Source organism: Nycticebus coucang, chromosome 18, assembly GCF_027406575.1.
Source record: "Nycticebus coucang isolate mNycCou1 chromosome 18, mNycCou1.pri, whole genome shotgun sequence".
Lineage (NCBI taxonomy): Eukaryota > Metazoa > Chordata > Mammalia > Primates > Lorisidae > Nycticebus > Nycticebus coucang.
In genome coordinates this window covers 9,246,404-9,318,492 of record NC_069797.1, presented here as the reverse complement: position 1 = coordinate 9,318,492, position 72,089 = coordinate 9,246,404, and the positions used below count along the sequence as shown (strand labels likewise).

At 41.2% G+C, this 72,089-nt stretch overlaps 1 protein-coding gene, 1 long non-coding RNA gene and 1 pseudogene across 4 annotated transcripts; 1 reads left to right on the top strand and 2 right to left on the bottom strand.

Moving 5' to 3' along the window:
- Nucleotides 1–33,098: 33,098 nt before the first annotated feature.
- Nucleotides 33,099–49,814, bottom strand: ZNF287 (zinc finger protein 287). The gene is made up of 7 exons (XM_053568594.1): nt 49,580–49,814; nt 49,084–49,178; nt 47,963–48,479; nt 47,188–47,285; nt 44,981–45,107; nt 44,406–44,492; nt 33,099–37,235 (listed from the first exon to the last, which is right to left on the bottom strand). Exons 3-7 carry the CDS (start codon nt 48,363–48,365, stop codon nt 35,665–35,667), a joined length of 2,286 nt encoding a protein of 761 aa, XP_053424569.1. The 5' UTR covers nt 48,366–48,479; nt 49,084–49,178; nt 49,580–49,814; the 3' UTR covers nt 33,099–35,664.
- Nucleotides 49,815–62,424: 12,610 nt separating this feature from the next.
- On the bottom strand, nt 62,425–63,280 carry LOC128569924 (U2 small nuclear ribonucleoprotein B''-like; annotated as a pseudogene). The gene has a single exon (XR_008375484.1). The product of XR_008375484.1 is annotated as a U2 small nuclear ribonucleoprotein B''-like (transcript).
- A 2,516-nt stretch (nt 63,281–65,796) lies between these two features.
- On the top strand, nt 65,797–71,359 carry LOC128569941 (uncharacterized). 2 transcript variants are annotated; one of them, XR_008375488.1, is made up of 4 exons: nt 65,797–66,091; nt 67,126–69,030; nt 69,680–69,758; nt 69,920–71,359. It is a non-coding gene; the product is annotated as an uncharacterized LOC128569941 (long non-coding RNA). The 2 variants fall into 2 exon arrangements; XR_008375487.1 differs by lacking the exon at nt 67,126–69,030.
- Nucleotides 71,360–72,089: the final 730 nt, after the last annotated feature.

Genomic DNA, 72,089 nt, shown 5'->3' with positions numbered 1-72,089 from the left:
CTGTGAACATGGTGTGCAAATAGCTGCTTCACTCCCTGCTTTCAGTTCTTTTGGGTATAGACCCAGAAGTGGAATTGCTGAATCTTATGATAATTTCAATATTTAATTTTTTAAGGAACTGCTATACCATTCCAGACTAACATTTTACATAAGCTATTTCATTTAATGCTCATGACAATTCTGGGAGGGAAAAGAATTACTATTCCTCTCTCAACAAATGAGGAATTTAAGGTAGAAAGAGGTAACTTTCCCATCACAGAGCCAACCAGTAACAGAGTTGTATTCAGCTGGGGGCAGTTAGATTCCAAAACCCGTGCTTTAGAGCCCTGTGCTGAATTGCTTTCTCCACAAGGCGGGTGGACTCCCTCCCTCGGTGAGTAAAGAAACTGCCTTGGCTCAGCAAAAGGGAGCTTCCTAAATATGAGATATCTTACCAAGACTGGTTGTGCCAGCTTCACCCGTCATTCACAGGCTGGGATATTCTGTAGAGAGGTTAGAACCTCCCTACCCAGGGATGAGATAAGGTAATAAGCTCGTCATCAGATCTGCTTATTATAGAATCACTGATTCAACTGTCAGTAACAACCTGGTTGCTTTGCTTTCCTCTTAAGTAATGACTTATTCATGGGCGGACATTTCAATCCAGAACAGAGCTCTCAGATTTTGTAATTCAAATATCTAATGGTTCCAGGTACAAAAGAGAGAGTTGGTTCATTTATAATCTATCTAGTCATTCAGAAATAATCCACCCCTAAAAAGCCTTCCCTTTCAATCTAGTCAAAGATCTGGCAGCTGATGAAACTATCTGGTAAACGGTGGGTTGTAAACTCACACCCACACCCACCACTGTATTGGAAGAAACAAAACTCCTCTTTTATAGTAGCCATGGATGAAATAAAACAAAACAGAACAGAACAAAAGAAAACCAAAAGACAAAACAGAATAAAAAACTGGGGCAAAGAAAAGCAAGAGGACAAGGGTGTTGTGTCTGTGACGGACCTTCTCTGCTCCAAACACACAGCAGATGAAATGTTGAAATTGCAAATAAAAACTACTAGATAAAATCAAAGATAAGATCAATATTCAAAGACTGAGAGGATCAGGGAGAAAAGAGACGAAGACTTGAAGAACATGAATGTAAAGGAGAGAGTGGGCTTGCAGCCTTGGGTCTCCCAATGGTGTCCTCTAGGATGAAGAGAACTAAAGATGCTCACACAGGCTCACTGACGGAGCTGAGTATTGGGGCAGGTCACAAAAGGAGGCTGGGAAAAAATAAACAGCTATTCCTAATCACCACCTGAGAGAGGGCATTTCATAAGCCACAAACTGGGGAGGCAGGAAGACGCAGGCCAACTTCACTGTCAAGCCACCAGTTGGTGAGGCATCTGATTCTGCATAACTCTAAAGCCCTAGGGGCCAGGAGAGTCCTAAAATGTCAGTGCAGGACTGTGGCTGAGCCAGACATCAGGCAGACACTACTGCAAAAGCACAAGATTGGGAGGGGTGAGCCCAGAGTGAGAGAGTTAAAAAGTAAAACCAAAAACCTCCCAACAAAATAAAAAATAGAGTGTGACTTCATTCCAAATTCGCACTTTGGAGCAGACTAACAAAGCTTGGAAAATAAGTATGTGTGGTATGCTCAGAGAGATACAAAAAGGAGTAACTTCTATTTTATTTTATTTTATTATTATTATTTTTAAGACACATTAAAATTTGCTTTAATACTTCTTTGGGGGAAAAATATCACACTTTTAGTGAATGAACAAGAAACATTTTTACGCTATTTTTGTTTATTTATTATTGTTAAATCATAGCTGTGTACATTAGTGCAATCAAAGGGTACAATGTGCTGGTTTCATATATAATCTGAAATATTCTCATCAAACTATTCAACGTAGCCTTCGTGGCATTTTCTTAGTTATTGTATGTAGACATTCGTATTCTGCATTTAGTAAGTTTCACCTGTACCCATTCTAAGATGCACCTACGCTATTATTTTTATCTACCATGCCATGAATTCATAGGGAAGAGGGTCCAGTAGCTCAGGGAGGCACCTTGCCATTGAATGTGACGAAGTGTTGATTGACTTTTGAATTCGTGGGAAATAGGTTCCAGCACCTGTATCACTGTTACATGGGGTCTATTGGTTATCCTGTGTGCTATGCTGTACACCTATTATGCCATGAGCTCATGGGGAATAAATAGGTACCTGCACCTAAAAACATGGGTCCACTAGTACTCCTGTGTGCTATGTTATATGCTTATTATGCCGTGAATTCACAGGGAATGGGTTCCAGGAGCTCAGGCTCCTTTCCATTAGTTCTCACAAAGTGGGCTTCTGTGGGTGGCGCAGGCTAGCGCTTCAGTTGAACCCAGGTAACTTTCTCTTTGACTTCTTTCTTTTTCTGATCATTTTCCTTCCTGTTTCAGGAAGCTATCTCGGCTCTTAGATTGCTTAATATGAACATTAATCCTCTTGTCAAGAATCTTGCCCTTAACTTGTTTGTTTACAACAATGCCAACACCATGCTGGGTAACATTGTAAACTCTTCCAGCATTGCCATGGTAACATTTGAGTGGCATGCCTTTTTGAACAGTACCCATTCCCTTGATGTCTACAATATCACCTTTCTTGTAGATTTGCATATATGTGGCCAAAGGAACAAGTCCATGTTTTCTAAAAGGCCTAGATAACATGTATCGGGTGCCTCTCCTTTCTCCCTTTGTGTTTGTCATTTTGGTGAATTACTAGAAGATGGCGTCTCCAGATGAAAGGCGTAACTCCCATTTTAAAAAAGAGCAAGAAATTATGGGAAAAACAACCAGAAGCAAAACAAACAGGTGATGTGAAGAAGACACGATTATAAATCTTCACATCTTGGAAAGGAAAAATAGCCATCGGAATTTAGAAAAGTACTAGATATGTTGGAATAAACTTAAAGAGAAAATTAGTGACTTGAGAGAGAGATAAAGGGTGGAAAAAAGGACAAGGAAATTTTAAAGTTTCAATTTTGACATCTGGGAATGACTTGGCACCAGGACGGTTGCAGAAAGCCTATTTGGGGCGAAAGAGGTGCTAACAAGGTGGAGAGCAGAGAGGAAACCAGCTGCTGCTTCTGTTTACCCAGAAAGGGCTCACCGCTCTCTGCAATTCAGTTCCTTTGGACTTCTTTGCATCCCCACCTTGCTATCTTTAAAGTGTCCTGTTGAAGTTGATGCCACTTTCCTGCTTGCTGCCGAGGGGGTGCTGGTCTGTTGCAACCTCGCACATCCAACCAGAGCCCTCCCAAGTATAATTATTCGAAAAGATAATGCTGAAAAGTCTTAGAAAGGCAAATCTGAGAGTGGGAGTGGTTGATGAGTGTAGTGAAAAATGATAGTGGTTTGACTCTTTTATTAATGGAGTTGAAGTGAAGCAAGTTATGACAGCTGTTTCTTTAAACTATCAGTAGTTTGAAAGCAGGCATGGAGCAGGAGGCCACATGAGCTCATCTAAAATTCGAGTTTTAAGATTTTGATCTGGGGGGCGGCGCCTGTGGCTCAGTGAGTAGGGCGCTGGCCCCATATGCCGAGGGTGGCGGGTTCAAACCCAGTCCCCGGCCAAACTGCAACAAAAAATAGCCGGGCGTTGTGGCGGGCGCCTGTAGTCCCAGCTGCTTGGGAGTCTGAGGCAAGAGAATCGCGTAAGCCCAAGAGTTAGAGGTTGCTGTGAGCCGTGTGACGCCACGGCACTCTACCGAGGGCGGTACAGTGAGACTCTGTCTCTACAAAAAAAGTAAAAAAAAAAAAAAAAAAAAGATTTTGATCTGGGTAAATAGGATTTTGGTGAAGAAGTTATGGTTTGCTGCATGACCAACTTTGCCGGCTGAGGACTAACAGAGTTAGAAAACATGAGGGGTCAGGGGATGGCCGGGCTCTGAGGTGGGTGGGATATTTGAGCACCCTAAGGTCTGGTGCTGAGGAGGGTGTTTAAAATGAATGTCCAGAGGTGGATTTCCTGGTGCTGGCAGGCTGTGGGGGTCCTGCAGTGGGCAAGCAGAGAAGAGAGGCTGAAAGGCCATTTCAGTGGGGCAGGCAGGGATGAGCCACTGCATTGACCATGAAGCTGGGACAAGGGTGAGGGGTTTGTGAACAAAAGACTTCAGTCAATGAGGGGGAAATGGGGTGATGGGCAGTTTTTCAGGGAACAACCGAAAGTCGAGCATGAAGCTATATCCCAGGGACCACGATGTTCAAAGGAAAGTAAATCAAATCATTTTCATAGTGAACTTGTCCTTGAACCTTCTAATCATGCTGTCTTATCCCCTATGTATTTCTCTAATGAGTGTCAGAGAAATGATGGCTCACAAAAATACCAAAATATTTATTGACGTGCAATGAGTGTAGATATTTGTAATTTTTCATATTTCAGACTGAGATTTGAACTTGTAAGAAAATCCTGAAAATGTTTAAAATGTGATTTTGTGTTTTGAAATAGGTTTATCCTGGAGAGCTAAAATAGAGAGGAGTCATCTGTTGTTTAACTAATTGATCCTCATCTAAGAGATAATCGTATCTCTAAATCTGCAAAAATCTTCTTACCAGGTATTGAGTGGGTAAAGATTTGCCAATTCTAATGCTTGCTTCTGCTTAGTTGTGAAAGAGAATAGGGAATAACATTAATTTTATTATTGATTTGGGAATTTGACTTAGTCTCATTTTTAGGTTTGTGAATTTTTACTCCAGGAGAAAAGCCCAGCCCTGTGAACAGAGCACTCTGCAGTTTCTCTACCGTCCCATCCCTGGCGGGGATGGCTTTCCTGCCCTTAGGCCTGCGGGGACTGCCAGGCAAGGGGGGTGGGGGGAGGCACCATAGCTATGCTGACAGCCAGGTGTAACAATACAGGTTTCAATACAGTGTCCCTCTGTGCCCTCCCCTCACCTGCCTAGACCAAGCTCATGTTATGACCCCTCGTGTTAACGTTAAAGCTCTTTTCTCCTGTTACAAGCTGAAGATGCCCAAGAAAATAAAAAATAAAGTTTTCACTTTTAAACTAAAAATGTTGGCTTTATTTACAAAAAGAAAATTATGTTTTATTAATTTCAGTGTATATGGGGGCGGAGAGACCTTGACTGACTATAAGGAACACAAAAAATGAGATTGTAAGTATTTGGATTTCCTGGCTGGCCTGGGAGTTGCCTCTCACCCACTGGCCCTGCTCTGCCAGTTCTGCCTCTAAGAAAGAGGTTTTCTTTTCTTTCTTTTTTTTGAGACAGAGTCTCACTTTGTCACTCTCAGTAAAGTGCTGTGCCGTCACAGCTCACAGCAACCTCTAACTCCTGGGCTTAGGCAATTCTCTTGCCTCAGCCTCCCGAGTAGCTGGAGCTACAGGTGCCCACCACAACACCCGGCTATTTTTTTGTTGCAGTTGTCACTGCTGTTTTAGCTGGCCTGGGTGTTCAAACCCACCCCCTTGGTATATGGGGCTGGCACCTTACCCACTGAGCCACAGGCACCGCCCTAAGAGGTTTTTGTTACATACTGAACATAGCAGGCTGGCTTATTTTATGATAATCTAATATTCTTAATAAAATGCAAAGTGTTTTAAAAGCATAATAGACACGATTAAATTCCCTAGTAAATCTCTTCCGAATCTCATTGCCTCATCTCCTACAGGTATAACCATTTTTTAAATGTCTCTACCTTTACTACATATACATGTGTATATAAATAATACATGGAATTTCACCTGTTGAGTTCTATATAAAAAGTATCAAATGTCTTTCTGCATTTTGTTTTATGTATACTGTGTTTATCCATATCAATTCCCATAGCTCCCTCTTTACTCATTGTAAAGAGGTCTATGGCAGGTGTTGCTTTGTAACCTTTGCCCATTTTTCTATTGAGTTGGTTGTCTTTTTATTATTTGTTAAAGAAAAATAATTCAGTGACATTTATTAAAGCACAGTAAGGAAACCTTTATTCAGGTCCATGATGATAGGTGTAGGGACCACTGCAGGGGGTCTTACAGTGGGGGAGAGAGACTGGGCTCAACTCCGATTGTAACACCAGCAAGTGGGAATTTATTGGCAAGAGCAAGGGTAGGTCAGTGACTGGAAAATCACTAGAGGGAAACAGCAGGGTGAGAAGGATTCTGGCTAAAGTTTTAGCTGCTAACCCAATCTAACAGGATTCTTGCTAAAGACAGGCCAGGGTATCTAGAACACATGGGGGATAGTGGGACCAGAAGGCGATGAGGAATCTGATTAGCTATCAGGGTGAGGGGTTCTAGCAAAGCTGACTTGGCAGGGCTCTTTCCTAAAACTGGATTTACTAGAAAATGTATAGACAGGCCCAGGACAAGGTTCAAGAGCCTAACTAAAGTTTGGTCAAGCAGAGAATCTTTGTCAAATTACAGGAACTCTTTCTTTGTTTCAACACAATTTCTTCACTCTACCAAAGTGACAGCTTCCAACTCAACTTCCTAGCACTCTGGGAGGTGGAGCACAGGAGTTTAAGAGCAGCCTGAGCAAGAGTGAGACCCTGTTTCTACTAAAAATAGAAAAACTAGCCAGGCACCATGGCAGGCATCTGTAGTCTCAGCTACTCCGGAGGCTGAGGCAGGAGGATTGCTTGAGCCCAGGAATTTGAGGTTGCTGCAAGCTAGGCTGCTGCCCTGGCACTCTACCTAGGGTGACAGAGTAAGACTCTGTCTCAAAGAAAACGAAACAAAGGAAAAAATGAACACCAATTCCCAGATGAATTGAGAGGCATCTTAGGGGATAATATCACTTCAGGAGTCCACCTCATGGAGAAAGAATTTGGTTAAAACTTTTAATATACTTCCTCTTTCTTGTTTTCTATACGTTTTTGTCCCTCCCCACCCCCAGAGATAACGTTTTGCTTTGTTGCCCAGGATGGAGTGCAGCGGTGTCATCGTACCTTTCTGCAGCCTTGAACTTCTGGGCTCAAATAATCCCCTGCTTCAGCCTCACAGGTATCTGGGACCACCAGCACATGCTACTTCACCTGGCTAATTTTTCGAATTTTTTTTGTAGAGATGAGTCTCACTGTGTTGCTCAGGTTGGTCTCAACCTCTGAACTCCAGGCCTCAGTCGATCCTCCTATCTCCGCCTCCCCCTTCTCATTTTTTTTAAATCCAAAAATACTTTTATTTCTAGTAAGTAAACACTAGTTTGAGAAACTTTAAAAGGCACATACATACCTGTCTAACAAAAAAACTTGAGAAGATCTCACTTGGTCATGGTTTTCCTAGATAATTGAAAACCTTGATAGTTTATACCTGGGAATTATTCTGAAATTAAAAATAAATTAAAAATTTAAAAAGAAAAAAAATCTTGATTCAGCAAATACAATAACCACTGGAACAGAAAAGGATTTAATGTCCAGAATGTGCCTTGTGTTTTGCTTTTCATTTTTTAATTTAAAAATATTTGACAAACGAAGATTGAATAAATTCAAAATGTGTGTGATGACTGGTGTACATGAACACTGTGCTATGAATACCAGAATTGAATTGCTTACCCTGCCCTTCACCACCCCTGCTGTGCATCAGATCCAGAAACGTTCATCATACAACTTGGAAGTTTGTTCCCTGTGACCACCATACCCCCCATTCCATTTCCTCTCAATTTTTATTTCTCCCTTTGAACTGGCTTTGTTTATGTTCTCTTTTATCTCTATTTTCTAATAACTTTTTAAAGCCACTTAATCAGTGAAAGTGTCTTTTTGTTGTTTCTGATAGTACATGATTATTGTAGGTTGAATGTTCCCGTCAAAAAAAAAACAGGTACGTTATGTCGGTGTCCTAATCCCTGTTGTCTGCGAATGGGATTGAATGAGATCTTTACAGAAATAGGGTCTTTGTAGATGTACTCTAGTGAAGATGAGGCCTTTGACTGGATGAGGGGACCCCTAATCCAGTGACTGGTGCCCTCAAAATGAGGGGAAGTGAGACGCAGACACCCAGAGCTGAGAGCCCCCTGAAGACAGACACGGAGCTGGCAGCCTCCAGAAGAAACCGACCCTGCTGACACCTCCACTTCAGACTTCCAGCCTGAGTCACCAAGGGTGTATCTGTAATATTCAATATTTTAAATGGAAAAATCAAAAATGAATATGACAAAATGTTAGCCTCTGCTACATTGACGTGACAGATGTGTGGGTGTCTTATTTTTTGCAGGTTTCAAAAATGTTTGAAATATTTTGTAATCAAAACTATTGAAAAATCAGTCAAACAGAACAGGAAAATGGCCCAGTTTCAATCGCCATGATGTTAATTTCTTCTGATGTCATTTATCAGATGACGCCCACCAAGAAACCGGCTGTGACTGTTTTCTTTGTGTGTGTGCTAACATACCCATTGGTGGCAGCCACTGTTAACCCGAATAAAATAACCGTTACTCGCAGGGAGCTGCTGGACAGGCCCTGGCAGGGCTGGATGAGCCCATGTGCTGCCGTCTGGAGTTGTTTATTCACTGGAAAGGCCTTCTGTCGACAGAAAGCTAAGAGGCCAGACGCTCCCAGGACCATGGTGCCGGTCAAGGGCCCAGGGCACTTCCTGCACTTCTAGAGGTTTAGTCTAGAGCAGAGTGCTTTAAAGATAAAACCACCTTAAGACAGAGAGATATACTGTAACCTTTTAACTTACAAGGGGGAATCTGTTTAACATATACTCTGATAATTAATAACATTGCTGATGCTGCTTTTTACTGTGAGAGTATAAAAGTAACAAAGAGACACAAGACAGTGGCGGGCGCCTGTAGTCCCAGCTCCTCGGGGAGCCTGAGGCAAGAGAATCGCCTAAGCCCAGGAGTTGGAGGTTGCTGTGAGCTGTGACAGCACAGCACTCTACTGAGGGCAATAAAGTGAGACTCTGTCTCTATAAAAAAAAAAAAAAAGAGAGAGACACAAGACAGCAGAGCAGTTCTTTGAGGAGACATCCCTGCTGCCCTCCGAATTCCTGGCTTTCTGTAAATAAAGTGAAGTTGTTGATTTCCCATCCACTTCTCCGTTGACGACTCGGGTAACAGGCAGATGGGCTCCTAGGTCTGGCAGCAAGATAACATGAAATTTGCCACTTTGTTTTAAGGGTACCCTGCAGCGGTTTCTGGTACATTCACAGTGTTGTGCAGCCATCGCCACTGCCTCCACCTAGCCCTGCTACACACTGGAGAGTCACTCCCTTCCCGCTGTAGCCCCTGGCAACCACTAATCTGCTTTCTGTCTCTCCGGATTTACTTTATTTCATGTAATGGCATCATATAACATGTGGCCTGTCGTGCCTGTGTGCCTGCCGTCTTCCACTCGGCATCGTTTGAGGTTGGTGCATTTGTAGCAGGTGTCAGCACTGTGATCCTTTTTGTTGCTGAACAGTATTTGATTGTGTGGATACGCCACATTTTGTTTATCCATTTTTCAGTTGATGAGTATTTGGGTTTTCCCACCTTTTGGCTAATCATGAATAGTGTTGCTATAAAAAGTTACATTCACATTTTTGTTTGGATACCTGTTTTCAATTCTTTCAGCTATACACCTGGGAGGGGAATTGCTGGGACATATGAAAACTCTCTTATTAATATCATACTTAACGTATTGATGAACCGCAAAACTGTTTTCCACAGCAGCCTTACCACCTTACATTCTAGCCAGCAAGTCACAGAGTTCCAATTTCTCCACATCCTTGCCAATGAGATGGCTTCTTTTGCATTTATTTTTTAACCGTTACAGCCATCCTTGTGGGTGTGAAATGGTTTCTGGTTGTGCCTTTGATTTGCATTTCTCTAATGACTAATGATGTTGGGTGTCTTTTCATGAATTTGTTGGCCCTTTGTGTGTCACTGCAGAGATTATCTTTTCAAGTGTGATACTATGACTGTTTCTTTTCTTATTTTTTTCTGAGACAGAGTCTCTCTCTGTTGTTTAGGCTGGAGTGTAGTGGGCATTATCCTAGCTCACTGCTCCAACTCTTGGGCTCAAGCAGTCTTCCTGCCTCAGCCTCAGGTGGGCAGAGGGTCAGGCTCACCATGAGATGGGAGGTGGAAGGTCTCTGCTCCTGGGAAGTTTTTTGTTTTGTTTTTATTTTGATTTTTTAAAGTATCTGTAATTGCTGGCATGTTGGACTAGAGATCTGTAGAAACCCCAAATGTATCTCTCTCTCTCTCTCTCTCTCTCTCTCTCTATATATATATATATACATATTATGAGCCCAGGAATTTCAGGTTGCTGTGAGCTAGGCTGAGGCCACGGCACTCTAACCAGGATATAGAGTGAGACTCTGTGTTTATTCATATACTCTGTAGAGAGAGAGAGAGAGAGGTATCTATATATCTCTATCTATCTATCAAGAGATATCTTCCCTACTTTTGCTGAAACATGGATGACAGTGGTTCTGGCATAGCAGCTAGAGGCTGAGAACAATATGAGTGGTTGAGAAAAAGATCACTGGGAACTGTGATGAGCTGGGCCACACTCCAGAGAAAGCACCTTTGAGTGTCTTCCTTCAATCCGGCTATCAAACACTGTACTACTTGGAAAGTTTTCACTGTCATAAAAGAATGATTTCTGATTTTTTTTTTTTTTTTTGAGATAGAGTCTCACTATGTTGCCCTCGGTAGAGTGCTGTGGCGCCACAGCTCACAGCAACCTCAAACTCTTGGGCTCAAGAGATTCTCTTGCCTCAGCCTCCCAAGCAGCTGGGACTACAGGTGCCCACCACAACACCCAGCTATTTTTTGTTGCAGTTGTCATTGCTGATTAGTTGGCCCAGGCTGGGTTCAAACCCACCACCTTTGGTGTATGTGGCTGGCGCTGTAACCGCTGTGCTATGGGTACCAAGCTGATTTCTTATTTCTGATCTGACTCTTTGATTCCTAAGGTACCTCTCCTGTAGCTCCTGGAAGGTGATTCTCTGGATGGTTCTTTTCAACTCTTTAAGTGAGAGGGGAGCAGTAATGGTCCAAGGCCCCAGGACGCCACTTCAAACTTTTTTTTTTTTTTTTTTTGAGACAGAGTCTCACTCTATGTCCTGACTGAGTGCCGTGGCCTCAGCCAAGCTCACAGCAACCTGAAGCCATCCTCCTGCCTCAGCCTCTTGAGTAGCTGGGACTACAGATGCCCCCCAAGATGCCTGCCTGATATTTCTATTTTTAGTAGAGACAGGGTCTTGCTCTTTCTTAGGCTGGTCTTGAACTGACCTCAACTGATACCCTCACCTTAGAATCGTTAGGATTACAGGCCACAGTAGCCTGCCTCAAATGACTGTTTCTTATTCAGTTAATCTTGCTGGCCACCAACATGCTGCCTAGAAGTCTGGAAAAACTTGTATTTTCTCCCTCCCCCCTTGGAGCCATATGGAAAGAGAAAGCAGGCAGCCCCCTTCCTCTCTCACTCTTGGGTCAGAGGGGCTGGCTCTACCACCTGCACTCTCTTCCCGGGAACAGGAACAGCAGCCTGTGGCATTTGCTTTCTCCTGTGTTGGGCTTTACTGGAACTGGTGCCCAATTTTTAAGAGTAAAAATGGCTATTATCTGCAAACCAGTGGGAGAACAGAACCTACTAAAATGTTTTATTTTTTAACAACAAAGTAAAGAGGCAAACTGTGCAGGATTAAGCACGGATAAGACAGAGCCCTGGGTACATGTGTTTGTTATGCTCTTCACTTTCCTTTTCAATAGACTTGAGGTTTATAATTTAAAAAATTAAAATGAAAATATAACTTTAAACAATGATGAGAGGGATAAAAGGCTAGGTTTACTTCCTCAGGTTAGAAGAGTAAAGGCTGGGTAGTTAAATAGGAGGTTGAAACTGTGAGGTGGGAGGAAATTTTGAAGTCCTAATTTTACCAAAAAGAGACTTAAAAGTGAATACTTTTTTTTTTTTTTTTTTGCAGTTTTTGGCCAGAGCTGGGTTTGAACCTGCCACCTCCAGCATATGGGGCCAGCGCCCTACTCCTTTGAGCAACAGGCACTGCCCTAAAAGTGAATACTTTTATACCTTTGATAATAGAGTATTTTGCAGATTTTCTTTCAAAGCTTCTTGTTTTAATAAAAAAAAAATTATTTCCAATGAAGTAAAAATCCAAACAGCTCAGAAGAGTTTAAATGAAAGCAAATTATGCAATCACGAGTATGGTAAAAACACATTCTTCAAACCACGTATTATTGTACTGAATTTTTTTATCTGTGTATTTTACTATTTACTGACAGAGGTATGTTAAGTTATCATATATTGCAGATTTATTTCTCTTTTAAATTCTGATAATTTTTGCTTTGTATATTTTGAGATTATGTCATTAGGTGCATTTTTATTTTTCTGAGATAGAATCTTGCTTTGTTGCCCTTGGTAAAGTGCTATGGTATCACAGCTCACAGCAACCTCAAACTCTTGGGCTCATATGATTCTCTTGCCTCAGCCTCCTGAGTAGTTGGGACTACAGGCACCTGCCACAACACTAGGCTATTTTTAGAGATGAGGGCTTGCTCTGGCTCAGGCTGGTCTCAAACCTGTGAGTTCAGGCAGTACACCTACCTTAGTCTTCCAGAGTGGTAGGATTACAGGTGTGAGCCACTGCGCCTGGCCCCATTGGGTGCATTTTAAATTTAGAATTGTTGTGTTTAGAGTAATGCTTCCTGCCTTGAATTCTCTTTTGTATAATATTAATATAGTGACACCAACTTTCTTTTGATTAGCATTTGCAGGTATATCATTTCTTTCAACTTCTACTCTTTTTCATCATTCTTTCACTTTCTACTCTTTTCTTCCCTTATATTTAAACTGTATTTTTTCTAGACAACATCATTAAAAAAAAAATCTAGTCTGACAGTCTTTGACTTTGACTTGAAGTATTTATTCCATTCATACTTAATGTAATTATAGATATGAGTGCTACATATCTCATTGCTGAATATCACTATTGTCACCTTTGAAGTACTATTCCCCTTAGGAAGCTAGGCACTGATGCCAGCACTTAATCCATTCTTCAAAGCACTTTTTCTGGGACAAGTTAGAGAACTTAATTACCTGATCTCATATGATGACAGCTCTGATGGCCATTCTAAAAAAAGAGTTTCAAATTGCTTTGAGGGTTGGACTAGCCACTGGCACATAGCTTCCCAAGGTGAATACTTCATAGGTGACAACAGTGATATTCAGCAATGAGGTATGTAGGACTTTTTCTGGGATGAGTTCTAGAACTTAATTGTCTGATCTCATATCTACCTTCCTGCTGTTTTCTACTTGTCCCTTGTTGTGCTTTCAAAATCAAAGGAAAGAAGGACATGAGCATGCTCTTAATATTCCAGAGCAATGCGGGTTTATTAAATGAGTAAGATTACATAAGAGAAGAGAAAGGAAATTAAAATCCTAGAGAAGATTGGAGTATTTTTTCCCCTCTCCTTTCTTGCTTCTATTTGGAAACTCTCCAATGTCTATCACTTATCATTAAAAGACTGGTTGAATATACTTCAGAAGATTTAAACAAAGAAGTAATATGCACTGTAAAAAGGAATGAGAAATATCTCTGTGGTCTTTAGGATATATTTTTATGTGGAAAAACCAAGGTGGAGAGATTTGTGTATACTACGTTATGGTTTATCTAAGACAAGTGGAAGGAATAGGAATATATGTATTTCCTTATGTTAAAAATGGAAGAATAGAGGTGGAGCAAGATACTGGAGCAGAAGGATCAGTCAGCTGAGCTCTCCTAGTACAACTAGGGAGAAATAGAGAACCAAGTCAGACCTGGTGCAGGGACCTTACCCAGAGTCATAGCTCAGGGCGTGCAGCAAGGAGGTGGTGACCTGTATGCAGCATGTGATTCAGAGAGGTGGAAATTTGAGGCATTAGGCAAATGATTGTGACCCCCCCACCACAGAGCTCTGGGATGGGAAGAAGCCTTTCCAGAGTTTTTGGGTTTTGAGGGAAGCTGCAAGTTGACTGGAAAGCTTGGAAGAGTGGGCAGACTTGAACAGTTACAGCAACTAGATTTGAGTACTGGTTGGAGTGGACTTGCCATAGGTTTTGTGGCTGGGGAGGCAGCCATACTGCGAAGGTCTTGGCAGCTGTGTGTGTGTGTGTGTGTGTGTGTGTGTGTGTGTGGGGTGGTTGCCATTGTGGGATGGTCTTAGCTGGGGCCTAAAGCATGGCCATCTTAATTCCTCTTCCTGGGATCAGAACTCTACTCTTGGGACAGGCTGAGGGACTCCCGCACCCCACAGGAACTATTGTCAGGGGGCACTGTGAGACCGGTCCTGAAGGATTCTGGAGACCTTTACTGTCTTTACTGGGTGGAGTCTGAATGCTGAGGAAATAATCAGGTGATCACTGAAGGCAACTAAATTTGGAATATGGACCGTAGAAATTGCTAGTTGTGTTCTCTATCTCCTAGAAAAAACAACAGCACCACCTGGTGCCCTGGTGACTTATTGCGATATATATATTCCTATTAAAGTTGATCCCTTCTGCTATATCTTTTTCAGTGTTTTTTGATTTTTATTATTTTCTTTATTCTTTATTTTTCCCCCTCTTTTCTGTATGGCTTAGGTTGCTGCAGTTTTTGGCTATTTGAGCTTGTTTTGTTTTGTTTGGTTTGATTGCGTTACGTTTTTGCTAATTTGTTTGGTTGGTTCTATTCTTAACTCCCATTTTTACTTTCATTAAGACCAAGGACTCCTGTATTTTTGATCACAAGGAAGAATATGGCTATGCTCAGACTGGTAAGGAGCTTCTGATTTTGAGGAACCCTCTCAGACCAGCCCCTTAAAATCCCTGAAATACAAGAGTGGCTTGAACACTTTGCCAATCAATATCATTTCTTCTGTCACTCTCACTCTCTCTTCCTGTCCTTCTTCTCTCCTGTTCTTCAATCATTTCATTTCACCCTCCTCTCTTTCTTCTTTTTCTCTTTCCTTCCTTTTTCCTCTTCGCTTCTTTTCCTCCAATTTATCCCTGTTTGCACTTTACCCTTCTCTTCCTTTTGACCTAAGCCCTGAAACAGGGTAATTTGAAGCAAAGGAGGAAGTGAGAAGGAAAATGGAGGACAAGAAGGTGAATTAGTAGAAAGAATACATGAGGAGGAACCAACAGAAAAATTCATGCAACATGAAAAATGAAAACAGAACAGCTCCTCCAAGGGACCACGAGGCAGCTACTGCAGGAGATTCTACCTATAAAGATTTAATGGGTATGACAAAAAGGGAATTTAAAATATGAATGATAAAGACAATAAAAGGAATGAATGAGAAAATGGAAAGACAGAACCAAAAGTTGGATGAGAGATATGAAGAATATAGAAAAGATATGGTGGAGCTTAAGGAAATGAAGGAGACAATCAGGGAATGTAAAGAAGCAGTGGAAAATACCCCAAATAGGTTAGGCTATGGAGAAGAAAGAATCTCAGAGATAGAGGATAAAGTTTTCAAGTCAACCCAGGTAGTTAAAGAGGCAGAAAAGAAGACAGGGAAAGCATAACAGTCACTTAGAGAATGAGACTCCATGAAGCATTCAAACATATGAATAATAGGGATTCCTGAAAGGGAAGAAGATTGTCCAAAAGGAATGGAAGCCCTATTGGAGAATATCATAAATGAAAACTTCCCAAGTTTTACCAACGATCCTGACACAGTACTTTCAGATGGATATTGAGCTCCAGGTCATCTCTATTCAAACAGAGCTTCTCCAAGACACATTGTAATGAACCTGTCCAAATTCAAGATGAAAGAAAAAAATTCTGCAAGCAGCCAGGAGTAGGCAGAGCCATTAAGGATGACAGCAGACTTTTCAAATGAAACTTTCCAACCCAGAAGAGCTTGGTCATCCACCTTCAACATTCTTAAACAAAACAATTATCAGTCCAGAATTCCATATCCTGCTAAAACGAGCTTCAAAATTGATGGAGAAATAAAATCTTTTGTGGATATACAAACACTGAGGAAATTTGCTACAATAGGTCTAGCTTTACAGGAACTACTTAGACCTAGTCTCTACACTGACCATCACAATGGACCACCAGCAAAGGTCAAAACTTAGCTTCCATAATGGCACAAAGGATAAAACTACCCAATGGACTTTCACAAAAGAAGATGAATAGAACTCCACCACACTTACCAATTTTCTCAATAATGTCAGTAGATTGAATTCATCACTGAAGAGGCACAGGCTGGCTGATTGGATAAAATAGCACAAGATATCCATACGCTGTCTCCAGGAAACACACCTAGCCTTGAAGGACAAATCAAGACCCAGGTTAAAAGGGATAGAAAACAGTATTTCGAGCAAATGGAAATCAGAATAAAGTAGTGGTTGCAGTCTTATTTTCAGATACTAGTGGATTTAAAGCAACTAAAGTTAAAAAAGACAAAGGTGGACACTTTATACTAGTCAAGAGAACAAAACAACAAGAAGACATTTCAATTTTAAATATTTATGTACCTAATTTAAATGCTCCCAGATTTATGAAACAAACCTTGATGTGTCTGGGCAATATGATATCCCTTAACACCGTAATAGCTGGGGACTTTAACTCTTCTGTTTAAACAGAAGCTAACCAAAGATACAAAGGACTTAAATGTGACCCTAGAACAAATGGGATTAATAGACATATACAGAACACACCATCTCAAAGCTAAGGAATATGCATTTTTCTCATCAGCCCATGGTACATACTCCAGAATCTACCACATCCTAGGATACAAATAAAACCTTCACAAAATCAAAAAAAGAGAAATTATACCTTTTATTTCTCAGACCACAAGGCAATAAAGGCGGAACTCAACTCCAACAAAAATGTTCGTCCCTACATAAAGACTTGGAAATTACACAACCTTCTGCTGAATGATGGTTGGGTTCAGGAAGAGATAAAAGAGAAAATCATTAAGTTCCTCAAACATAAAAACAATGAAGACACAAGTTACCAAAACCTGTGGGATACAGCAAAAGCAGTTTTTTTTTTAGAAAGAGTCTCACTATTTCACCCTCAGTAGAGTGCCATGGTGTCACAGCTCACAACAACCTCAAATTCTTGGGCTCAAGTGATTCTCTTGCCCAGCTCACAACAACCTCAAATTCTTGGGCTCAAGTGATTCTCTTGCCTCAGCCTCTGCAGTAGCTGGGACTACAGGCACCTGCCACAATGCCTGGCCATTTTTTTTTTGTTGTTGCAGTTGTCATTGTTGTCTAGCTGGTCCAGGCCAGGTTCGAACCCACCAGCCTGGGTGTATGTGGTTGGTGCTGTAACCATTGTTATGGGTGCTGAGCCTAGCAAAAGCAGTCTTAAGAAAGCAATTTACTGAATTAAATGGCTACATTTGAAAAACAGAGAGCTCATCAACAAATTCATGAACTATCTTATGGAATTGGACAAAGAAGAACAATCTAATCTCAAACTCAGAAGAAGTAAAGAAATAACCAAAATTAAATTAGCAATGAATGAAATTGAAAACAAAAGAATCAGCCAGAAAGTTAATGAAACAAAAGGTAGCTTTCAAGAACATAAATAAAATCAATAAACCTTTGGCCAGATTAATTAGAAACAGAAAAGTAAAATCACTAATAATCTCCACCAGAAATGATAAAGGGGAAATAACAGAGACACAGAGATACAAGTGATCATCTTTGAGTACTACAAGAAACTCTATGCCCAGAAATTTGACAATGTGGAGGAAATGTATCAATACTTGGAATCACACACTCTCCCTAGACTTAACCAAGAAGAAATAGATCTCTTGAACAGATTGACTTCAAGCACTGAGATCAAAGAAATAATAAAAAATTTCCTAACAAAAAAATGCCCTGGTCCAGATGGCTTCACATCAGAATTCTATCAAACCTTCAAAGAATAGCTTATTCTCATACTGCAGAAATTATTCCAAAAAAATTAAGAAAGAAGGAATCTTTCCCCACACATTGTACAAAGCAAACATCACCCTGATACCAAAACCAGGAAAAGCCCCAACTAAAAAGGAGAACTCCAGACCAATTTCATTAATGAATATAGATGCAAAAATTCTTAGTAAAATCCTAGCCAATAGATTATAGCTGCACATTAAAAAAATCATTCATTATGATTAAGTAGGTTTCATCTCAGGGATGTAAGGCAGGTTTAACATATACAAGTCAATAAACACAATTCACCATATCAACAGAAGCAAAAACAAAGACCATATGACCCTCTCAATAGATGCAGAAAAAGCATTTGATAAAATTCAACTTCCTTTTCTAATTAGAACATTTAAGAATATAGGCATAGGTGGAATAGTTCTTAATCTGATACAAGCCATCTACAAAAAACCGACAGCTAATATTATACTGAATGGAATAAAACTGAGAGCTTTTCCAGTTAGAATTGGAACCAGGAGTGAGGAGAAAGATGGCAGCCAAGTAACAGCTTCCTTGCAACTAGGTGTGGTGAGATTGGGGAGAGAAAACTTCAGGCATCTCTAGTTGGTGGGATCTGCTTAGAAACATCCCTTTGGGGACACAGGGAGACAGCGAGAAACTTCTAGACCCCATAGGAGGACAAAAGCAGTGGAGAATTGGCAAGTGGTAGCGTGCATTTGTTGTATCGGGGGTCGCTCACAGCTGTAACTATAGCAACAGTGAGATTAGAAGCAGGAAAGGCATTACCTGTGGGCTGTTTTGTTTTTTTTTGGACTTGGGAACTTGGTTGAGCTACCTTGGGAGAACTTGGGCAAGAGTGCAGATGACTTTAAGCATTGTCTAGGGCCCTGGACTGAGCCGCTGAGCCAGAAGGGAGCTAATATTGTTTGGCTGAGGGCCACCCAGTGGTAGTCATAGTGGGAGAACTGCTCCTGCAGTCTCTGCCCTCAGGGTCACACAACATGGGCAGCCATTGCAGGAGAACTGCCCCTGCAGGCTCCACCCTCAGGGTCACAGCACAGTGCGAGGATTGGGCAGGGAGATGTTGGGCTAGTTAGTAATCTAGTGTCTGAGTAGCCCAAGGGCAGAGACTGAGACGTGGAGATTTCAGTGTTTGCCAGATTACAGTCTTGGCCCTCAGGGGCATAGAGTGAGACTGATTTTGGCACACTGGATAAGTGGGCAGCCACTTCAGGAGTGATCCAAGTGATAAGTGCTTTCCCAGGAAAGCTTCTGCTTAGCCAAGGATAATGGTTTAAAGTGTCTTTTAAGTGGGCTGAGGAGAGATTTAGGTTCTTCACCCTGTGGTGTTTGAGAAATCAGCAGAAGCCTCCAGTCTCCATCTTGTACAGCCATATCAGCATTGTGATTAGAATCTCGTACCCCAGAAGATTGCCTGTTGCCCAGACAATATTCAGCAAGATATATATATATATATATATATACTGCTTTTTTTTTAATTTCAACATTTTCCTTCTAGATTTTTCTTTTCTTTCTTCGTTTTTCTAGTTTGAATATAATTTCCAATTGTTAACTTCTTTAACAATTAGAACTTCATTTTTGCTAGTGTTTCTACCCCTATTATTTGGTTTTTCCCCCAATTTTATCCCATAAAGTTTTCTGTTTGCTTGTTTTGGTTTGATTTATAGGATTTTGTCTTTCCTCTCTACTTGGTGGAGGTAGGTTGCTGTGTCTGAACAGGCTAGCAAAGAGCTGCTGACCTCAATGGACCCACCCACCCCAGCATTCCCAAAGGTTGGGGGTTTTTAAGGTTGGGTCAAAGTACCCTACTGTACACTGATATTGCTCCTGTCTTCCTCTTTCTGTGCCTCTATACTTTTTGTCAATATTCCCTTTTACTCACTCCCTCTCCTTTCTCTTTTTTCTTTTTTCCCTTCTTGCTATTCAATCTTCTCATCCTTTTGGTACAGGACCAAAAGGACTCATCAAAACCCTAGTCCAGAGGCATAGTAATTTAAAGAGCAAGAGGAAGTGAAAGGAAAATTAGGGCAAGGAAACAGATAAAGAAAATAGTCATGAGGAAGAATCAGCAGAAAAATCCTGGCAACATGAAAAACCAGTCCAGAGCAACCCCCCCACCAAGGGACCATGAGGTAGCTACCTATAAAGAAATGTTAGAAATGACAGAAAGGGAATTTAGAATACACATGATGAAAACAATGAAGGAAATGATAGAAACAATGAAGGAAAATGCTGATAAAGTAAAAAGTAACCAAAAGGAAATCTAAAAACAGAATCAAATAAGAGATGAATGATATGAAGAATATAGAAAGGATATAGCAGAGCTGAAGGAACTGAAGCAGTCAATTAGGGAACTCAAAGATGTAATAGAAAGTATCAACAACAGATATAGAAGAAAAAAGCTCTTGTGATAACTCAGACAGTTAAAGAGACAGAAAAGAAGAGAGATAAAACAGAACATTCAATGATAGAATTATGGGACTTTATGAAGTGTTCAAACATACGTGTTGTAGGTATCCCAGAAGGGGAAGAAGAATGCCCCAGAGGAATGGAAGCCATACTAGAGAATATTATAAATGAAAATTTCCCAAATATTACCAAAGATTCTGACACGCTCCTTTCAGAGGGATATCGGACCCCAGGTCACCTCAACTCTAACAGAGCTTCTCCAAGACACATTGTGATGAACCTGTCCAAAGTCAAGACAAAAGAAACGATTCTGCAAGCTGCCAGGAGTAAGCATCAGTTGACCTACAGGGGCTATCCCATCAGGGTAACTGCAGACTTCTCTAATGAAACTTTTCAAGCAAGAAGACAATGGTCATCTACCTTTAATCTACTTAAACAGAAAAACTTTCAGCCCAGAATTCTATAGCCTGCTAAGCTAAGGTTTAAAATTGATGGAGAAATCAAATCATTTACTGATACACAAACATTGAGGAAATTCACCACAACAAGACCAACTCTACAGGAAATACTTCAACCTGTTCTACACACTGACCATCACAATGGTTCAACGGCAAAGTAAGAACTCAGAAATTAAAGGACAGAACCTAACTTCCACACTGATGCAAAAGATAAAACTAAGCAATGGACTTCACAAAATAAGATGAATACAACACTACTACACTTATCAATAATCTCAATAAATGTTAATAGCTTGAATTCCACACTTAAGAGGCATAGATTGGCCGACTGGATGAAAAAACACAAGCCATCCATTTTCTGTCTGCTGGAAACACACCTAGCTTCAAAAGACAAATTAAAACTCTGAGTTAAGGGTTGGAAGGCAAATGGAATTTTTTAGGTAAATGGAATTCAGAAGAAAAGAGGAGTTGCAATCTTATTTTCAAATACATGTGGATTTAAAGCAACTAAAGTAAAAAAAGACAAAGATGGTCACTTTATATTGGTCAAAGGAAAAATACAAGAAGATGTTTCAACTCTAAATATTTATGCCCCCAACTTAAATGCTCCCAGATTCTTGAAAAGACCCTACTCAGTCTGGGTATGATATCCTATAAGACCATAATAACATGGGAATTTAACACTCCACTTACAGAGCTGGACAGATCCTCTAAGCAAAAATTAAACAAAGATATAAAGGACTTAAATGAGACTCTAGAACAACTGTGCTTGATAGACACATATAGAACACCCCATACCAAAGATAAAGAATATACATTCATCTCATCGCCCCATGGAACATTCTCCAAAATTGATTATATCCTAGGGCACAAAACAAACCTCAACAGAATCAAAAGAATTTAAATTTTACCTTGTATCTTCTCAGACCACAAGGCACTAAAGGTGGAACTCAACTCCAACAAAAATGTTCAACCCCACACAAAGGCACGGAAATTAAACAACCTTCTGTTGAATGACGGTTGGGTGTAGGCAGAAATAAAACAGGAAGTAATTAACTTCCTTGAGCATAACAACAATGAAGACACAAGCTTCCAAACCTGTGGGATACTGCAAAAGCAGTTCTGAGAGGAAAATTTATTGCTTTAGATGCCTACATTTGATAAACAGAAAGAGAGTGCATCAACAAATTCACAAGCCATCCTATGGAATTGGAAAAAGAAGAACAATATAAGCCTAAACTCAGTAGAAGAAAAGAAATATCCAAAATTAAATCAGAGATCAATGAAATTGAAAACAAAAGAATCATTCAGAAAATTAATGAAACAAGGAGTTGGTTTTATTGAATAAATAAATAAAATAGATAAAACTTTGGCCAGACTAACTAGAAATAGAAAGGTAAAATCTCTAGTAACCTTAATCAGAAATGATAAAGGGGTAATAACAACTGATCCCACAGAGATACAAGAGATTATCTCTGAATACTACCAGAAACTCTGTGCCCAGAAATTTGACAATGTGAATGAAATGGATCAATATTTGGAATCACACCCTCTCCCTAGACTTAGCCAGGAAGAAATAGATCTCCTGAACAGACCAATTTCAAGCACTGAGATCAAAGAAACAATAAAAAATCTTCCAACAAAAAAATGCCCTGGTCCAGACAGCTTCACACCAGAATTCTATCAAACCTTTAAGGAGAGCTTATTCCCCTACTGCAGAAATTATTCCAAAAAATTGAGGAGGAAGGAATCTTCTCCAACTCATTCTACGAAGCAAACATCACCCTGATACCAAAACCAGGAAAAGACCCAACTAAAAAGGAGAATTTCAGACCAATTTCACTCATGAATATAGATGCAAAAATTCTCAACAAAATCCTAGCCAATAGATTACTGCTTATCATCAAAAAAGTCATATATCATGATCAAGTAGGTTTCATCCCAGGGATGCAAGGCTGGTTTAACATATGCAAGTCCATAAACATTATCCACTGTACTAACAGAAGCAAAAACAAAGATCATATAATCCTCTCAATAGATGTAGAAAAAGCATTCGATAAAATCCAGTATCCTTTCATCCTTTTCTAATTAGAACACTAAAGAGTGTAGGCATGGGTGGCACATTTCTGAAACTGATCGTAGCTATCTATGACAAACCCACAGCTAATATTTTACTGAATGGAGTAAAACTGAAAGCTTTTCCTCTTAGAACTGGAACCAGACAAGGTTGTCCTCTGTCATCTTTACTATTCAACATGGTGGTGGAAGTTCTAGCCAATACAATTAGGCAAGACAAGGAAATAAAGGGCGTCCAAATGGGAACAGAGGAGATTAAACTCTCCCTCTTTGCTGACAATATGATCTTATACTTAGAGAACCCCAAGACTCAACCACAAGACTCCTGGAAGTCATCAAAAAATACAGTAATATTTCAGGATATAAAATCAATGTCCACAAGTTAGTAGCCTTTGTATACGCCAATAACAGTCAAGATGAGAAGCTAATTAAGGACACAACTCCCTACACTATAGTTTCAAAGAAAATGAAATATCTATGAATATACCTAACAAAAAAGGTGAAGGACTTCTATAAGAAAATTATGAAACCCTAAGAAAGTAAATAGCAGAGGATGTTAACAAATGGAAGAACATACCATGCTCATGGCTGGGAAGAATCAACATTGTTAAAATGTCTATACTTCTCAAAGTAATCTACCTGTTCAATGCCATTCCTATTAAAATACCAACATCATACTTTCAAGACTTGAAAAAAAATGATTCTGCGTTTTGTATAGAACCAGAAAAACAAACAAACATATAGCTAAGGCAGTTTTAAGTAATAAAAATAAAGCTGGGGGCATCACCATACTAGATTTTAGGCTGTACTACAAGGCCATAGTGGTCAAGACTGCACAGTGCTGCCATAAAAATAGAGACATAGACATTTGGAACCTAATAGAAAAGCAGGAAATAAAACTAACATCTTACAACCACCTAATCTTCTATAAACCAAATAGAACATATACTGGGGGACAGACTTCCTATTCAATAAATGGTGCTGGGAGAACTGGATATCCATATGTAAAACACTAAAACTGGACCTACACCTTTCTCCACTCACAAAAATTGATTCAAGATGGATAAAGGACTTAAATTTAAGACATAAAATGATAACAATCCTCGAAGGAAGCATAGGAAAAACACTGGAAGATACTGGCCTGGGGAAAGACTTTATGAAGAAGACTGCTATGGCCATTGCAACAACAAAAATAAATGAATTGGACTTAATTAAACTGAAAAGCTTCTGTACAGCTAAGGATACAACAATCAAAACAAATAGACAACCTACACAATGGGAAAGGATATTTGCATATTTTGCATCAAGCAAAAACTTGATAACTAGGACCTACAGGGAACTCAAATTTATCCACATTAAAAAAAGCCAATAATCCCATATATCAGTGGAGAAGAGAGATGAATAGAACCTTCTCTAAAGAAGACAGATAAGGGTGGTGCCTGTGGCTCAGAGAGTAGGGTGCCGGTCCCATATACTGAGGGTGGTGAGTTCAAGCCCAGCCCTGGCTAAACTGCAACAACAACAACAACAAAAATACAAAAATAAATAAACTTAATTAATAAAAAAAAGACGGATAAATAGCTAGCAAACATATGAAAAAATGCTCATCAGCCCTAATTATTAGAGAAATGCAATTCAAAACCACCCTGAGATATCATCTAACCCCGGCGAGAATGGCCCATATCACAAACTCTCAAAACTGCAGATGCTGGTGTAGATGTGGAGAGAAAGGAACACTTTTACACTGTTGGCAAGACTGCAAACTAATACAACCTTTTTGGAAGGAAGAATGGAGAATCCTCAAAGAACTCAAGCTAGACCTCCCATTCAATCCTACAATCCCATTTCTGGGCACATACCCAGAAGGAAAAAAATCCTTTTATTGTAAGGACACTTGCACTAGACTGTTTATCACAGCTCAATTTACAATCAATAAAATGTGAAAACAGCCTAAATGCCCCCCAACCCAGGAATGGATTAACAAGCTGTGGTATATGTATACCATGGAATACTATTTAGGCACTAAAAATGATGCAGACTTTACATCTTTTTTATTAAGCTGGATGGAGATGGAACACATTAATTGTCCTCATATCAAAATTGAGTACATAGGCTTAATGCTTCTCCATTCTTGTGATGCTTAACTAAGAATAATGTGTTCCACTTCCATTCAGGTTAATACAAAGGCTGTAAAGTCTCCATTTTTAGATGTCAAATAAAGGAACAAGTCAAGCATTTCTCAATTTCCTACATAAACTATACCCCCAGGGTAGCCAACTAGTTGATAAAGGGAAGTTTCTCCTTGGAGGAATAATCCAAAATAAAGGAAGAAAGAATGAAAGGTTTAAAATACTATTTTGCAACTTCAAATGAATTAATCCATCTAGGTATTATCGACCATGGTTGTGTAAATCACAAGAAGAGAAACTCAGATATTCTGTTAATCTGGTAGAACACAAACATTCTATTGAAATATTTTTTGCCAAAAAGTTAAACTTGAATCAGATCAAGCCTCTTATGCTATAAGAACAAGCATTTTGCTGATTTTGCCAGTTCCTCAGTCGGGGGAAGCTGAGCTTCCCGAAGCCGCCCAGCTGGAGGTGTCCAGGTGTGCCCCTAGGGCTGCGCATGAACACCTTGCCCTCTTGCAATTTGCTGGATTTTCCCACTTAAATTTACAGGCAGCCTCGACCACTCCCACCGCGTGCGGCCTCGGCCTGGCCTCGGAGGCCAGGTGGGCAGGGCGCAAGCATGTGCTGGGGCCTAAGGCTTTGAGCAGCGCACATGAGGGGTGGGGCCTACGACGCCTGCGTAAAGGTGCATCTGCTGACTACATTTCCCAGAAACGCCCGCGCCTGGCCACGCCCAGTGTTCCAGAGCACTTTTCGAGCTGAATGCTGGGTATGTCTCTGGCATGCGGAGCTGTTGATACTAAAGGTTGCGGGAGTCGTAGGTCCATCGAGGCCATTTTAGGCCCAAGCTCCATCCTAGGGCCTGTGGGACCCTTGGCTTTGACACCCTTCTCAGCCAAATGGCGGATGGTCTCCAGGGACAGGTTAGCAGGTGTCGCCCTGCCGGAGGGTGGACTCGCAGCCCCTTGAAGCGGGGTAGGCTTATACAGGATGGTGTTCCTAGTTGACAAAGAAAACAGGATTGCTTCTGAGAAGCTGCCCTCACGGTGGACTTTTAAAAATTGAGTGAGAAACTGAAGTTAGAGAAAGGAAAGGAATGCTTGAGTAAGACGGCTTGTTAGGAACAAAATGCCAACTTGAACCCACGTTTCCTTTGGCAATAGTCTGGCGAAAGAGTAGGAGAACACCAGCCACTCCAGAAAGAGAAGTCTACACCTCTTCAACCCGCTCAGATAATTTTCTCCTATTACCCATAGTCTCTGCATTCCACATTTCTCCACCCAGATTTTAGATGGAGGGATGAAGGTGCTCAGTTAACAAAATGTCGACAGAGGGTATCGTTGCTCTGGGCAGCTCTGTCCACCTGCTTCTTGAGCAGAGAGACTAACCGTTCTTCCCTTAATCTGGACTTAATGGCCTTGTGCCTTTATACTCCTTTATTTCCATGCTTCAGAGCTCTCTTAATTGACTTCATTCCTGACGCTAACTCCCCAGCAGTGATTGACTTAGTGAATGGACCTTAACTCCCACCCCATTAAGTAGAAGTAGTTGGTGAACTTCTATAAAGGGCCAGATTGTAAACATTTTAGGCTTTGCGGTCTCTAAATGGTGGTTAATTTTACCGTTGTGCCACAAAAGCAGCCATAGACAACATTTACTTAAAACTTTGCTGAAAATGACATTTGAATTTCATATAATTTTCACGCGTCACAAAACATTCTTTTAGCTTTCCCCGCCAGCCATTTAAAAATGTAAGAATCATTTTTAGTTCTGGCCGCCAGCTGGCAGTAGTTTGCCAACTCTTCAGAGAGAAGTAGAAGCGTTCACCGAAAACTGGGAATTCAGGAAGAGGTGCTGGCCAAAATGATAAAATTTGTGGCCTGCTTTTCTATACCTGGGAATTAGTAGGACTATTTCCAGGTCCTCATTTGCCCTCTCACTCGGGTCTTGAAAGGTATGTAGTACCTACTGATAAGTGGGAATTCTGTCAAGGTAAATCAGAGCCTCTGGTTTCTTTGGCGTCACGGCTCTTTACAATCCTGCTTTTTGTTTTGTTTTTGTTTTAAATTAGAGACAAGATCTGGCTACTGTTGCCCAGGCTGGAGTGCAGTTGCTATTCATAGGTATGATTGTAGGGTGCTGCAGCCTCCAATTCTTGCTCATTTCTGAGAGGCAGGGGCAAAAATGACAGCTTGCTCTTTGCAGCAAGGTCTTAGGTTTAAGCCTTTTCCCTTTTCTGGTTTTTCACAAGATGAATACTTCTTCTTTCACTGAATAATCTCTTTAAAGTTAACTTTATTTTGTTGTTGTTGTTGGAGACAGAGTCTTCCAAGCTGTCGCCCTGGGTAGAGTGCTGTGGCGTCACAGCTCACAGCAACCTCAAACTCTTGGATTCAAGCCATCCTCTTGCCTCAGCGTCCCAGGTAGCTGGGACTACAGGTGCCCGCCACAATGCCTGGCTACAAAGTTAACTTTTATCCATGATCAGTATTCTAAGTACTAGAAGAGAGGTTGTCCCTTTCCATTCTGAGGTCCAACACATACAAAGAGGAAATGAATGTGATGATTTACAAAAATGCCTTAATTACAAAGCACTCTACAAAAAAAAATTTTTTTTTTTTTGAGACAGAGTCTCATTTTATCATCTTGGGTAAAGTAACCCTGGGGTCATAGCTCACAGCAACCTCAAACTCTTGTGCTCAGGCAATCTTCTTACCTCAGCCACCATACTAGCTGGGACTACAGGTGCCTGCCACAACACCTGGCTACTTTTTTTTTTTTTTGACTTCTAGCTCAGGCTGGTCTCAACCTCCTGAGCTCAGACAATCCACCCACTTCAGCCTCATAGGGTGCTAGGATTACAGGCATGAGCCACCCGTCCAGCCTACGAATATTGAAGAAAAAAGATGGTTGACACATTGTTCTTTATCTTTTATTTTTTATTTTTAAGAGAGAGGGTCACATTCTGTTGCCCAGGCTGGAGTGTAGTAGCATGATCATAGGTCGCTGTTGTCTCCAACTCCTGGGCTCAAGTGATCTTGCTGCCTCAGCCTCTCATGTAGCTAGGACCATAGGCAGGTGCCACCATGCCCTGCTAATCTTTGAAAAAAAAATTTTTTTTGGCCGGGGCTGGGTTTGAACCGGCCACCTACGGCATATGGGGCTGGTGCCCTACTCCTTGAGCCACAGGCACCACCCTGAATTTTTTTTTTTGTAGATACATAGTTTTGCTATGTTGCCCAGGCTGGTCTCAAACTCCTGGCTTCAAGAGAGTCTCCCACCTCAGCCTCCCAAAGTGCTGGGATTACAGGCATGAGCCACCATGCTTGGTGTGGGAAGCAGACTTTACTGAATACTCTGCACGTCTCTACTTTGTACAATGCATGTTTGTTAGAGTGAATGAATTTTTCTATTCAGTTAATATTTAAGTGCTTACTGTGTACTGGTTGGTGTCTTTCTGGTTCTCAAGTAAATCCTCTCCCTTACTGCTTTCTTTTGGTTCCAGAAAGGGTAGGACCATAGGTGGCCTTCCCAGCACTTTATTTTATTTTTGATACAGAGTCTCACTTTGTCATCATTGATAGAGTGCCATGGCATCATAGCTCACAGCAACCTCAAACTCTTGGGCTCAGGTGATTCTCTTGTCTCAGCTTCCGGAGTAAGTAGGAGTACAGGCACTGGCCACAATGTCTGGCTATTTTTAGAGATGGGGTCTTGCTCTGGCTCAGGCTGGTCTTGACTTGTGAGCTCAGGTAATCCATCTGCCTCAGCCTCTCAGAGCACTAGGATTACAGGCGTGAGCCACCACCCCCAGCCTAAAATATTAAATTAAAATGCAAAATCAGAACAATTAACAAGTATTAATATCCACTCGTGGAGACAGACCTAGACTTGGGAAAGATGTCTAATGAAAGAGCAGAACAGGGTGTACTGAGGGGCTTGTGAGATAATCGTGGCATGGGAGGGGGATGTTAGTGGCCAGAAAGTCTTCTCATGGAAGGCAACCATGGATTCGGTGAGGAATTCTAGGAATTAGTGGAGATGCAAAAAATATGCATTATTCTCAAAGTGAGGGGTGACACCACGAAAGACATGGTGGATACAAAAGAGCATGAATAAGGGGAAAATGAGGACACCGGAAATTGGAGAATATCAGGGTGGAGGCTAGTGTGTAGCTGTGGGCAGGTTGGGGAAGACCCTGAAACAAGCCCGTCGGCCTCCTGGGCGCAGACACTTGCGGGTAGAAAGGGTTCGGGAAGAACCGACTTCCTCGGCCAGGGTTGTGGTCCTTGGACCTCCTTCCTTCTTTTGGGATCTTGCTTCATGTCGCCATCACTTCAGGGAAGCAGCTCTGCTGGGAAAGCCGGTGTGCCCTAGGCACCAGCAGGGGTGACCTGGCCAGCGTGCTGGCAACCTGACCCCCTGCAAGCACACGTTTTCCAGCACTCCTGATGGCCTCCATATCAGTGGTGTTAGAGTCCCGTCTGTAGCTGCAGCTTCCTATGACCTAGTGTGCTGTGACCCCTGGGTATCTGAATGTGCTGCACTTATGGATTTAACCAACCCCTGATGAACAACATTTGACCCCCCCAATAATAGAAAAGTAAAATGTAAAACTATAGCAATGATTTACATGACTTTATATCATTATAAGTAATAGCAATGATTTAAAGTACATGTGAGGATGTGTATAAATTATATGCAAATGCAATGCCATTTCATATCAGGGACTTGAGCATCTGTGGATTTTGGTATCCACAAGGGTCCTGGTACCAGTTCTCCAGGGATTCTGAGGGACAACTGTGCTTGCAGAAAATAATGATGCTTAGAATGAGAGTATAATACTCCAGGTATAGTTTTTAGTCAATGTATACTGGAGTGAGATCATTACTTTTCAACTTTTGGATACAGATTTTATTTTGCTATGGGCTGAGATTCTCCAAAGGAAAACATCTCCACTCTGTGGACATCGAATAGGCAACTTCATTGTAAAAGTACCAGGACTATAGTAAAGACAAGAGCGACTTCTAGCTCCCATAAGTTATGATGAATTTAGAAAGGAGGTTTTGGGGGTGAAAACAGCACAGTTTTAGGTTTTGATGTACTTGTGAGCTAGCTCTAGGTGATCACTGTATGGTTCCAAAACTTGGGAAAGATCTGGGTGGGGGATCAAAAATTGGTAGGGAGAGGTATTTTCTTGAATTGGGCTCTTTTCATGTAAACATTTGAATTTAAGGAACTGTATGGGAGAGAAGACAAAAACAGATTAAAAGAAAACTTTCAATGCTCTAATCCAGCAGTTCTCAGCCTGTGGGTCACAACCCCTTTGGGGGTCTCCTGCATATCAGATGTTTACATTACGATTCATAACAGTAGCAAAATTACAGTTATGAAGTAGCCACAAAAATAATTTTATGATTGGGGGTCACCACAAAATGAGGAACTGTATTGAAGGGTCGCAGCATTAAGAAGGTTGAGAACCACTGCTCTAATCTCTTAAAAATACTTAATTTTATAAAATTGTAGGCACATTATGTTTGTACTCAGAATTTCCATTTAACATTATTTTATAAGAAGAACTCAATTACATGCTGGGACATGGGGTTCCAATCCTCATTCTGTCACTATGTGACACATGACCGCAGGCGAGACACTTGAGCATCATGGCTTTCACTTCCCTGTCCATGCAGAGTGGAGGAGCCGCTGTTGCTCACAACCTTACACACATATTTACACACACCACTGCAGTGCACATGCTTGCCATTTTAATGGTTATAGAGCCACGGGGAGAGTAACAAATAGGGGACTAAGAATACACTTACAGGCACATACAAATGAATTGACATCAGAAGACGAAGAATGAAAAAAAGATTTAACGTTTTAAAGACAAAGGTTTAGTAAGAAAAACTTGATACTTAGATTTACACGAAACAGATCCTCAGGATTAAAATTTAGATCTTACCAAAAACCTGCCATAAGAAATACAACGGAAAAGGAGGGTCATTACTTATAAATACAAGTTACCAAGACATGTAATAGTTAATATATTAGGAATGACACATCTAGTTCTCTTACTTGCCCTCTGTTTAACCCATTTGACAGATTAACTGACAAGCTCCATTCCCTGTGTAGAATCTGTGAATAGCCATGGCACAGGACTTCATGCAGCTAAGTTACTGTTTTCTAATACACATAACAGGGAAATGTTCTCTCCAATTTAGGTATATGCTTAACAAGACTTAGTTGTTTCCTCCCTAAGTTTATGTGCCTTACATAATTATATCCCTCATTACATAATTAGGTACTATGTAACTGATGACGAGTGCAGAGAGCGTTGTTTCTTTTTTCTTTTTTTTGTAGAGACAGAGTCTCACTGTACCGCCCTCGGGTAGAGTGCCGTGGCGTCACACGGCTCACAGCAACCTCCAGCTCCTGGGCTTAAGCGATTCTCTTGCCTCAGCCTCCCGAGCAGCTGGGACTACAGGCGCCCGCCACAACACCCGGCTATTTTTTTGTTGCAGTTTGGCCGGGGCTGGGTTTGAACCCACCACCCTCGGCATATGGGGCTGGCGCCCTACTCACCGAGCCACAGGCACCGCCCAAGAGCGTTGTTTCTATGAAAACTTAGTTGAATGGTTGCAAGGAAGTGTTAACGACACTCCAGTGACAGTGAGCCTACCTAGTGTCCAGATCTTGGTTTCTAAATAGCTTACCTGTTAAAAGGAGCCAGGAATCCCGTGTCTGGGATATTGAAAAGTGCAAGGTGAACTTGAGATATCTTGTGTCAGAAGGCAAAATTAAATCATTCAAGACTATAGAGAGGAAATGTTAAAAGGACATAAGAGCTACTTAAAGGTTCCAATTGGTCAATTTGGGACAATTTGAACATCAAAAAAAAAATGATCATAATTGACTATAACACACTGACCGATTTGTCAACACTGCAGATGGTAACATCAAACTCTTTTACTGGTAATTAAACTCTTAAACTGGTAAAGCAGTGGTTCTCAACCTTCCTAATGCCACAATGTATTTTCACTGTTAAAAAGGAGTTGCGACCCACAGGTTGAGAACCGCTGTGGTAAAGGAAAAGAGCTGAGTACCACCGGCCCTGCATTCCCAGTTGATGAGAGAAAAGTTCCCCCATAGAGAATGCCTGTCAGCATTATGTGATAAAGAATGACATAATTAGAAAATTAGCAATTTGCAACCTTGGTGAAAAAATTGATTCAAAGATCACTGGTGGGTACTAAAACCAAGTGAAAAGTTGTTGCCAAACAGTATATTAATATGCTGCCAACGTGTCAGTCCACAGACTAATTGTCGTAGGAAAAACTACCTTTCTATTGGGAAGATTTGGTGGTTACCTCAACTGAGTGATCAAGTGTCTCATCAATGATAGTAAGTCACTTTTGATATGATACAATATGACACTTTTGATATGATGCAATGTGAAATTTACCTGTGAAGTGTGGTTACCTTAAAAATGTTTAACCTGAGGCCTGGCGCCGTGGGGCTCACACCTGTAATCCTAGTACTCTGGAGGCTGAGGTGGGTGGATTGCTTGAATTCAGGAGTTTGAGACTAGCGTGAGCACAATGGAGACCCCATCTCTAAAAATAGCTGGGCATTGTGGATGCCTGTAGTCCCACCTACTGGGGAGGTTGAGGTAAGAGAATCACTTGAACCCAAGAGTTTGAGGTTGCTTTGAGTTATGCCATGGCACTCTGCTGAGGGTGACAAAGTGAGATTTTGTCTTAAAAATAAAATGTTTAACTTGACTCCAATCGAGCCTTTCACCCTAGCTTCTAATTTACAGAATACAGGAACAATCCACATGTAAACCACATATGAATAATCATTTAATTCCTGAATGTGAGACATTCAAGACAATCGACCTGCTCTCTTAAAACAAGAGGAAAAAACAAAAGTGGAGACCGTTTTAGATAGATGAAACAGATATAACAAATACTATGTGTGAAAACTGACAGGATCAACAGGAAATTTAAACATGGACAGGGTCTTAGCATGGAATTATTGATATCTGAGGCTGTATTTTAATGAAATGCATGCTTTAGGATTTATAAGTTATTTTCCAATTGTTCAGTAAAATATATGGCAAAATGTTAATTTTAGAATTTGGGTGACGGTACGCAGTTTATTTTCTTATTTTTAAATTTTTTTTGTATTTGACCACTTTCAAAATAAGTTGTGGACTATTTGCTAACAATTGTTGAATTATTCATGGGTCAGACAATTGTAAAGTTGGAAAAAATACACAAAGAACTAGGATTCTCCACTATTATCCTTTTATAAGGGCATCAATTATCTCTGTGTCTCAGTGGAAGACTTTATAAATGCATTATTTACATAAAACACACAAAGGCAGGAAATACAAAGTAATGAAAAGGAAGGTGCTATGAACGGTAACACTTCACATGTTCATCCAAGAGAAAGAAGTATGTTAGGGATGAAGTGGCATCACAAAGTGTATCTTCAACACAACTTTTTCTTTTAACATGGTAACTATGGAATGAGCACAATTTAAGTATTTGGCAACCTGTGCTTTGTGAAGGATGATAATTGACGTCAAGGTTAGCCAAGGTGAGGAAAAGAGAGTAAGAGTTTCATAAAGAAAACATTCGATACAGCTTTGAAGATGCTAGCACCCCAGGTCTTTCCTTCAGCACCTGTTCATAGGATGTTTATATAACCAGTGATGTCCAAATGAAGCTGCATGACCAGTAATGCTTAAATTGTTAATTATGGCACCAGAATCTGTATCAATTTTCCCTCATTTAGCTCAGGAAAATTTCCTTGTACAAAGATGTCCCAGGAAATTTGATTCTCCATTTTTAACCAATTCCTATTACCCAGTAAATAATACTTATTGAATATTTCTTGACACACAAAAGCATTGTTAATTCTACCAATTTTCAGTCCATGCCAGTCAATTCTACCTTAATATTCTAGTTTATGTAATTTATTCACTAATTCAACCAATAAGTATTGACCACATGCTATATGCAAGGCACTGGAGAAACAAGTATGAACAAAATGAAATCTAAGTTCTCAGAATATGGTCTTATATTCAGGTAGTGAAATTCTGTGAATATTAAATATAATAGTGCTTGTACCTATTTCCATTTGCATTCCTGCCAGTTTTCCTTTTATGCTGTTTAAGACTCAAGAACTCAGTTATCAATGTTTGATGACTACTGCACCAATGAAAGTTTCTGTGTCAATGCTTTTTCCAATAGAATTTCCTTTCCTATTAAAAGAATCATCTCTATTTTACTTTTATGTAAAAAGGTACCAGTCATTTTTGGGCGGCACCTGTGGCTCAAAGAAGTAGGGATTGTATATGCCAGTCCCATATGCAGGTGGTGGCGGGTTCAAACCCAGCCCCGGCCAAAAACTGCAAAAATAAAAATAAAGATCATTTTGTTTTTAGTTTCTTCTTTTAAGCAGGCTGAATTTTGCTTTTTTATGTAGCCATTCTTATTTTCTTAGGTAAAGCAAGTCCAACTACATTTCCTGTATAGTAGTTACTTATACATTCTTTCTTCACTCCATTAAGCTTTCCCATTTATCCCTGACCCACTTTCTGCAGTGAACTCGTCTATTCTCCACCACTTATTTTATCACATTTCTACACAGATGCTTTTATGACTACCTTGTCTTGGTATATAGGCAGCATTTGGCAATTTCTTATGTTCATTCCATGACAGAATAATTAAGATCACGTCCTTACTTTCATTACTCTAGAAAGCTTTTTGTTGCTTAAATTGGCTGTGATTTTTCAACACTGTATTAAGCCCTAAAAAGATCCAATTAGGAAGTTTGGGACCTGAGCATAGGAGCCACTCAACCAATGTGTTTTAATGGAAGAAATGGACTTTCCACAGTAAAACAGTCACAGAGAAATCTTAAGTTATAAATTTAGGAATCAGGTGAAAAAAATGGGAACTGTGTGCTTATTTTTCCCTTCTGGATGACCTTGGATGTCAAAACCTAATGAAACTGAGGCTAACATGTTTTAAAGATTAATAAGCTTTTAAGTGTTTTATTTTTGTCTGTTTAAATATGTATACATGTCTAAGTGTTACGTACATGTTAGTTTCTCTATCTGAACATATCTTTAGGCTTCTCTTCCTTTAATAATTCAGTATTTGAGGGAAACTCTAAGCAGTGGTCACAGAGAAATCTTTAAGATACTTTCCACTTTTTGTTTTTTTGCAAATCTACAGGCTCCATATGGCAGTTATGGCATGAAAAGGGGAGGGAACCCTTCACATATTTTAAGGCTTCAGTGCTGGGAAGATATAAAGGCCTGAACACAGATTTCTCTTTCTATAATCTCAGGATCACCCTTTATAGTGAAATCTCATTTTATGTACATTTTCCAAAATTATACTCATAAGGCCTCACTGAGATGTACTTGAAATACAGTAAGAGTTGATGAATTAGAGGTTTTTGAATACACTGTCAAAGGGTTTCTTTCAAGAACTAAACTGGTATCAAATAAAGATTAAGAAGTCAATGAGGTTTTCTTCTTAAATTTCACATTAAATTTAAATAGGTTATATCTGTATTACTAATTCTAATACTTCTGTTGAGTGGTACCTAAAATATTGCACTTTGGATTTCTATTGGATAACATCTTAACACAGAGTGCACAGAATAAAATTTAAATGATCAAGTAAAACCTCAATGAAGTCTCCCTTATTCATTAATTACGATGCCTGGCACCCGTATGAACGCGTTGATGCTGAATAAGGTTTGTACTCTGGGTGAAAGTTTTACCACATATACGGCATGCATAGGGTTTCTCTCCTGTGTGAATTCTCTGATGTTGAATAAGGCATGTTCTCTGGCTAAAATCTTTATCACATTCATTACATTTATAGGGTCTCTCCCCAGTATGAGTTCTCTGATGTTGATTAAGTGATGAAGAATAAATAAAAGCTTTCCCACATTCATTACATTTATAGGGTTTCTCTCCAGTATGAATCCTTTGATGTTGAGTAAGATTTGCACCTTGTCTGTATGCTTTCCCACATATATTGCATTTAAAGGGTTTTTCTCCATTATGAATCCTCTGATGTTGAGTAAGGTGCACACTCTGGCTGAATGCTTTCCCACACACACCGCATTTATATGGTTTCTCTCCAGTATGTGTCCTGTGATGCTGAGTAAGGTTTGCACTCTGGCTGAAGGCTTTCCCACATATCTTGCATATATAGGATTTCTCTCCAGTATGAGTAGTTTGATGTTGAATAAGAGTTGAGGAATGAGCAAAGGCTTTTCCACATTCATTACATTTATAACACTTCTCTCCAGAATGAATTCTCTGATGTCGAATAAGGTAAGTACTCTGACTAAACACTTTCCAACATTCATTGCATTTATATGGTTTCTTTCCAGTATGTATTTTTTGATGCTGAAGAAGGTGTGTACTCTGACTGAAAGTTTTCCCACATTCATTGCATATATAAGGTTTTTCTCCAGTATGAACTCTCTGATGATTAATCAGTGATGAACTATGGCTGAAGGTTTTACCACATTCCAAGCATTTATATGGTTTCTCTCCAGTATGTGTCCTTTGATGTATAGTAAGGTGTGCACGCTGACTAAAGTCTTTCCCGCAGTCATCACACTTATAGGGTTTCTCTCCCGTATGAATTCTCTGATGTATAGTGAGGTGTGCACGCTGACTGAAGGCTTTACCACACTGGTGGCATTCATATGGTTTTTCTCCAGTATGCATTCTCTGATGTGCAATGAGGGATGAGATATGCCTAAACTCTTTCCCACATTCTTCACATTCGTAAGATTTGTCTTTGGCATGGCTACTTTGGTGTTTCAGGAGGGATGGGTATTTCCTAAATTTTTTCCCACACACGTTACATTTGTAAGGCTTGTCTCCAGGAAGTATTTTCCCGTGTACAATACCATGTGAGACATGATTGAAGATTGCACTGCCTATATCATATACGGGTGTTTTATTATCTAATTGGGTATCAAACTGTACAATTAGGTTTGAATGCTTTTCAAAATCAGTTCTATATATGTCATATTTACTAAGATATTCTTCTGTAGGGTCATCTTCTTGTAAAGGGGCTGACTTCAAACGGAAATTTCTTTCATTAGTGGGAATTTTCCAGAAGGTATCTGTTTCTTGCTTCTCTAATGTGTCATCAAAATCATATAATTCTTCTAATTTGATGGTCTGGGTTCCATCACTTGTGAGTTTAGTAATATTCTGTGCTGGAGTACACACTTGCGCTTCAGTTTCCCATTCTGAAATAAAAAGAATATAAAAGTCTTCTTCTATTTAGAGAACAGAAATGGCCAAAATAGAATCAAAATCATAAATACAAATAGAATGCCCAAAGACTATAGCTTCGACAACCTCATTAGAATGGCCTTTAAAGCTTGGGAAAGGAAAAAAGAAGGCCAAAAATGTGAGACTAAATTGTTAAAAACAAAGAGGCTCTTCACTATTCAATATGAGCATTGTGTAAATAAAATAGGTCAGGTGACAGAGCTAAGAGAAGTGGAAACAGTGGGTAAAACTTGGGATGGTTTCATGGATTAATTTCTAAAATGTGCTCAGAGTGGTTATGCTGATTTTCAGCATGCTATCTTCAGTCTACTCTGCACAATCCTACATAATACTCTTAAAGCAATTTCATGGAGTGCTTTCTATGCTTAAGTATCTCTAGTAAATGTCCCACAGACTAAAATAATGCTTCTCAAAATAAATTCCCTATACTAGCAGCAAAAGCATCACTGTCAGTCTTAAAAGTGTTAATATTATTGGGTCCCACTCAGACATGCTGAATCAGAAACTTTGGTGGTGGAGCTGAGCAATTTATTTTAGCAAGCCCTGTAGGTAGTTTTAATATACACTAAAGTTTAAGAGCCAGAGGCATAAAAGATAAATGTTAAAGAGAGAAAAAGAAAAAAAGTTCAGTTGGTACTGAGTCCCAAAATATTCTAGTCTTTTCTATTCTACTTTATCTCCTATTATACCTCATATTCAGCTTTAAAGTTATGTACTAGTACTTCATGCCCTTCTATAGTCTGATACTCCCAGACTTTAGGCCGCCTTCTTTCCTACCTTCTCTACCTATTAAAAAGGAGGATTATAGCCAAGCTTATGGTTCCCTCTACAAAGCTCCTTTACAGAATCTAAAACACAGGTTAGGTTAAATCACATATGAAACTGCCTTTTTAATAAGTAAAATGACTAAATATCAGAAGTCTCATATGCTTCAACCTAATACAATGTTGGGCCTGTGACAGAACCTGACCTTGTATGATCACAGTCACACTTTGCTAATGACAGGGATATATTCTGAGACATGTGCTACTATTTTGTTGCTGTGTGAACATTTTTGGAATGTACTTATACAAACCTAGATGGTATATATCATTTTATTTTTATATGTATTTTACATGGAATCCCCAAAGTCCCAGTGCCATTACTGAATATCAGGCATTTCCCTTACTTGATCGGCAATATAATATCAAGTGCCGTGAGTTAGGCTTTGATATATGATCCCTCATAGTCTTAGGGGACCACTGCTGTATATGCAGTCTGTTATTGATCACAATGTCATTATACAGCACATGACCATATTTCACAATTTTGTTCATTACTTATTTCCAAATTAGATGCAAACTCTGGAAACTGTTTATCCTTCTTTTATATTTCCTTCAGAAAATGGCCCAACATTGTGCATAGGGTAGCCACTCAACCGAACTAGTAAAACAAATGACAGTAACTTGTAAAAAGGTGAACTCCAGTGAAGGTGCAATATACATGCACAACACACACACAGAATGAATGAAAAAGCTCTGACCACCAAATCTAGCTGTAATGAGTAGGTCAAATATGTACTTGTTGATACCTATTACGGTTCTAGTATGATGATTTATAAGAAAATTTAGGTTATGAACCTTTCTCCCTTTGAAACCAGATAGAAAACATAATTTGCAAATATCACGAATAATGTGTTATCATATATATAATTTATAATATAGCAAAAATGGTACTGGATAGTTTAGAAACTTTGTTAAGATGCAGATCAAAGTATAACACCTTTACAAATATATCCATTTAATAGAATAGTCACTGAAAATGATAGCTATATCCATCAGTAAGGGACCTGTCAGAATAAGGAATAATGGTATATTGATAAATGATAATAGGTATATTGACATGAAAAGGTATGTAGGACACATTAAGCAAAGGAAAACAGAACAGGTATATAACAGGATGTAGAATAAGAGAGCCTATCTGTGTAGAGGTATGCTGTATGTATTATAGACAGACAGACACTGATAATCTAAGGGGAGAAAGTTCTACTAATGACTGAGCGGGGGAGACCCTTAATTTGCTTCCTTCTACTGTTTGAATTTATGAAGTACTTTTATTACTTTGATTCAAATACAAAAATCATAGTGGACATGAAAATCAAGTAAAAGTTGAAAGGCAGAGAGTTGCAAAGGCTCACGTTGGCTGCCTAAGATAGCTCCTCAATCATGCTGCTGACCTTAAGCTTCCACTCTTGGAAGTGTAGAGGCCAGAAGACAAAACCTGGAGCCCAGCCAAGGAGGGTAGGGTGATAGGATTCTCTTGCACAGAGGATTACATACACTGTAAGAACAGGATAGAAAAATAAAACCCCCAAACCTCAATTCTATAGAATGAATAAAGGAACTCGATTTTCTCAGTATTGGTGCTCTTTGAAGAGAGGAAAAATCTCCCCCCTAAAATGTATAACCATATACTGCTCCTTCTTAAGGACTGACAGCCCCAATTCATGCTCTCTCAATGATCTAAACAACTCTTCATGTGGCGATGTTAATAAAGTGATCCCAAACTGGCAATATCTCCCAGAAGGTTACCCTCACTCTCGTCCAGGCTTATTTCCATTAGAGTGTGCTGAATTTATTCCCCCCAAATTTACTGCTATAAGTGTATTCTGTATCCTGCCAAATAAGACAAATAAGGCTGTAAATTATAAAGAAGAATTAGCTTATGTATTACGACCCTTTAACTGCCTAATAACCAAAGTTAAGTTTTTATTTTAATTAATTAATTTGTTTATTTATTTATTTTTTTGAGACAGAGTCTTACTTTGTTGCCCTCGGTCAAGTGCCATGGCATCCCTGCTCACAGCAACCTCAAACTCCTGGGTTTAAGTGATCCTCTTGCCTCAGCTTCCCGAGGAGCTGGGACTGACTACAGGTGCCCACCACAATGCTCGGCTATTTTTAGAGACAGGGTCTTCCTCTTGCTCAGGCTGGTCTGGAACTCCTGAGCTCAAGAAATCCATCTGCCTCAGCCTCCCAGAGTGCTAGGATTACAAGCATGAGCTACCACTGTGCCTGGCCTCAAAGTTAAGTTTTTAGAAAAAGTAAAGCAATTCACTCTAAGGTAACATTATATTCTGTCATAATTGTTTAATTAATGTATTCTAGCATCAATATAAGTAGACATACAAGAAGTCAGTGTCTTAAATTAAAAAAAAAAGGAATAAGAAAGCAAGATGTAAGAGTATGTATAGTGTACTTCCTCTGTACACAAAAAGAGATTTAAGAATAATGATTTATTTTTGCAAAGAAACACAGGAAGGATATACCAGAAACAAACAAAAATGGTTACTTATGGGGGGTAAATGGGAATAGGGCAGAAGGAATGGGAGTGTATACCTTCCTATACAGATTTAACTTCTGAACCATGTTAATATTTTTGCATACTCAAAAATGTGAAGCAAAACTAAAAAGCAACAAAATGCTATCCTTAGTGGTATATATTCTAGAGACAAAAAAGAAACTTTATGTAGACAGTTTGTTGTTGGTAGTGGTAATATGATAGAGCAAAAACGTAAGTATACTGATGTTTTAGAAAACAGGATTTGTAGGAAATACAAAATGGAATATGGGAATACACAAAATGGAATATCTCTGTGGTTTTGGATTTGAGTTAAAGTTACCAGTATGAACTCAGGACTTCAAAAAAAATATACCTGGCACATACATATTTCCCACCTTTATCCACTAAACAGATCTAGAAGTAATGGTAATTGTAATAGTAAACAATTATTCCTTGGATCTTGGTTTCTTTCTTTCTTTTTTTTTCTGAGACAGAGTCTCACTATGTTGCCCTCGGTAGAGTGCCGTTGCAAACAGCTCATAGCAACCTCAAACTCTTGGGCTTAAGCGATTCTCTTGCCTCAGCCTCCCAAGTAGCTGGGACTATAGGCATTTGCCACAACACCCAGCTATATTTTGTTGCAGTTGACATTGTTGTTTAGCTGGCCCTGGCTGGATTCAAACCTCCCAGCCCTGGTCTATGTGGCTGGTGCCCTAACTACTGAGCTATGGGCGCTGAGCCATGGATCTTGGTTTCTAAGTATTATACCATTCCCCAATAAAATCAACCAGGGTTCCCTGGAGAAATTCCAAGACTAAGGCAAGCACAAGGTGAGCCTAAAGAACACTGCAGTGCCAGAAAGCAAGGACATGCTCAAAGATTAAATGGGAACATGTCAAAAAGATGTTTGGACTTGGTTTGAAGGGCTCCCATTGCCCAAATTTGGGATAAGTGAGCATGGAAAATAAAAACACAAAACAACCCCCCCCGGAATTCATGGATGAATAACACATTGAATTTTTAAAAATTTCATTAGTGCATAGCAATATATGCACATAAAAATGGGGCAGGAGGAGGAAGGAGCTGTATTTTTTTACACAGAATCATTAGAAGAGATGACTGAATTAGAAAATCACCATTTACAACCAGCAACATAAGGCAAAGATCACCAATGTGTGCTAAAATTTTAATTATCAAGGATAGTCATGTGGCCTCAAAATATCATTCCACAGATGACTTATTAATTACAAAGAAAAGAATGCACCTTTAAAATGAAGAGCTCCTCTAGACACCACCTTAACCAAACTGAGCATCACCAATGATGAGATAAATTAACACATGTGCCTCCTCAGGAAAAGCAGTGGAAAGTACACATTATCTTTGAAATACCATGTACATTGGCAAAAATATTTAAGTTGAATGTCATATTGAGGAAATAACCAGGCAAATCTAGATTGTAGGTCACTAGGGAAAAACAATAGCTTGGGTCCTTAAAACAATGTCAATACCATGAAAGATTAAAAAAAAGAAAAAAGGCTAGGTACAGTTCTAATTAAAAGGGACTAAAGATGGGCGGTGCCTGTGGCTCAGTCGGTAAGGCACCAGCCCCATATGCCGAGGGTGGTGGGTTCAAACCCAGCCCCGGCCAAACTGCAACAAAAAGTAGCTGGGCGTTGTGGCGGGCGCCTGTAGTCCCAGCTGCTTGGGAGGCTGAGGCAAGAGAATCGCGTAAGCCCAAGAGTTAGAGGTTCTGTGCGCCATGTGATGCCACGGCACTCTACCCAAGGGCAGTCTAGTGAGACTCTGTCTCTACAAAAAAAAAAAAGGGACTAAAGATAAGAGATAAATAAGTGGAACATGTGAGTTCTGTCTGGATGCTGCACCGGGGAGAAAAATATCTATAAAAGACGTTTCAGGGACAATGGGGGAAATCTGAGTATTTGACTATACGTTTGATACCATGGTACAAATCTTAAATATTTGGAATGAGAGAATGCTGTTGTGCTCATGTAGAAGAATGTTCTGAGGAGATATTTAGGGGTAAGACATCATGATGCCTATAACCTTTAAGTGCTTCAGTGCAAAAACCAAGTGTGTGTGTGTAAAGCGATAAAGCAAAAATGGCTAAATGATAACTAAAGATTCCAGGTGAACAGCACATCGGTGTTCAATGTATTGTGCCTACAACTTTTTATAGGTTTGAAGTTGTTGTGGAGGAGAGAAGGACTGGGGACAAGCAAAAAATTCTATCAATAAGGAATAGGTTTAACAAATAGGAGACACAAAATATACAATGCAGATATAAAAAAAGGAATGAGGGGCTCTTAACTCATTACATACTCATTTAGAATACTTTCCAAGATACGATTTTTTTTTTTTTCTTAAATAAAGACAGGGTCATGCTGTGCTGCCCATACTGGACTTGAACTCCTGGGATTAAGGCATCCTCTCGCTTCAGTCTCCTGAGTAGCTGGGACTAGGAGAACATGCCACATGTTCAACAAAAGATTAACTTTTAAGTTAAAAAAAAAAAAAGAGCAAGATACAAAATAATATACATAGTATCCTACCATTTATATTAAAAAATGGAGAAATAAATTTTCATATTGACTTTACATGCAAAAGACCCAAAGTGAAACAAATACCTGGAATAACTGTTTATCTCCAAGATAAAAGCTAGAGTTTGGGGGGGAGGGAACAGTTATTTTGAAGTTTATTACCTGATTTCTACTTATTTGGGAGGACAGACTTCTACAGGAAAACAATGGTTCATGGACATGATCTAAAGACTGTAGTTGCATGCTGGGGAGATGAAGGGACTGGTTGAATGTAGTATATAGATGGCAGACATGTCTGTACATATCTGGTCTTGTTTTAAAATTATTGAAGCTTGTAAATATGCTCTTTTTAAATAATTATAAAATAGAAGGGGATACGTTACAAAAGTGGAGGCACGGGCTTGTCAGTGAACACAATAAAAGAAACTCAAGAAGAAGAAAGTTTGAAATTTAAGTTTTTTTTTTTTTTTTTTTTTAAGAGATAGAGTCTTACTTTATTGCCCTTGGTAGAGTGCTGTGGCATCACAGCTCACAGTAACCTCTACTCCTGGGCTTAGACAATTCTCTTGCCTCAGCCTCCCGAGTAGCTGGGATTATAGGTGCCTACCACAACGCCTGGCTATTTTTTGTTGCAGTTTGGCCGGAGCCAGATACTTGGCACCCTACCCACTGAGCCACAGGCGCTGCCCTGTGAAAGGTGAGTTTTTCTTTTTCTTTTTTTGTAGTTTTTGGCTCGGGCTGGGTTTGAACCCGCCACCTCCGGCATATGGGGCCAGTGCTCTACTCCTTTGAGCCACAGGCACCACCCTGAAATTTAAGTTTTTAGGGACAGTCTTACATGTTTAAATATAGAGGGAGGGGGAAAATGGCATAATGAAAGCTCTAAGAGATGGGATCTGTGGGTCACGTAGAATGATGAAACAAGTGAAACGTATAAAAATGATGTTTGAGGGGCGGCACCTGTGGCTCAAGAAGTAGGGCGCCGGTCCCATATGCCGGAGGTGGTGGGTTCAAACCCAGCCCCGGCCAGAAATCACAAAAAAAAAAAAAAAAAAAATGATGTTTGAAAATTATCTTCCTGAAGACAGCCTCTATAAGGAAGCAATGCCAAAGGGCTCAGTGTTCTTAACAGGCTGGGATGCCTTTGCAGACATCGACTTTCCCATATTTAAAAAACACAACTCACTACACTTAGAATATAGACTCTGAAGTGCAAAGAAGTTCATGTGCTGGTTTTTCTCTTACCTGGACTAGGGCCTTCTAAAATTTCTTTTATCACCATCCATGGTTCTTCCAATATGGGAATCACAGTTGGTCTGTATACTGTAAGTCCTGTTCAGGATAAACATAATGAATTTTATACTGGAGGTAAACAGTTGTTCAAAGTTTATTACTCATCTTGGAGGACAGACCTCTGAAGGAAAATAACAGTCCATGCACATGATCTAATAAGAGTATTAGGTTGTCATCATTTTCAGAGCTAGGATAAAATTTCTTGCCACTCAAGAGGATAAGTCCATGGAGATCATGGGGGAACAAACCTTCCCTCAGAGTAGGAGAGTAAGGAAGGGCAGCATAGGGTGGCAAGCACTGTGCAGCTATGCATCAAAGTTTTCAATGATCTTTTGCTTAGAAACCTTTCATTTGGGAAAAGGGACTGGAACAGAGTCATTTTTTGTGTCTGAATGGATGAGAACACTCATTTCTAGACCCCCTTGTCAGGTAAGTACTTCAGAGGCCCAATCCATTTTCAATAACTGAGGGAAGAAAGATACTCTGGTGGGCGGATTAGGAGAAGGAGGGCTATAGATGGTCCTTACCCAGAGAAACCATGTTCCAGTAGTTCTGTAATGTCACAGTCTTGTATAACTCCTTCTGCACGGGACGCATTAGCTCCCAGTCTTCCCTGGTGATGTCGACAGCCACATCTTTGAATGTCATTGATTCCTAAAATATTAAATATAACTTAAATCAGTTTAAGAACTGGTGGGAAGGGATACAGTATAACACTGAGTGCATGTAAAGTAGAAGTGGTGGTGGTCACAGAATCTTAAGCTTTAGTTGGACCATAAAAGCTGTCGAGTCAAAACCCCCCTCCAATGCACAGGTGACCCCAGAGCATCTCTCTGTGACCCTAAAGGGAAGAAATTTTGAAAACAAAGTACTGCCACTAGAACTAGCAGAACTACTTGGCACCAATGCATGCATTGGTGACTCTGTATTTTATTTAAAAAAAAGGGGGTTTTGAATTTTAAACATGGATGACAGAGTTGAATGGCTTTACTTTTTAAGCTTTGCCTTAAGAATAAAAACAGCATGCTATAGTTTAAAAATTTAAGATATTTTTACATGCTCTATATTGAAATGCAGAATCTTTCTTAAAATAAAACTGATACCAATAACGACCCTGTTGAACTGCTGTACTTTAAGATAAACTTTTGTGGGTGGCGCCTGTGGCTCAGTCGCTAAGGCGCTGGCCCCATACACCGAGGGTGGTGGGTTTAAACCCGGCCCCGGCTTAACTGCAAACCAAAAAATAGCTGGGTGTTGTGGCAGGCGCCTGTAGTCCCAGCTACTCGGGAGGCTGAGGCAAGAGAATCGCTTCAGCCCAGGAGTTGGAGGTTGCTGTGAGCCGTGTGATGCCACGGCACTCTACCCGAGGGCGGTACAGTGAGACTCTGTCTCTATAAAAAAAAAAAAAAAAAATTAATTACTCTTAAATGTTTATTTTTTCATATAATTGTCAGTATCTTTAAAAAGCCATACTGGTATTTTAAATTGCGTTAGGTTTATAATTTAGGGAGAACTGATGGCTTTACAATATTCAAGGTCTCTTTCCTGTCCTATAAAATGATATAGGACATGAAGGCACTACAAAATTTGTACCATGCTTAATTCTAGATATTTTAAGGTGTTTCTTTTTTTTTGGGGGAGGTGATACTTGAATGAGATCATTTATTTCATGTTATGATCCACATTTTTATGTATACTTAAGAAAGTGATTAGCTTTTGCATGCCATTTTCTGTAGCACTTAACTAAATTTTTCTATTATTATTTCTAACAGCTTTCACCTTGATTTTCTTAGGGTTTCTAGGTAAACATTATCATTTTAATTTGGTTACCAAAGGCTTTCTAATTTCAGAAAGACAATTTATATTTTTATAGTAAATCTTTCTCTTAAGGTGGCTTAAATTGCTATTCCTTAAAATTACAGGCTCATGATCAACAGTAATATTACAAAATGCATGGCCTTTAATTACTTATTAATGAGGAAAAAGACTATTAGCAATTATTATCTATTAATCACTTACTGTAATCCAGGCTCACTGCAAGTCTCCTAATACTTAATCCTCACAACTGAGAGGTTCTATTTATGAGATTTGAATAACTTAGCTTTAGAGTGGTTAAGTATCTTGTCCCAGAACACAGATTCAATAGTACAGCCAGGTACCAAAGCTCAGATCCAACTGGCTATGGAGGTTGATTCCTCAATCTCTATGTAATAGAGTCTAAGGGTGAGGAAAGGCATATCAAGGGAAGGCAATGGAAGCCCATTTCCTATATAGTACACTTACCTACCTTGACAGGCTAACTAAGATAACTAAGGAGGCTTAAGTCTCTCTTTTTTTTTTTTTGTAGAGACAGAGTCTCACTTTATTGCCCTCGGTAGAGTGCCATGGCATCACACTACTCACAGCAACCTCCAACCCTGGGCTTATGCCATTCTCTTGCCTCAGCCTCCCGAGTAGCTGGGACTACAGGCACTCGCCACAATGCCCGGCTATTTTTATGTTGCAGTTTGGCAGGGCTGGGTTTGAACCCACCACCCTCAGTACATGGGGCCAGTGCCCTACCCACCGAGCCACAGGCGCTACCCAGGAGGCTTGCCCTACCCACTGAGCCACAGGTGCTGCCCAGGAGGCTTAAGTCTTAAGAGCTTTTGAGGGCACAGTTATTACAGAGCCAGGAGAGAAAATGTTCCCAAACATGATGGTATTTTCAAATCGCAAAAGAAATCAAACTCACTTTGGTCACCAAGTCATTTAGCCACCCTGCCTGGAAAGTATGTTTTTCTCTGGGGTCTTCCTCTGGGGTCTCTTGGGAAAGGGCAGAGTTCTGAGGAGCTAGGAAAGAGGAAGAGACCATGACAGAGATTAGTCTTGTTTGAACAGCCTACGAAAGCCTTCACCAAACAGACACCTACGACTTCTTAAGGTGAAATCAGAAGGAAACCCCAAAACAGAACTCCTTCAAAGAAACAGAGGGAGGGACCAATGGCTTGTCCTAAGATGTTCATGCAGACTTCAAAAAACAAGTCTGCTCTGGGACTCTTAAGTGTATGTAGAAAATTCACATTTTTTTTTTTTTTTTTTTTACTAAATCCTTATACAATATTAATTTTGTGAGTTGTCTCTTTTCTTAATAAGAGAATGTTTTCTGGACCCTTCCTATCTTTTTAGGAAGTATGTTATTGTAAAATTCAACTCACAAAGCAAGTGATTTATTAAAATGATGCAAACCTCTGCAGGTAAACTTTCTGAGGGCAAGCCCATGGGTAATTTGGTTATATCTGGTCATTCTTTCAGGACATTTCTCCTTTGGGTTTAGATAATGTACGTGTGCTCCCAAGTAACCTGGAAGGGGCACAATACGCAGGATGGAGTTCATGTTAAAGCCTTGTTCTCACTCATTCACTAACCTTTGTTTTCCATAATTTCTTTAAAGGAGCTGTTCTTTGATATACTAGTTGTTTTCTTTAACCACCCAACGATTCCTCCCCTATTTGCTCTACAATTCTCACCTTCCTCTTCTAGAATCTGAGTCAAATCCTCCACGATAGACACTGCTTCCTCGCTGCTCTCTGGATACTGGGACTTTACCCAAGTCCTAACCTCCCCAGGTAGGATGGTTAGGAATTGCTCCAGCACCAGCAGCTCCAGGATTTGTTCCTTTGAGTGAATCTCAGGTCTCAGCCACTTAAGGCAGAGCTCTCGGAGCTGACTCAATGCCTTTCGAGGACCAGCCAGGTCTGAGTATGAAAAATTCCTAAAATTCTGTCGACAGGTCTCAGTGTCACGCAATCGTCGTGAAATAAGGGTTTCCTTTTCAAAATTGTGGTGTCCAATCTGAGCCTTTTCTGGCTTCCGCGTTAGAAAGATTTGTGAGCATGACGAACTGGACATCCTCTTGCTTGAGGCTAACATTGCTACAGACAGTAGAGTCAATCTGGTGATATTCTTTATTTCTTCAGTAGTAAGCCAACTGCTTGAAGTGTCATGCTAGAGTCACAAAGACCCTATATCAAAGGGTGGCTGCAGCTAAGGGCAGAACAGAATCAAGGTAGAGTTAGCAGGCTTAGTTACAAATTCTGAGCCCACAACTTGCAGGGATGGATAAAGGCCCTGAAACACAAACTAGAGCACAAGGCCACAGATTCTTGTTGCACTCAGCGCACGCGCGCGCACACACACACACACACACACACACACACACACACACACAGAGACTCTTCAGGGCACACAGATAAACACAAATACAAAACGCTTTACTTTCATCTTCCTCCCCTAAATCCTTACACTGGCAAAAAACCTGCAATCTGCTTGAGGTTGGTGGGGGGATGAAGACGCTATGCAAAGGAGGTAATAGAATGAATGATCTAAAGAATCTGAGGAAAATGGCAGATTAAACTTCTAACTTGTTGAAAAAAAGTAAACATTTTTACAGAAAAAAATGTTTCAGTATTTTAGCCACTGATGTTATAGAAGCTGTAATGACTGAACTGGCTCCCAATATCAACACAGCAAATCTACTGTTACGTGGAACAGACTGAAGAATTTCTTCTTAATAAAGTGCTCAGTCTACCCAAGAGAACCATCAGGGCGACAGGGCGAGCATTTATCTGTTTTGCATGTTAATGCCTACCTATTCTAGGTTCCAGAGGGCTGGGAAGATAGATGAGGTGGGTGGACTGGAACGCAGTAGGAGAGGCTGGTGTGATTTGAAGCCTGTCGATGCTTCTACAGAAGACAATTGCTTAAGGGTATATTCGAAGCCAAAATTCCCTTTGAAAACCCCAGAACTGGCTTGGCCTGGAGTAGAACCAATACCACTTGTCCCCAGACTCCAGCTCTGAGCTCTGCTCAGCCACAGTCGTGCCACCAACTCAAACTGTTTACAAGGCCCTGCAGAAGCGATGCGACAGTGGCGTCTCCTTCCCTCCTGGCCCGTCCCTCTTAGTCTTCTTCAGCCGGAGGGTCGAGAGCAGCGGAGGAGCTGGGGACCCTGTGACTAGGCCCCCACGGCAACCTCCACCCTGTCTTCGCCCCCTCCGCAGGCCGCGAGCCCGGGCGCTCGCGCGTGGACGGGCTCGAGCGCTCACCGACTGCGCGGATCGCGCCGGAGCCTGGGACACCGTTACCTGTCGCCGGGCCCAGCGGACGCGCAGCCCCAGCAGCCCGAGAGGCCACAGGCAACAATGGCGGCGGCGTCGCGGGCGCCTGCGTGGCGGGCTCGGTCCCCAGCCGCACGGGGTCTTCAGGCTCGGCCACTTCCTTCCCCGGAAAGCACAGCGCGTCCTGGCCGGGTGCCGCACGCCCCAGCCCGGACCTGAGAAACCCGGACCCGAGTCCCGGGCGCCTCGGCTTCACGGCGACCTCGCCTTGGCGCCACTGCGCATGTGCGCCGGGAGAACGCTGCGCGCCCGCAGAGCCAATTGGAGCCCGGGCTGCGGACTCCCCCACGCCGCGCCGCCGGCCCTGGACCCGTCTCCATGGCAACCTCCTCCGCCCAGCCCCGAGACCGGCCTGTCAGTCGGCCTGCAGGGTTCCCAAGCGAACTTGAAAGTTTCTCTGGGCAAGCACAGGTCTGGTAGCCAACTTGGAGGTCGGGGAGGTCCCAGCAGGTGGGTGAACGTACCGGAGTTGAAGCCTCGCACCAACTAGGCGGAGAAAACCGGTGCCAGAGCTGCCAGAGGAAAGATGGGCAGGAAGGTGAGATCCAGGCAGGAGACGTGACGTGCGGGCTCAGGCTTCACTGTGCAGTCACCGTGACCGTCTGAGTCCCTGCTCGCGAGTGTGCATCGGAGACTCAGGTTGGAAAAAAAAGAACATGCTACTTATAAGAGACACGAAACAAAACAAAACAAAAACATACAATGCTAGAAAAATAAAAGGATAGAAAAACACATTCCAGGTTTTCCTATTACCTACTTCTCTGTTAACAAGCCACCCCCAAACTTTTAAAGAACCATTTTGTTATGCTTACGGGTTCTGTGGCTCAGGAATTTGGAAGGAGAACAGCAGGGGTTTCTCTTCTTTGCCCCATTGTGTGTGTAGCCTCGGTTGAGATGGTTTGATGGCTGGGAGGGCCCACTTCCAAGATGACTTTTTCACTCACATGTTTAAGCTCAGGAGGAGAAGGGTGGAAAGATGAACTCAGCTTGGACTTGAGCAGAGTGCTGTTTCCAGCATAAAGGACTCAGAGAAGTTGGCTCTGGGTTCCCAAGAATGAGCATCCCAGTGAACAAGGGAGAAATTCCTTGGCTGAGTGTAATATAGATTGGAAGTTACCTAGCACCAATTCCATCATATTCTTGGTCAAAGCAGTCACAAGCCTTCATGGAATCAAACAGAGGGATATGTAGACCCCCATGGGGGGGGGTGTCAAAGAATCTAATATCACCAAAGCAGGAAAAATTTAACAAAAAGGAAGTTGGGGAATGTAATGGTCATTTGATGTATCAATTTGTTTAGGCTAAAGTCCCCTGTTATTCAAGTAAACAATCTGTTTCTGTAAAGGCAGTAGTTGCTATTGAAGTCCATAAATTCAGTCAAATTAAGTATGGGGTATTATCCTAGATAATTTGGGAGGGCCCAGTTTGGTTAAAAGGCCTTAAAAGCAGAACCGAGTCTTCCCTGAAGAAGAAATTCCATCACTGTACAAAGTTTCTTGCCAGCCCTTTTTGATGGGCTGCCCTTATTGACTTTGATCTTGCCTAGACAGTGTTCTCAATATTTCAATCCTACCAAATCTGATTTTGCAGTTGAACCCTTACTGATACAAGTGATAATCCTAATCTCTGGCAAACTGGAATTTAACAAGATCACAGGGGAATAACTAAGAATATTATACACCCATAAAGGGAAAAAGTAGACTAGGTGTGGTGGCTCACGCCTGTAATCCTAGCACTTCAGGAGACTGAGGTGGTTGGATTGCTTGAAGCCAGGAGTTCAAAACCAGCCTTGGCAACATAGCAAGATCCTGAGTCTATTAAGAAAAAAGAAGAAAAGTTAACAGGGAAGATATATTCATCATAATTATATAGTATGTCCCCAACAATAATGCCTCAAAATATATGAATCTGATATAACTGGTATAACTGTATGGAGCAAAACACAAGCCAACAACTGAAGCTGGAAAGTTGGATACGCCCAATTTTGTGTGCTGCCAGGACCCCCCTTTGTGGCAGAGGCATCTATTCCTCCAGCTGCCAGAATATTTGCCTGCTAATGTCTCACACCTTCTTAGAAGTTGTTTTGGATGCAGGGAGCTGCCTCTCACAAGCTACATCTTCTCTCCAACAGCAGTCTACATCCAAAGCCTGCTCAGTGCAGTAGTTCAAAGACCTGGTCCTCTCACCTCAACTTGCACTCTCTCTAAAGGACCATCTTGAATTTAGAGTTCCCATGAGACCAAATGAGGCCTCTGCTGCACATCACTTCAACTTATTCCTCCACCTTGTCCTCCTTATATCATTCCTACATAGGTTTTTGTTTGTTTGTTGCTTTTTTCTTTTTTAGAGAATGCTACCCAATAATTATCCTATATGTAATTCTCCATCTCAGAATCTGTTTCCAGAGAATCTGCCCTCTTACAGTTGGTACAGAAGTGGTCCTAAGACAGCAAACTCTAAAATAAAGTTGTGGAGCTGAGTTACCTCCTTCCTTACTGGCAATGAGGGCCCTATCACTTGTAATTGGTAGAGAACAGATAACACACAGGGTATAACAGTGTAACTGTTAAAATTGTCACTGGTGTTGAACTGGGGTGGGATATGGATGAAAGGGTATGCACAGGGTGATATACCTCAGATATTTGTGACACTGAGGGAAGTAGCAATTTTAAGGACTATGAAATTTAGTGGCTATTACTAGGAGATATTGACAAGGAAAGGCTGGGGTGATTAATGAATGAGTTAAGGGAAAATGTGAGAATCAGAGAGGGCTTATGGAATTCTGGTGGTAAAATAGCTAAGAATCAGGCCCTAGAATTATGTTGTAAGCTAAGGTTGAATTCCCAACCCCCAGAAAGTTCCCTATGCCAAGGTCATAACCCTGCTTGGAAAGCAATACAACTCTGAGGTTTGAGAGGGGGATGTTTTGATTTATGCCTGCAAAGACCGTGAAATACCAATCCCTCTGAATTTTCTGGGCTTGTGAAAAGTGGCCCATTCCTCCAAGTCTAAACTTAGTTCTCGGCCTTTTCTCCTCTCCTAACCACTTGCTGAATAGCTAGTATTAAGTCACCCAAAAATAACATGGGAAATGCTAAGCCTGATAAGCAAAGAGAAGAACTATCTCCTGAAGTTGCTGCAGGCCCTGCTGGAACCTGGGCAGTATGTGAGGGATTGGACACAGAGGATGCTAGATCAAGGAAGGCAGAACACGCAGTTGAGTTCCAGAGTTTGTTGGAAAGGTGCACAGTGCTGTGATGCATGATTTCAACACTCTAGCAAGGATGTCAGGAGATGGGCTTTTGGAAGATCAGAGAAATAGACAAGCACAGTAAGCAGGAATGTCAGAATTGTTTGACAAAAGCTAAAGGAAGGGATTAGGAGACTTGGAGAACTGGACATACTAAGGTGGGCAGGGTATGTACAGGAAAACTTACCAAAGCACTGTATTTCATGGGACAGTTCCAAAGTTCATCTGTTGAGTTAAAGAATGTGTTGGTGAGAGGGCTGCCAGCATCACTGGGAACTTCTGTAGGGGCTGCCTGTCCTTGGTAGGCTGAGGCTGACAGAGGATTTGTTACAGAACAGGGCTGCCTGAGGATGGCAAGTAACCAGCACATATATGTGGTAATGGTAACGATTTTCCTAGCCTGCCCACAAAGGGACCTATAACCATTTACAGGTACACTGGGAAGAGAGGAGTTTGCAGTTTCAAGGCTATTGGATATCAGGTCTGAGTTATCATCAGTACTTAGGGACCTGAAGCAACATGATAACCTCTATACTAGAACGGAGGAATTTGGGAACCAGGTAATAAATGCAAGTCTGTTTTATGAGAGGTCCATAGGATTCACTGTCCCATGCAGTGGTAACTGCTTGAGACCTTGAATGTATAATTGGAATGGATGAACTCATAGTTGGCAAACCAGATTGGTTCCATGGCCTATAGAATAAAAGCTACCAAGATGGGGAAGGCCAAGCGGAATACTCTGAAACTACCTCATTGCCCTTTATGTGGCCCAGATATAAACCAAAAAGAGCATCACGTTCCAGGTGGGATGGCAGAGATTCACAACCCGATTAACGACCTCAAGCATACAAGTGGATTTTCTCATTGGACCTCCATTTGTTCGGTTGGCTCTTTTCAAAACCCAAATGGATTCTGGAAAATGACAGTGAATTAACACCCAAATCAAGCAAAAATGTTGCTCCAATTACTTCACTAGAACAGATGAAGACATCATTAAGTACGTAGTGTTCAGCCTTTGCTCGGGGGAAATATGTTCATCTGCCAGACCTGCAAGAAGTGGCATGCATGTGGACACCTGGGTGGAGATAAATCCTGTAAAATTTTGTGGGCGTGGCACAGTAGTAAAGTTTTAGGAGCCCAGAGGAATGGGGGCATGTCAACACTTCCTTCCAATATAAATGATATTTCAGTGTGTCTCACACTCCCACTTCTTAAACAAGAAAGCACCATTCCTTTGGATTCTGAAGGCAGAACGTTCTAACTTGAGCAAGCTGTTCTAACCCAAATATTACACGAGGTGGACTGCTGCCAACTCTGAGTGGGGCACAGAGCCAGAAAAGGCTGGACAGCAGGTTTCAAGCAGCACTTCCCTGGGGCCATAAGACCTGTTAGTCCTTGTGGTATTAGAGATATCTGAGTGCAAAAGACACCATGTGGAATTACCATGCAAATCATGACACAGACCCCAGAGATGTGAAACAGGTCATGTCATTCTCATCCAAGAATTACACATCATTTGAAGATCAACTCCTGGTGGCAGGTTGTAGTGGCTCATACCTGCAATCCTAGCACTTTGGGAGGCTGAGGTGGGCAGATCACTTTAGGCTAGCAGATTGAGACCAGCCTGAGAAACTTTTTGGGATCCCGTGTCAACAAAAAATTGAAAAACCATCCAAGTTGTGGTGCTCACCTGTAGTCCCAGCTACTCAGGAGCCTGAGGCGGGAGGATTGCTTGAGCCCAGGAGTTTGAGGTTGCAGTGAGCTATGAAGATGCCGCTGTACTCTTCCCTGGGTGACAGAGTGAGACTCTATCTCAGAAAACAAAAATAAAAATTAGGTACTGGCATGACACTGAGTAAAGGTCAAGCACCTGATCATGGAACATCATGTGACTTTGGACCAACATCATAAGATTGGACAAGTCTAGCAGTAATCCACAAATAACACAGAAATGGTTATATCTGAATTGGGGTATGCTCTAATATTGGTTTTATTATTATTTAGGTTTGGTAAGTCCAGCAGATCACATTGAAAAGATAGTTTGAAAAGATAGTTTGTACTACTCACAGATCCCAAGAGAAGGAAGTACTCGATGCCATGGGGAGCATATGAAGAATCACTGGGGTAACTCAGGAGGCAGAGGGAGAGAGGCTCTGCGGGCAAGAGTTTTTTTTGTGGTTTACATGGGAAGGAACAGTGAGGCATGCTAAGTGGGTTTAGAATTGGCTAGTTTGGATCATTTTGGTAGGCTCTTGGACATAGGGCTATCCCTAGATGTCCAATACCTAGGGGTAGAGTGGGTGGATATAAGAAGCAACAAAAAAGGAGTAATTCTTTCTACTTTTTGGTACTGGAGTGACTAGAGCAGGTGGGTAGTGAACCAGATATAAAGAAGGTGGTTGGGGGTGTGGGTTTTTGACTGCATGGTATGCATCTCAAAAGTGCAATAACCAAAAGAGGTTATTGACTACCTCTAGTAATTGGCTAAGCCTGATATGGGCAATCCTTCCAGGGTCAGTAAGACCCCAGAAGGCAAACATCAGAGTAAAAGGCAGGGTTGATACAGCACACCAGCAAGACCAACAGATGTAAACAAGGTGTGCAGGTGGGCAGCCTAGGCCTTCTTGTCATTCACCAACAGTGGTGACCCAGCACCTTCTGTCATGCACATCTGTGACACATGGTGGCAGGAGGACTAACCACCAGCTAATGGAGGAAGAAAAGTCCCAACCTTGCTTCATGGAAGAGATGGTTCAATATGTGGGTACCAGCTGAAAATGGGCTGGTCCTACATTATAGCTCCATCTATGGGTGGACCTGGAGAACATTGATGAGAGGACACTCTTCCAATGGACAGAGCTTCTTGTGGTACATCTCTTTTATACAGAGAGAGAAGTAGGTAGAAGTCACGGTGTACATGGACAAAGATGACTGGCTTGGATGGTTAGGCAAGGGCTTAGAAGAGTGAAAGGTTGGGGCCAGGTGGTGTGGGGGAAGAGGCAACTGGATGGGGCCCCACCAGGGGGCGCTGTGTGTGTCAGTCCACTTTGTGCTGCTGCTTAGAAAGTGCACAGAATGGGTAATTTATAATTAACAAATGTATTAGCTCAGAGTCCAGGAGGCTGGAAAGTCAGAGATTAAAGGGCCAGCATCTTTCAAGGGGCTTCTTGTTGTGTCATCCCATGTCAGAAGGGCAAAAGGGGCGGGGGGAGAGAAAAGGTGGCTGAACCACTGCTTTGATAACAAACCTCCCACGACAACCATTCATCCATTCATTACGCCCTCATGCCTAATCACCTCTCATTAGGAGCACTTCTCAACACTGTTGTAATGGGGATTCAATTCGCAATACATGCTTTTTAGGGGAACCCATTAAACCACAGCAGAGTGTGGCAATCTTTGTAACTTAGGTTAAAATTTACCAGGGAGGATCCACTACAGAAGGGGTATGAGACCACCAGGCAGACTGGTCCAGTTGTCATCAGTAGATCCCTGCCATTAGCCACCAGGGCTGGTGCAATGCACTATAAACAGAGGACCCCTGGAAGCTGGAGTGGGGGCTGTGCATGGGTGTGTCTCCGTAAGCTCTCCTCCACCACGGCTGATCTAACTATTGCTGCGTTGAACATCCAACCTACTGGCAAGAGAGAACAATGGTGAATGCCTGGTGCAGTACCATTCCTGGAGAGGCCCTTCAAGCCCTGGAGTGACAGGTTAATTACACAGGACACTCTCCATTCCAGAAGGATCAGAGTGGGATCTTAACCAGAAGGGACACAGGTTTGGGTTCCGGGTTTATCTTTCCTGTCTGTGGGGTCTTAGATATCAGCATTCTCCAAGAGTTCTGACATAGGGTCCCGTGTCAGGTAACAGCAACATTCCTGTTATCCGAAGGGTTTGACAAGGCCAGGAATAGACTGCCCTGAACAAGAGAAAGACCACAATTCGAATCCCAATTCTGCTACAGGTTCTCTATGTGATCTCAGATTAGACATTTAACCCCAACCATTCATTTTCTTTCCTTTTTTTAATTTAAATTTTTTAATTTTTAATTGATAAATCATAATTGTACATATTTTATGGGGTACAAAACAGTGTTTTGATATATGTATACATTGTGAGATGCTTATATCAAACTAAGTAACATATCCATTACGTCATATCATTTTTTTTGGTAGTGAGAACATTTAAAATCTATTCTTTTAGAAATTTTGAAATATCCAATACATTAACATAGACTGATGGTCAGCATGTTATGCAATAGATTTTGAAAACTCACTTCTACTGTGTAACTGAAACTTTCCAGTCTTTGCAAGATCTCATTATTCCATCACCTCCTCCCCCATCCCCAGCAACTGGTAACCACCATTCTGTTCTTTACTTCTATAAGTTTGACATTTATTTATTTATTTAAGACAGTCTCAAGCTGTTGCCCTGGGTAGAGTGTCGTGGCGTCACAGCTCACAGCAACCTCAAACTCTTGGGCTTAAGCGATTCTCTTGCCTCAGCCTCCCATGTAGCTGGGACTACAGGCACCCGCCACAGTGCCTGGCTATTTTTGGTTACAGTTGTCATTGTTATTTGGCAGGTCCAGGCTGGTTTTGAACCCACCACCTCTGGTGTACGTGTCTGGTGCCCTCGCTGCTGAGCTACAGGCACTGAGCCAAGTTTGGCATTTTTAGATTCTACAAATAAGTGAGATCGTGAAGTATCTGTCTTTCTCTGTCTGGCTTATTTCACTACCATAAATTTCTCTAAGTTCATTCATGTTGTTACAAATGTCACAGAAATGACACTCCTTTTAAAAGTGAAATAGTATTCCTCATAGTATTCACACATTTTCTTTATCCATTCATCCTGTGATGGACACTTACCCTGGTTCCTTACCTTAGCAATTGTAAATAATGCTGCAATGGACCCAAGAATGCAGATACCCATTCAACATAATGATTCTTTTGGATGTGTACCCAGAAATGGAATTGCTGAATCATTTCATAATTTTATTTTCAGTTTTTTGAGTAACCTCCATACTATTTTCTATAATGGCTGTAATAATTCACATTCCCACTAACAGTAAGGGTTCTTTTTTCCTCACATCCTTGCCAACATGTTATGTTATTCTAGCAGGTGAAAGCTGATATCTCATTGTGATTTTAAGTTGCATTTCTCTGATGGTTAATGATACTGATTTTTCATAAATTTGTCCATTTTTATGTCCTTTTAAAACAAATGTTTATCAAGCCCTTTGCCCATTTTTTATATTGGACTGTTTTCTTGCTATTGAGTTTTTTGAGCTTCTTATTCATTTTGGATATTAACCCCTTATAAGATGTATAGTTCATAAATATTTTCTATCACTCTGTGTCTTGTCTCTTCCCTCTTTTAAGTTTTTCCTTTGCTGTACAGAAACTTTTTAGCTTGATACAATGTCATTTGTCTGTTTTTGCATTTGTTACCTGTACTTTTGGGGTCATATCCTAAAATGTCATTGCCCAGATGCTGAGGAGCTTTCCCTCCAAGCTTTCTTCTAGTAGTTTTATAGTTTTAAGTCTTAACACTTATGTGTGTAATACACTTTGAGTTGATTTTGGTATATTATGTAAGGTAAGTAGATCCCTCCTCTCTAAATTGTAAAGTGAAAAGAGGACCATTATTGCCTATTTTCAAAGGGGTTTTAGGAAAATCAAATGGGATTCTGGAGTAAAGCAATTCTGTCACAGAGAGTGCTAGAGTTATAAAACCACCATATTGCCACCATTATAGTAAAGATAGGCCAGGCAATAATCATCCATTGGTGAGGTAGAAGGGAATTTTGTTGAGAAGTAAAATGTTTTCATGGTCTTTAAGTGCATCTCCATAGGCAACTTATTAGTAACAGGGAGGGAAACTAATCATATATTCTAGAAATGGAATAAAACCTTGATTAGTTGATCAAAATCGACATTATCAGTAGGGGACTGACTTAGTCCACTTATGTTGCTATAAAGAAATACCTGAGGCTCTGCGCTCAGTGGGTTAGGGTGCCAGCCACATACACCAGGGCTGGCAGGTTCGAACTCGGCCTGGGTATGCTAAAGAACAATGACAATTGCAACTACAACAAAAAAAATAGCTGGGTGTTGTGGTGGTGCCTGTAGGCCCAGCTACTTGGCAGGCTGAGGCGAGAGAATTACGTAAGTGCAAGAGTTAGAGGTTGCTGTGAGCTGTGACACCATGGCACTCTACTGAGGGTGACAGTGAGACTCTCACTATGGAATCTCAGAGTGAGACTCTGTCTCAAAAAAAAAAAAAAAAAAGAAAGAAAAGAAGAAAAGAAAAGAAATACTTGAGGCTCCTCGGTAACTTATAAATAAAAAAGGTTTATTTGGTTCATAGTTCTGCAGACTGTACAAGAAGCATGGTACCAGCATCTACTTCTGGTGAGGGCTTCAGGCTGCTTCTTTAATGGCAGAGGGGAAGGGGAGCTGCCATGTGCAGAGATCACATGGCCAGATAGGAAGCAAGATAGAGAGGGAGGAGGTGCTGGGATGAGAACTCACTCAGCCCCCCACAAAGGAAGAGAATTAATCTACTCATGAGGGACCCTCACCCATGACCCAAACACCCAAACACCTCCCAGTAGGCCCCATCTCTAACATCAGAGTTCAAAGTTTTTTTATTTTTTTCCTTCCTTCTTTCCTTCCTTCCTTCCTTCCTTCCTTCCTTCCTTCCTTCCTTCCTTCCTTCCTTCCTTCCTTCCTTCCTTCCTTCCTTCCTTCATTTCTTTCCTTCTTTTTCCACAAGAAATGGAAATTCTTGCTCCATCACACAGGCTAGAGTACAGTTACATCATCGCTGCCCACTGCAACCTCAAACTCTTGGGTTCAAGCAATTTTCTTGCCTCAGCCTCCTGAATAGCTGGGATTACAGACATGTGTGACCATTCCTGCTACTTTTTAAAAATATTTTTGTAGTGATGGGGTCTTTCTATGTTGTCCAGGCTGATATTGAACTCAGCCTCAAGTAATCCTCTTGCCTTGGCCTCCTAAAGTGCTAGGATTACAGGTATGAGACACTATGCCCAGCCAGGGATTAAATTTCAACATGAGGTTTGGGGGAACAAAGATCCAAATCATCACAGGGAGGGATGGACATTCTATGCCTCCAAATGTGAAACCTTGAAAAGGATACAGGATTATTGAGTATTTCAACTGAGAAAGAATAATCTGAATCTAATCATGAAAAATATTACATAACTGGAATTAAAAAAAAATTAAATATGGGGAGTGGGAGAAACTGTATACTAGCAAAATGTCAGTATTATAAATAGAAAGATCATGAAAATAATTCAGATTAAAGGAAGGTGAAGATACTTTGTTACTAAATGGCATCATTGCCTCTAGTCTAGATCTTATAACTGAGAGGTAAAAAGGACATTTGAGTCATTTGGAAAATTACAAAAGGGACAATAGAATAGATGCAAGTACTGTATCAAGATTTACAGATATTGATAACAGTACTGTGATTATGTAAGAGAATATCTTAATTCTTAGGAAAACTGTGGGAGGGAGAGAGGATGCTGTTAAGTGGATACAAATAATAAAGGAAACAAATAATGAAGAAAATATTAAAAATATGGTATGTGGGTGAAGATTTTATTAATGCTGTTTGTACTATCTCTTCCTTGCAAACTTTACACTGTATAATATTTTGGTAGTGCATTCTTAGATACCTCAATTTTTTTTCATTCTTTAACGTTTCCTGGGAAATAACTTCAAGCTTATATCCCAAAGGAAAAGTTAAAGGATGAAAACAAAAATAGGCACTCAGGAATACATCAACAAGATGGTGTATTTGCAAATACTTTATGGGGAAAATAAAACAATTTCAAAAAACATTAAAGATTGTCTAAGTAATGGAGAGCAAAGCCTGTATGATAAAAATTTTAATGCAACCCTTAGTTCATAAAAACAATACACAGAAATTATTATCAAAATTACCGCAGCTTCACACAAGGGCTGTGAATAGAAGGCTTTAGGACTGGATGAGACAGCACAATCCAGTGAGAAGGGCGTCATTCAGTCCCTTCACTCTGTACCTCTTGTTTTATGTCTTTTATGACCTGAGTGTTTGTGTCCCCCCAGAATTCATATGCTGAAATCCTAACCCCCAATGTGGTGGTATAGGAGGTGGTGACTGCAGGAAGTAATTAGGGCTTGAAGGTGAATCCTCACGAATGGGATGGTCCTTGTAGGCAAAAACAGGAATGTGCATTCTCTCTGGCTCTCTCCCTCCCTTTCTCTTTCCTTCTCTCCCCCCCTTTTCTTTCTCCCTGCCCTTCTCCCTCCCTCTGTTCCTCCCTGCACGTGAGAATACAATGAGAAGATGGCTCTTTGCAAACCAGGAGGAACGCACCCACCAGCGACCAGATCTGCTGCCACTTAGATCTTGGACTTCCCAGACTCCAGATTGTGAGAAATAAAGGTTTGTTGTTTAAGATACCCAGATATCTATGGTAACTTTTTTTTTTTGTAGTTTTTGGCCAGGGCTATCTTATGCTGTTCTCTGCTACTGTAATGGAATAGTGGAGACTGGGTAATTTATAATGAACAGAAACTTACTGACTCATGGCTCTGGAGGCTGAAAGTACAAGATCAATGAGCTCACATCTGTTGAGGTTCTGCTTGCTCCGTCATCCTGTGGGGGGAGGGCAAAGAGAGGGAGATGGTGGGGGAGAGAGAAAGAGAGAAGGGGCTGAACTCGTCCTGTTGTAACAACCCTACTGCTGGAACAACAGAGTTATTTCATTATAATGGTGGTGCCCCATGACCCAAACACCTCCTGTGAGGCCCCACCTCCCAATACCAGGAGCAAGTTGAGGTGCAAGTTTCTGACACACGAACTTTGGGGGATACATTCAAGCCATATTGCAACACACAAAGAACTGCACATATTTAAAGCCTACAATTTCATGTCTTGACATATGTGTACATCTGCAAAAGCAGCCCCACGGTCATGACTGTACACATAAACATTGATCACTCCCCCCACGTTCTCACTAACCCCTCACTAACCCAGTCACTCTTTACTGTCCCCTCGTCCTACCTCCCATACCCAAGCAACCACTCATCTGCTTTCTGTCACTCTTGATTATTTTGCATGTTCTAGAATTTTAAAATTATAAATATAACTATATAGTATGAACTTTTGTCTGGCCTCTTTTACTCAGCATAATTATTTTGAGGTTTATCTATGTTATTCCCGTGTCTATAGTTCAGCCTTGCATGGAATTGCATAGATATGTTACAATTTATGCATACATTCACCTGCTAATGGACATCTGCAATTCTTGTATATTTGAAATAAGTTGCCATGGGCATTTCTCAAGAATTCATTGCATGGACATATACTTTTGTTTCTCTTGGTTATACTTATGTGTGGAAAGACTGGATCATCTGATAGACAACTTTTAAAGACACTTTCAAACTGTTTCCCAAAGTGATTGTATCATGTACATCCCCACCAGCAGTGTGCAAGGTAGCTAGCATGTCTTGTGAAGATTTTTTTTTTTTTACAGAGAATGCAAATAAGTTTATAGTACAAAATTAAGGTCTTTGTATTTCACAGTTCTCTAAGGCTAAAAACAGACTAATTTAAGTCCTTCACAAAAATGTCACTTTCACTCCCCTCCCCACCTCCCACTATTAAAATGGCATTACCAAATGTTATCAAAACAAATACTATAAATAACATCAAGTCCTTTAAAGATAACCATCCCAAATGTTTCTTCTTGGCATAGGTGATCTTCATGGCATGGGAAGGTGTGATCTTGAATCCTTGTAAAGCATCCCTGGCAGCTCCAGCCTGCCCGTCATTTTCAAATTCAACAAAAGCAATGTCATGCCTCCCGGGTACCAAACGCACTTCCACGAAACCAGGAAACTGATTAAATGGCATGGATAACATCATCTCATTAGTCTCTTCTGATAAATTATTAAGGAATAAAATATAGTTTGGAGGATAATCAGGGACCTGAGGATTTGGTGTTGAATTTCCTTGAGTATTAGCTGAATTTGGTGTTCCCTGACCAGGCTTTTTGTTTGCAGTTGTTGCAGCCTGTTCCATAGTTTTGGCTTTTTTCTTTTCCTTGTCAGCAAAAGTGCCACGCATTTTAGATATTATATCTGAATCTGTTTTCGCATACTGGATTCGCATTGGTTTGCCATAAAATGGAAATCCTTGTAACTGCCTCAAAGCATTCGTGGATGAACCCAGCTCCTTAAATATAACAAAGGCCTGCCCCCTCATCTTCATGGTCTTTAAAGCCACAATGTCTACCATGTGACCAAAATGGAGTATAGGGATCTCCTCAGTTCTTCTTTTTTAATTTTGTCATTCATATTGTTGATATAAATTGTATGATTTGGTCTGATATCCATGTTTGAGCTAAATTCTTCAAATAGCCTATTAATCTGTACACACCATCACCAGCTTGGAGCTCACAGAGAGCAGTGAGGCAGGGTGGTTAAGAGTTCAGATTCTATACCAGCCAAATCCTTTTGGATCTGTACTCAAATCCTTTTTACTAGCTGCTTGACTGACAGCAAATTTCTTAATCTTTTGGGTTCTCATCTTCGTGCCTCTTGCTCTCTGGGCTCCTACAGTGGATAGTGAGGCGAAGAAACGAGAGAATCGAAGCAGCGAGGCCTAAGTCACCTGTCGTGAGAACAGCCGGAAACGGGTCCCGGCACCCTCTTGTGAAGATTCTTAATGCCTGCTATTATATTTTCAGCATTTTATTATTTGTTTTTGAAGAATCACAGTAAGTGAAGGCTATTTGCATTACAAAAAACTAGGTAAATTTGCATTGGTAATCATTTAAAAGTGAAATAAAAAATAGAAATCACCTATAATTATGTCACCCTTATTATCTTTATGTATTTTCCTTTAGAAAGCACACACCCTACTTGGGAGCCACACAAATAAGCAATTCCTCTACTGTTAGATATTTGGACTGTTTCTTTATAAAAGTAAACATTTAATTTTACATGCATTTGTAAAAAAATAATAGATTCTGTGTAACTTTTAATCAGTTTCCTTCAGTGGTAACATCTTGCAAGACCATAGTTCAGTATCACACCAGGAGAATGACATTGACTTGGTCAGGATACAGAACATGCCCATCGCTACACATTGTCCTTCTGCCATTGCTCTCCCCTTAGTCCCCAGCACCCACTAAACTGTTTTCCCATTTCTACATTTTTTTTTTTTTTTTTTGTAGAGACAGAGTCTCACTTTATGGCCCTCGGTAGAGTGCCATGGCCTCACACAGCTCACAGCAACCTCCAACTCCTGGGCTTAAGCGATTCTCTTGCCTCAGCCTCCCAAGTAGCTGGGACTACAGGCGCCCGCCAGTTCAACGCCCGGCTATTTTTTGGTTGCAGTTTGGCCGGGGCCGGGTTTGAACCTGCCACCCTCGGTATATGGGGCCGGTGCCCTACTGACTGAGCCACAGGCGCCGCCCCATTTCTACATTTTTATGATTTTACAAATTTTACATAAATCAGTCATACCAGGATGTTCTTTTGTAACTGGCTTTTTTTCACTCAGGATACTTCTCTGGAGATTCTGCAGGTTGATGTATGTATCCATTTTCATCTGCTTTTATTGCCAAGTAGTTTTCCATGGTATGAATATAGCAGTTTGTCCAATCAGTTACAAATGGCCATTTAGGTTGTCTCTGGATTTTTGTTGTTACAAATAAAGCATCTATAACAAATTGAAAACAAAGGGTTTTTTTTTTTTGTGTGTGTGTGAACATCAATGTCTTTATTTCTTTGTGACCCGGCCCGCGGGTCAGTCGACAGGGATACCTAGAGGAGGGGGTGAGAATGGGAAGGGGCAAGGGGCACGAAGATATTGCAAAGTTCTTCCAGGATATATAGGGGTAGGTGAAGTTCGCGTCACCAGGTATCCAAGCAACCTGGCCTTGGCGGAGATAAGTTCCAAAGGCAAGCTTCTAAGTTTCGCTCACGTGATTTACGAGAAGAGGCCTGGCGTTTGCAGGAAATAGAAACTTAAGTCTGTTAGTACCAGAAATAGCACTTGGCCTACAAAATAGATGCTGTGGTGTCAGCCTTCCACATCTTTGCATAATATTTTGAGAAGTACAATTGATGCATTAAATGGTAGTTGCACGTCTAGTTTTTGAGACACTGCCAAACTCTTTTCCATAGTGGCTGTACCATTTTACATTCCCACCAACAATGATCCAGTTTCTCTGCCTCTTCACCAGCTTTTGATGTGGTGATTACTTTGTAGTTTGGCCCTTCCCACAGGTGTGTAGTGATAATCTCATTGTGGTTTTTTGATCTGCATTTCCCTAGTGGCTAATGCTGCTGAACATCCTTACCCTTGCTTTGTTGGATTCTGTACATGGCCCTTAAGATGGCTCTCAAATCCATACCTCACTTTACATGTTAAGGATCTAGAAAAAGAAGAACAAACTAAACCCAAAGTTAGAAGAAGGAAGAAACAGTAAAGATTAAAGTGGAGATAAAGGAAATAAGGAATAGAGAGATAGACTATAAAATCAAAAGTTGTTTCTTTGAAAGGATCAACCAAATCGACAAGTCTTTATCTTGACTGATCAAGAAAAAATAGGAAAACTTAGATTTTAAAAAATATAATGAAATTAGAATAGAAAGTGGGAACATTACCACAGGAAGAAAAGGAATCACAAGGCAATACCATGAGCAATGTATGCCAGCAAATTAGATCACCTGGAGACAGGGGCAAATTCACTTCCAACGAGTCAGAAAGTCCGAGGGGTCCGGGGACCCGAGTGCTAAGAGCTCCCTGCACCGCGCCCGGATGGCCGCAAGGGGCGCCCGACCCCCACCCCGCGCAGCGTCCCGCGCCTGCGCGTTCCCTCTGTGGGGGGTGGGACCCGCGTCCCACGTGGGCGCCGAGCTCTGCTCCGGGCTGGACCACCTGGGGCCGCGTCCTCACAGAGGGAGAAGCATGTTCTGGGCTTGGCGGTGGCGGAGGGAGCAGGGAAAGCTTTGGTGATCCGGCCAGAACTCCGGCTGGGTCTCCGGCTTCTCCAGCGGTGCCTGAGGGAGGCTCTGGCGGCTGCCGCGGAGCCGGCGGTTCGGTCTTAGTGCTTCGGAAAGCGGGAAAGCAAAGAGCATGGATAATGGTGCTGTTTGATAGATCCAGTTGTCAGAGCTCTGAGAACTATGCCGAAGGTATCATGAAAGCTTTATGGGGGAAGACAGGCATAGCAAGATTAGTCAGGACACTCAGAATAGTAAGGAAATTATGTCAGCCCGGAAGCTGCTGGCATTAAGTGAAAAAGAGGCAATGTAGCACTTATCTTTGAATCAACTGTGCCCTTATAATTGAATACAGTGTCTTTTTTAATTTTTATTTTTTGGGTTGTTTTACAGAGACTTCCTTTGTTGCCCAGGCTGGCTACAGCTCTCTGCAGCCTCAAACTCCTAAACTCAAGCAGATCCTCCTGACTATAGGCAGGCACCACCATGCCCAGTTAATTTTTTTTGGTAGGGACAGGTCTCACTATGTTGCCCAGGCTGGTCTCGAACTCATGGCTTTAAGCAGTTTTCCCGCCTTGGCCTCCCAAACAATGTGTTTTTTTTTTTTTTTTTATTGTTGGGGATTCATCGAGGGTACAATAAGCCAGTTACACTGATTGCAATTGTTAGGTAAAGTCCCTCTTGCAATCATGTCTTGCCCCCATCAAACAATGTGTTTTTTTACGTGTAAACAAAGCCAAAAAAGGCATGGCGTTAGGGCGATGTGAACATGGGTGGTATTTAAAATCACGTTTATAATTGTGCTTTACCTGATGAAAGAACTTGTGACTCATAGGAGAAGAATGGAGAACGTAGCGAAAATAAAAACACAAAAACAACAGCGAGCTGAGCAGGTGCACAAACACCAGTGCCATGATGATGTCTGAACCCAGGTCTTTTTTGATATGTTGTCTCTTTTGCATTGCTCTTCAGGAGAAGGACGCTTAGGACAAGTGAGTGAGAACTGCTCTCCGTTCCTTTTGTGTAGTTTGCCATCACCGCACTTAGCTGTGTTCTTTTTAGGGAGAGCAGTGCAGGAGCAAAGGGGGCAAGTTGCCCATGTGAAACACAAGTACAGCATTTCAAGGGTTAGTCCTTCAGGGTGTTTTCAAATTCTTTTGGATAAGTATCAAGTATCTTTGGTGTCTAATTCTTATTCAAGTCCATTCTTTAATTCCAAGATTTAGAAGTAACTCAGAAAGAGAGGATATGAGAGGGAGCCAGCGCTGAGAGACGAATGCTGGGAAGGCCTGATGCTGAGACGCCACCAATGTATGGTGAAAAGCAGCAGTTGAATCTCTTCTGCAAATTCACATAAAATGCTTCTGTTGTCTTTTTTCCTGTGGGTATTTGTATGTGGTCTGCAAATAATTTCAAGAACTTATTAAATAGGCAGGGTTTTCTCACAGGTGACAGGAAACTGTCCACTCATAAAGTGGCTCTTTGGGGCCCTCTATGAAAGCTGAAGCTTGCTCCCCTCCTCTGACTCTGGAACTTTCCACTCATCTCCCCTGCAGACTCTGGGTCATTCTTAACAGAGAAGAATCACCTACAAGGGAATTGGGTTAGGGTTCACTTTTACCTTGCAGTAAAAGCCTTGAGGTGTTTATTTTACCAGCTTTAAAGAAAAGTGATACAAACATATTAGAATGTAGGCTGGACATTCTAAATACGAAAGAAAGCTTCTCGATTGATCTTGTGGACAGTCTGCCGCAAGTGCTGCCTTCAGACTGCATGGTGTACTTTCTGTTGGAGTTACCTTTGTTCATTTTGTTGGTTGTAATTTATTATCGTGAAGTGTGGTAGTACTGTTACCAGGCAAAGAGGGTCCAGCCGCCTGTCACTGGTAGGCAAATGCAGAATCAGAAATTAGGTCCAACAAGCTTTATTGTCAGAAGGTCAACAGTTCTGGAGAGGAGTGAGAATAGTTTCTCAAAGACTATCCTGCCTCAGTTACAATTCTAATAATTTTTTATAATGGAATAAAGAAAACTTAAACTTTATCTGACAGAAAACATCAAAGTAGCCTTTACTCAACAATGTAACAACATTTAAATAACATAAAAGTAACCTTCACTTTAACAAGATAGCAATAAAAGTAACCTTTAACAAATTATCTAAAAGAATCATGAAAAGAAACAACATCAAAGTAACTTTTACTCTAACAATGTAGCAACACTTATTGTCTATGTGTGACTACCTCCCCCAAAGTCTTTTTTATTTTTATTTTTTGAGACAGAGTCTTACCATGTCGTCCTTAGAATGACGTCACAGCTCACAGCAACCTCAAACTCCTGGGCTTAAGCAATTCTCTGGCTTCAGCCTCCCAAGTAGCTGGGACTACAGGTGCCTGCCATAACACCAGGCTATTTTTTTGTTGCAGTTGTCTTTGTTGCTTTAGCAGGCCTGGGCTGGGTTTGAACCTGCCGGCCTCAGTGTACGTGGCTGGCACCCTACCCACTGAGCTATGGGCGCCCCTGTGCAGTTGCTTCTTAACTGACCTCTTTACATGGGGACAATGCTGTGTTACGGACATGTGGTCATTGTTACATATTTACTCTACTTAGGCATAGTTATAATATTTATTCTAATTCACAGGTAATAGTATAATTAAGTATACTATGAGACGCAGATTAATTTTGTCCTGTAGAAAATTAAGTTGGCAATATGAAATAACAAAATTAAAATAAACATATTTTGGTTTCTAGGCAGATAAGTCCCATGAGATATAATGAAAAACTCTTTCCTGTTTGGGGGTATGTGTGCTCTTTACAATTAAAAAAAATGTGAAAATCCATTCTTCAACTTTTATGGTGCAATTCAGGCAATTTAGAATTGGAAAATAAATTTATTGTAAATTGCAGAAATTATAATCCATCTTTGTTATCTCTCTGTTGGAACAATGTGCTCCCTCTGAATCCCTCCTGCTTTGCACTAGTTGCAAAGGCTAAATGATCACAGACTGCAGGTTGGGAACGGTGAACACACAGGGAAGTCAAATGCTGGCGCGTGAACATCAGCAGTCACCTGGTCGTGGCTGTTTCTAGTAGTTCACACAGTGTGTTCTCTTTGGGGCCAAGCAGCTTGTAGAGGTGAAAAGTCTTTTCATTATATTGCATGGGACTTATCTGCCTAGAAACCAAAATATGTTTATTTTAATTTTGTTATTTCATATTTCCAACTTATTTTTCCACAGGACAAAATTAATCTGCGTCTCATAGTATACTTAATTATACTATTACCTGTGAATTAGAATAAATATTATAACTATGCCTAAGTAGAGTAAATATTATAAGTATGCCTAAGTAACTTCTATGGCAACATCTTTTTTGGGTCAGAAAATACTTTCCAAGCTCCCCTGCAGAACTTCAGGAATACCCATCTCTGGTAGGGATCTCTGTGCCCCAGGAAGGAGAAGACCCAGCACCAGGGAGGGTGAGAGAGGGAAGGAGCAAGGGCCTGCTGGCCAACTGCCATGGAATCTGCCTCTGCCTCTTAGAAGCTGGGTGACCCCAGGCACATAATCCATTTCGTCCTTGAGCCTCTGTCCCCTTAAATTTACATCAACGTAGACAGACTTAACTTGCCGAGTTCAGAGAAACAGAGCTGAGACAGAAAGGCCAGAAGAAGATTCTCTGAGGAGTAGCTCCTGTCACATCTGAAGAGCATGGACTTGTCATTTCTGTTCATTCTCTGTTAATCCAGCAGCGCACACACCCTTGCTTTTCCTCACCTTTGCAGACAGGCAGTGACATGTGTGGTGACAGCAGTTCACCCCTGGCAAGTGGCAACCCACTATAAGCCATCAGTAGGATCATCTGTGAGTAGAGTTTCTTGTACTGATGCTTCTGTTTTGAAACCTGGTGGAGGGGACAGTAGCACGTGCTGAAACCTGCTTCCTTGGGTTTCAACTGCAGGTGCTGGTGTTGGGGTCTGTTATACTAAAGTATTTAAAACTTTTAACTTTCTTTGTTCTACAAGTTACCCAGGATCACCCTTCCTGCTGCACCCAGGGGAGCCTCCATCCTATGCTGTGGACAACCTCCTCCACCCTGGTGACCTCTGGGACCTGGGCCACTGCCTCCACCTTCGACATCTGCTGCAGTGATCACAAGAGCATGAACTGACTTATGAAGTGTATTCATCTCTCTCTCATTAACAACTTGAATAAAATGCCAGTTGCTACTGCAGTCCCAGGGTAGACCTGGCTGAGGACATGGTCAACTTCCTCTGGGGGACGTTCAGTGGGCTGCATCATCTCCCCTTTTTCCTGAGCATACAAGGAAAAAGGTTGTTTATGGAAAACCAGACATTTGAGTTCTGGGGGTGCACGTTGAGCATGGGCCATGTGCCAGCTCAGTGAGGGGTTGGACACGCCCCTTACCTCCAGAGCCTTGTGCATTCTACAGGGGCGAGATGCAGACACAAAGCTCACGCTCACCCATGACAGAGACTCCAGTGAAGGGCCTCTGAGTACAAAAGAGGGAGACTGACTGCCCGTGAATAAGGGGAGGGTGCTGATGAGGAGGGCAGGTTGACCAGGCACTGGACAGATGCTGGCTGGACTGGACTAATTGGGGCCCCCACAGCCCCGTTCCTACCTGGCTGACACAGTGATTGGGAAATGGAATTCATCTCCATTAAAACTGTGTTTATTGCCATAAAAACAATAGTTCATAATCTTAGACAAGACTCTTTCACCCCTTTTAGAATTCAGAAAGTTCCAGCTCCGTGTGAAAGAATGCCCTAGGTATTTGGGAAATTCCATTTGTTCTGACAGAATCCACCATCTGCTGCCTTTCTTATGTGTGGTAAGGAAGGCTCTAGTTCACTGAGACAGCACCCTGGCCTTCGCAATGCGTCTGTAGTCTCAGTGTCAAATTCAAGGCTGTCAGCAGCTGCCACAGCTGGGCCTCAGCATCCCTGAGTGACACAACTTTCGCTTCCTCCCAGTCACGCGTCCTCCAAACATGCTGCACAATAGTGGTGTTTTTTTTTTTTGTCTAGGTGACTTTTGTCTCAGCCTCTTCCTATCAACCATGGTGCCTCCAGGGAACCTCAGCTTGTTATCCGTGTAACTGACATTGGCCTGTGAGGTCAGTGTGAAGATGAAGAATTAAAGTACAGTAGGAAAGTCTCTGGGAAGACACCGGGGACGTGTTGGATCCTCACCCCTCTCACTGCTTAAACAAAAATGTTTGCACACACCAGATCATCAAAAGATGTTCATTAATGCACAAGAAATTAAACTAAGCTTATGTACAGTCTGGGCCAGACATTCATCATGCCTCTTTCCAAAGGTAAGTTAAAGCCCTTTTTACCAACATTAATTTCCTACCAGACAAAGAAGGAAAGGATGACCAGGAGAACATGTCCACATAGTTCAGAGGTCCCCAAGTAAGATCAGAGAAGGCAAGTGTGTTTCCATCACACACAGACACCCAGATGTAGGCACATGCTGAAATACTCCTCAGGGACCACAGAACTGTCACAAAAGGAAAAGCATATATAGGGAAAAATAAAATCTGTTTGAAATACATGAATAGCTTTTTGCCTTGCTAATCACCCTGACTTTTACAGTGGCCTGCGGCGGTGGTCAGTGTGCTGGGCTGTTGTAAACGCCCATGATGAGGAGTCTGACCACATTCATCGTCCTGACCGCTCACAGCTTGTAAGCCTCCCTGTCCCTCTTCCCTTTGTGATCCATATGTGGGCAAGACAAGAAGAAACCACATATGCCCCTGGCAAAAGGGAGCTCCCGCCTGGCCATCCCCCAGCTCCTTTCCCTGTGTGGAGGGCTGCCCTGTTCTCCCCAGAGACCTCAGGGGCTTAGGAAGCAGTCACACCCTCCCTGGTGTGGGGCTTCAGTGTCTGTCTAGCCACCCAAGCCAAATTTGGTAGTGGTGGGGGTGGCGGTCTTTCTGCCTTTTCAGTGTGGCCAGCAACGCTTAAGAAGTAAGGATGCTGTGACACTTTTGTTACAAATTTAAATCAATGGAAACCACCACAAAAGAAGATGGATGTAGGAACTATCATATAATTTTGTGAATGTTCCTGGGAAATTTTTTCTTCCATTTGTTTAAAATTTTCCCCATCAGATCATTCTTATTGCTTTTGATGCCAATCTCAGAACTCAATTTTGAAATTCTAA

Excerpts from the sequence above, each read along its gene's own strand:
- ZNF287 (XM_053568594.1), bottom strand. The coding sequence starts at position 48,365 with ATGTTAGCCTCAAGCAAGAGGATGTCCAGTTCGTCATGCTCACAAATC. Across the intron at positions 45,108-47,187 it reads TAAATGACTTGGTGACCAAA|GAATCAATGACATTCAAAGA; the intron begins GTGAGTTTGATT and ends TTAATATTTTAG. Across the intron at positions 44,493-44,980 it reads CTGGAACATGGTTTCTCTGG|GACTTACAGTATACAGACCA; the intron begins GTAAGGACCATC and ends TATCCTGAACAG.